This window comes from Lacerta agilis, chromosome 1 (assembly GCF_009819535.1).
Source record: "Lacerta agilis isolate rLacAgi1 chromosome 1, rLacAgi1.pri, whole genome shotgun sequence".
Classification (NCBI taxonomy): Eukaryota; Metazoa; Chordata; class Lepidosauria; order Squamata; family Lacertidae; genus Lacerta; species Lacerta agilis.
Genome location: NC_046312.1, coordinates 60490350 through 60562438, shown reverse-complemented (window position 1 = coordinate 60562438; position 72089 = coordinate 60490350). Strand labels below are relative to the sequence as shown.

General features: G+C 43.0%; 2 protein-coding genes across 3 annotated transcripts in view; both read right to left on the bottom strand.

Moving 5' to 3' along the window:
- Positions 1-20716: 20716 nt before the first annotated feature.
- Positions 20717-59892, bottom strand: BBOX1 (gamma-butyrobetaine hydroxylase 1). 2 transcript variants are annotated; one of them, XM_033151059.1, is made up of 8 exons: positions 59751-59892; positions 44823-45294; positions 44257-44371; positions 35031-35229; positions 26800-26905; positions 23164-23360; positions 22437-22603; positions 20717-21423 (listed from the first exon to the last, which is right to left on the bottom strand). In XM_033151059.1, exons 2-8 carry the CDS (start codon positions 45219-45221, stop codon positions 21263-21265), a joined length of 1344 nt encoding a protein of 447 aa, XP_033006950.1. In that variant the 5' UTR covers positions 45222-45294; positions 59751-59892; the 3' UTR covers positions 20717-21262. The 2 variants fall into 2 exon arrangements, with proteins under 2 accessions (XP_033006950.1, XP_033006945.1); XM_033151054.1 differs by lacking the exon at positions 59751-59892 and adding an exon at positions 55402-55594.
- Positions 59893-71193: 11301 nt separating this feature from the next.
- The window catches only part of FIBIN (fin bud initiation factor homolog), a 1524-nt gene continuing 628 nt past the window's right edge, over positions 71194-72089 (bottom strand). The window contains exon 1 of the mRNA XM_033151043.1: positions 71194-72089. This exon is cut by the window's right edge and continues 628 nt beyond it. Within this exon, the coding sequence (XP_033006934.1) occupies positions 71457-72089 (633 nt within the window). The 3' untranslated portion in view covers positions 71194-71456.

Genomic DNA, 72089 nt, shown 5'->3' with positions numbered 1-72089 from the left:
ATCCATTTGTACAGCAGAGCTTTCTCTTTTCTCCTCACTGAGAGCCAGTGTGGTGTAGTGGTTAAGAGCGGTAGACTCGTTATCTGGGGGAACCGGGTTCGCGTCTCCACTTCTCCACATGCAGCTGCTGGGTGACCTTGGGCTAGTCACACTTCTCTGAAGTCTCTCAGCCCCACTCACCTCACAGAGTGTTTGTTGTGGGGGAGGAAGAGAAAAGGAGACCGTTAGCCGCTTTGACACTCCTTCGGGTAGTGAAAAGCGGGATATCAAATCCAAACTCTTCTTCTTCTTCTTCCTCTACCCGGAAATGTGCCAAAGTGTTTTTTGGGTGGTTTTTTTTTTTTTTGCTGTTTTTTATTGTTATTTTGCAAAGCAGACACATTAAGTGTCATAGGGTAAGCAATTCTGTTTTTCTCTTTTTCTGCCTTGGGATCTGTCTGCTCTTAATAATAATAATAATAATAATAATAATAATAATAATGGATGATGACTGTATGTGACAAAGTCACATGCACAGAGATTCTAGACATGTATGTTGAATCAACACCAATAAGCTCTTCTAGCTTAAACACCTGTTTATAATGCTGTCCTGTGACATTTTCCATTGGGATGTTGCTTAACCGAATGCTTCAAAGTTCTCCCATTGGCTAGCCCTTGTTTCAACATGCCCTTTGGAAGCCAGGCACAACACAGTGAAGGTTCTGTTTGAGGTTGTGTTTGCTATGTGTGTGGAAGGCAGAAAGGGATGTTGATAACAAGACCTTGCCTTTAACCAAAACTGCACTTCAAGCATTTGTTGGAAATGGGATCTTCAGCTAGTGGAAAAGTAAGTCGAAAAGCTTTACAGCATCCCCTCCAACATTTCTCTGATTAAAATAGGGACACATTATTATTATTATTATTATTATTATTATTATTATTATTATTATTATTATTTTACTATTTATACCCTGCCCATCTGACTGGGTTGCCCCAGCCACTCTGGGCGGCTTCCAACGTATATGAAAACATAATAGATCATTGAACATTTAAAAACTTCCCCATACAGTGCTGCCTTCAGGTGTCTTCTAAAGGTTGTATAGTTACTTATCTTCTAGGCTTGGTGGGGTCTCATAATTCCATACCCTCCAACATTTCTCTGATGAAAATAGGGACATCCTAAGGGAACATTCTGGGATCAAATAAGAAACCAGGATGGCTTCTGTAAATCTGGGATAATCCCTGGAAAATAGGGATGCTTGGAGGGTCTGTTACAGGGGTATCTCGGGCTGCGTTGGTTTTAGAATTGGTGGAACCTAACTCCACACACACATCCCCTGAGTGGGTTGCCAGGCAACTGAGATGAGAAGGCTGGGCTTGGTGCATGCTTTGCATGGATCTCCAGTCTCCCTATCTGCCCTCTCTGCATTGGCAGCTGGACGGCTACTGTGAACTTCTTTATACACCATGCTTGCCTCAAGCAAATTTTTTAAATGCAGTCTCCTTGACACTCATTTGTGGAAACAAAATAAAAAATAAAAAAATCCTTCCAGTAGCACCTTAGAGACCAACTAAGTTTGTTCTTGGTATGAGCTTTCATGTGCATGCACACTTCTTCAGATTTGTGGTTCAGGGTGAAATCACTGTAGGTTGGCTGACAGTTGGACTGTGTGATGCTCTAGTTTCTCTCAACAAGGGGTTATTTGTTTTCCCCAACATCAGGGCAGCCCACAACAGTGTGAAACACATCTAAGGATAAACTTGAAAATATAATATGTAGAACATAAACATTACATTTGTACATTGAAATTTTACCCAGTAGCACTATCCCTATACCGTTACAAGAAGTTTTCCAAATAACTAGGCATGGAATACGGAAAGAAACTTTGTGGAGCCTGTGGGACCCTTCCTACAGAAAGCATACATGCTACAAAACAGAGAAATTAATCCAGAAACTCTTGGGATTCAGCTGTTCTAAAAATCCAGGATAATATAATGTGACTGGTTGACTTTAAACAGGCTAGTGTTGTGGTATTTCCTCCTGTAGGCACCAACTAGGCTGTGGAAAAAAGAAAAAATTAAGAAGGAAATTTTAATATAACATTATTACTTTTGCTTTTTAAATGAGATCTGGAGTAACCAGTATTGAAGCATTGTAATAAGTTTCAGTAGTTCATAATTGAACTTAATTAGGTTCCAGTGCATTTTCAGAAAATACAGTGTAATAATAAATGTAACAATATTGTATCTGGAATGATGACACACACCTCGACTTTATGCTTGAGTTTAGCTACCGGTATGCTAAGTTATGTCGAGCAGAAAATTTTCCATTGCCCTGTTAATGGGAAGAAATGTCCTGTTTCAAAAAATGACTGTATTTTTCTGTTTATAAGGTGAGGTTTTTTTGCTTACATTTTTTTTAGTAAAATAATATGGAACATGGGCATAAGGGGGAGAGATTTTTTCATATTCAAACAAATGTCTGTGATTTTGGCTTGGGGGGGGGAGCTGAGGTGGTCCCTCCTGCCACTGTCCCCTCATTCTCTTCCCCCAACCTGGCCCACTCCCTGCCTTCCCCGGCTCAGTTTACTTGATGGCATGGTCTGGCGCAGAGTGGGCGCTGCCTTCCCCATGCTTTGCCTCAGAGTCCTGCTTGGGAGCCTCCTGCCCATTGCTTACAAGCAGTGGCCACTGCCGCCGCTGAACAGAAGCAGCTTTGGCACCACCGTGCGCTAGAAACATTGAGGGTGATCTTGCCCCCAAATACCTCGACAACTTTCTGCCCCCACCACCGACTGTCCAGATTTTCACTTCTAATTTAGCGTTTTGTTTTTCTTAATTTTAGATTCAAGAAAATAGGGGTCATCTTATACATGGGGGAGAATTACGGTCATTAGCTACTTAATGAATGGATATAACCGTAGTCAAAATTGGACAGTTTCATATTTAAAATGTGCTGTAATGGCAATTGGCTAAACACTAGATGTCATGATAATTCGTCTTTACACAACACATAAACTCTGGAGTTTGCTCCCAGAAGGAAGTTTGGTTGGCCACTGTGAGAACAAGATTCTGGACCTGATGGGCCATCGGCCTGATCCAGCAGGCTCATCTCATGTTCTTATATCAGTCTTACTCTCCCACTCTCATATGCCACCCATTTTTTTGTATAAAGGCATTAACCAGAGGGTTGAATTAAAGCCCCAAATATGTATCATTGAAACATGCTAAATCAGATTCCAGTTTGGCCATCACCCTGATGATTTTATTCGATCCGCTGCTGCTGAAATACCCACATTGTTCTGTATACCTCATAACTGTGCTTTTGTGCATAAAATATGTACAAATGAGAACATATTTGTAATACTGCACGTACAAATTTTAAAATCACCAAGTGGAATTATTGGAGTACTGGGACAAACTCCTTCTGGCAAAATATGAAGGGCCACAGTGAGGCTACTCTCAGGCCTATTGCCTGCCCATTGCCATTTGCTTGAGGGCTTCAAATGGAAGTTATATGCCTGTAGTCTCTTAAATGTGTCCACATTATGCTCCATTGGAAAGGGAAAGAGTTCCTTTTTGAATCTAGCTATTTTCCTTTCTTAAAAGATTGAGCTTGAGTAATTTTATTGTGTTTGAGCTGCTTAAGCAAGACCAGTGAAGCAAGTTCATATTTTGTTGCTTGCCATGCTGAAAAAATCTTTTTAAAAGTGAGAGATTGAATTCTGTCAAGTAAGTGCTGTCATTTGATGACTGTGAGATTTTTGCATTGTGGTCCCAAAACTCCACATTATCTTGAGATGCAATATCTGACTCATACTTAACTCTTATTCAACGTTTCACCCAAATGTTGGTGTTTTACTTGAAAAACATTCCAGTTTCATATTACTCCTTGCCTGGGCCTCCCCCCCTCCCACCCTTGGACTAACGCTCTCGACAATGTGAGAGTTTAAAACTTTCCAAGGTGGTCTGAGGAATCAGAAGAATTTTCAGTTTAATGCCTCAAGAAATCCAAGTTATTGTGTAATTTGCCCTGTGTGTTTAATGCTATATAAGGGGAAGGGCTGTAGCCTAGTGTTTGAACCACTGTGAGATCTTATGATGAAGGCCGCTGTAGAAGTCTAATAAATAAAATAAAATAAAAGTGCACTTTCTTTGCATGTGACACGCAATCCCCTTCCTGTCTGAAACCCCAAAGAGCCGAACCACCTTCGATAATAGAATGGCAAAACAAGCTGCAAGAGTCTGCCGAAATGGCCCAGTTAACTAATAGTTTGAGAGGGGGGTCAAAACAAAAATTTCAACAAAATTGGGTTAGATATATAATATATGTTCAGAAATATAGTAGGGGTCGGATAGTTATGCCAGCTTTTCAGTAGCCTTGGAAGTAGAAAGAAGGATATGAATTGAAAACTGGGTACCGGTTGATATTGCAGTGTAATCATAGGTGTCAAGTATCACGTTTTGGGTGGGATTCTCCCGTTTTTAAACGTGTTTCCCGCTGCTGTCCCAGATGATTGAAAATCCCGTATAATACCGGGTTTATTAAGTTTCAAAGGACTGCTTTTTCTGCCCGGCTCACAAGTCACGGGCGATGAAGGGTTAAAGGCTGCAGCGAAGAAATCCCGCCTCTTGCCTTTAAGGATTGGATGCTGCAAGCCAGGGGAGCAGAACAAGAACAAAAAAGCCCACCTAGCTGAGCCTTCATTGGCCGCCTCGGCTGCCACTCGCTGGTCCCTCCCAGAGCTCCTTTGCGATGCCCCACTGGAGCTTTGAATCGGCTCCAGACTGTGGCGAAGGAAGCCTGCAAGTGCACCTTTTCCTAGTTGCAGATTTGCTGTTAATATTTTAGCCTGCTTGGTCCAAGGCTTTCTCAAGTTCCAACTTCCGACTCCCAGGGAAGTAAACGGAGCAGGATGAGCCGGTAGCCCGACGAAGCGGCGGCGGCGGGGGGGTCTCAGATGCGCGCAAGGGAGCGCTGGGCTGGCAGGAGGCAGCGGCGGGGCAAGGCAGCTGTCCTGGGCGCAGGAAGGGCTTGGAGTGGCTTATTTTAAAGCCCCCCCCCCTGCGCGCCTTAACAAACAATTGGCGAGGTGGGGAACAGATAAAACTTCAGACTTTGTCAGTTTTTGTTAAGAAGCAACTCCGCGGGGGCGTTCTAGGGAGAATTGCATTGTGAACAGTTTTGGAACAACAGGGGGAAACGGATGTGGTGGGTGGTTGTTTTTGGGGTCCTGAAATTGTGGGGAGGGGCGCGCGGCAAAGGGGGGCTTCAAATGATCTGGTTTTTGTGGCATTTATCTATGCATGCGGGGAGAGAAAGGGAGACAGAGCCGTTGGGCCGAGCAGCCCTGAAGCTGACGAGAGGTGGTGCTGCGGCAGCAGCACGTGGCATCCCGGCGCTTCCTCCGTCTCTAGCCGCCTTCAAAACAAACACCACAATGTGGGTCTTGGCTGCCGCCGCCGCAGAGGGAGGGAGTCCTCGGGCTGCGGCGACGGCTGCTTCGGAAGAGCCAAAGGGGTGAGGGGCAAAATCAAGAGCTGTGTTTGGGGTGGGCGGCGGCAGCAGCAGCAGCCCCAAAGCAGCTTGATCTAGGGAAGAGCGCGGATGCCGCGTTCTAGCTGCTCCGCCCACTTTTGCTTCTGGCTCCGCCCACCACTGCCATGTGACTGTCATAGGTGAGGCTGCTGATCCCTTATTTTCAAATCTGAAAGTTGACAGCTATGGTGTAATAAAGACATACAGATAAAGATACGTGGATATGTTGAAATACACTCATAAGTAAGAGCGAATCATACGGTTGGGCTTGATAGGAAGTCGGATGGGTTTGGGAAATTCGTTGGTATTGTTTTTTTTTTTATTTTGGGGTGTTCTTGGGGGGGGTTCTGTTTCTTTTCTTTTCTTTCTTCCTTTTCTTTTTTATGTTTTCTTTTCCGTTTAATGATATGTTATTTTTGGTTTATATTACTTAAACTATTATGGATTCATTTGTAGTATTCTATAAGGGTATAGAATTGGATACCGGTTAGGGGTAATAACAAAACCAAGCAAATATAGCAATTGTAATTGGTTTTTTTTATTTTTATTTGTATCTGGAACGTTTATTGTACACTTTTGCCAAACATTGTATATCTGATAAATAAACTTTCAGGTAGGTAACATTAAAAAAGAAGAAGAAACCCCAAAGAGCCTCTACAAGTCAGTAGAAAGAACACTGCGCTAGCTAGATGGGCCAATGAATGCTATATAAGGCTGCTTTCCCTGTCCCTATTACTAAGCAATGTAAATTCAGCCCCATTTCATTGTGCTATCTGGTTAGTATAAATGAATAAGGAGCCACATTTTGCGCCATTTGTGGTAAGTATATTAATAATTAGATTGGGGCTTTCATCTCATCCAGTCACTGGTGTGAATAATGTGTTTATCTCACACCCGGCACTTGACTCTGGTGAACTTCTACAGAGCTCTGTGAATGATTGCACAATTTGGGATAAGAAACTTTTGCCAAGTGACTGTTGCTGTGGTGATGGGAGAGCTGCACATGCCGGTTTCATTCTGCTGTTAAAAGTACAGGAGCTGAAAAATGAAAATGGCATCATAGGCGTCTCGTTTATTTTTAGATTAATGTTCAAATTTTATGGGTCTTGCAGAGCAGGCACATAAATATTACAGATTCCTATACACATAAGTTGCATTCTACTCAATGGGACTGTGCTGAAAAATATGGCAGTTCAGACCCTATTAGTTTATATGTTGTTATGAGAATTATAAGGTCTAAGATTTAAAATAAATGTTCATAAATGTACCAGGCAAACACATACATAAATATATAAACCACATGTCTGAAACAGTACAGGAAAATAGTCCTGAAACCATTATGACTCTCCCAAATTGACCTCAAATGTTTCTCTGCACTGAGGAAGGAAATGGGAAAGCCCCCCCCCCCTTGTCTCTTTGCTCACAAATCCTGTCTTAAGGGCGTATCTGTGTATGAATAGGGTGAGCCTGTGACCTGGGTTCAGGAACTAAAGTATTAACAATCACAAAATGGTAGCCAGACTGCCCAGGTAATGCAACCAGTGGCCATTATCAGGTACCCTGGCAAACAGGATTTCTGCTGTAGACCACCTCCTCTGCTGTTGACCGCCTCCTGTGTTTCAGGGGGGTGGTCTTGGGCTACAGGGTGGGCAATTTCAAAAGTCTATATAAGAGCTTGCACACATGTTGCAATAGTTTAATAAAGATCAGGCTTACTAGCTGCTTTGCTTCTCAATATTCGCTGGTTGGCATCTGTTATTTTCTCCTACCCATAGAGAACCTACATAAGGACTCTACACGGGCTCTTGGGTACCCCATAAGGGAAAGGGAGCAGTTTTTTTCTTAGTGAAATTTGTATTTTTTGCCCGAACATGCATCACCTTACACTGACTTATTTACATTAAATTGTATTTGCCATTTGACCTCCCATTCACAGCTTCAATAGGTCCTTTTGGAGCTTTTCTCAATCTCTTTTTGTTTTAACGAATGGTATCATCAGCAGACTTGGCCACCTCACTACTCACTCCTAACTTCCATTCTCATTGTGTGTACCACCAGGATCAGAGCAATGTGATGTGATTGTTCATGCATATCTTTTCACCTGGCTATCTGGGTATTGGGGAAAACTGATACACACACACACACACACACACTTCTGTTACACTTGCCTAATTTTAAGTTAATTATACATTTCCCATACAGCACAACTGCGTATGCATCCATAGATTTTATTCCAAATGTTATCCAAAACACAAATACAGTACGCATGTACACACGGGGAGTTGATATTCAGCTTTCATTCACATGCTTGCCAACACCTGTTTTGATGGAAGTGAGAAAGAGGGAGGAATTAATTGATAAACTCGCGTTGCAAAGTTTAGCACCTCGTTTTTCTACCTTTGCAATTGCAGCATTCTTATGTATTTATGTATGAAAGAGGGGAAACACATTCAGGCATTTAACAAAATATGACTCTGGATTGAGGCATTGATTATATAATGGTTATACACTGCATTTGCAGCAATATTTTGGGCAAAAAATAATTTTTCCTGGGGTCATAATGGAGCTTACCCTGACCTAAGCATAATTCACAATCTTAAGCAACAGCATTAAGTAAGTGCATGGATGCCCCCCAGTGGTGAAAAAGAATAGACAAATAATGACTTCTCTCCCCTCCTCCTCCTATTTGCTAGGGTTAGAAAGACCAGCTGTTTGATTTGTAGATGCTGAAAGAAGTCTTTCTAATTTTGACTGCTGTGATTGGCCACCATCCAAAGGCAGGGGTTTTGACTTGTGTTTTTTTGCAGCAGAAGTATTCGTAGACTGAGGGAAAGTTTCCTTGGCATAAGGAAAGTTTGTTAGAAGCAAAGGAAGAGATTCTTCTTTTTTAAGGGAGGGAAATTAATAACAACTGCATAGTACCCTAGTTCCCCCCCCCCAATTACTGGATAAATGCCCTGTTTAGGCAGCCCTGTTTAGGGAAGGTTTTTAATATCTGAAGGACTATTGTATTTTAATATTTTGTTGGAAACTGCCCAGAGTGGCTGGGGAAACCCAGCCTGATGGGCGGGGTATAAATAATATTTGTTGTTGTTGTTGTTGTTGTTGTTGTTGTTGTTTGTTGTTGTTATGGCTCTCATTTGGGCAGAATACTCACTGAGTGCCCAGGATGGTTGGTTAGGAAGCAGCTAAGAACTGAAAACAAGGCAATAGCCATTGAATATATAAGAACATGCTAAGCCATATTATACCCAGGTAGGTCCATTCAGCTCACTGACTAGGCATTTGTTCTTCCAGCTCAATATTAACACTTACTGGTAGCAGCTACCCAATGTTTCAGACCCCTTTTACAAGCCTACCTGGATATGCCAGGAGTTGAACTCAGTTGGGGAAGGTGACCTCCTCCTCCGTCCCCTATTAGCCTTGTGTGTAAGAAACTGCAGTTTGGAACAGAGGCGAAGAGAAGACTGTGAGCTGAAGACACCTTGTAGGGGCAGACAACCCACTGGGGATCTGATAGGAGGTTGTGAATCCATTGCCTTGTAGAAGACTCTGGTCAGGGATGATGGGAATTGTAGTCCCAAACATCTGGAGGGCCGGAGTTTGCCCATGCCTGCATTATGCTTTCTTTATTTGTTTATGTCTCACACATCCTGTACCTTGGCACAGTGTAGCCCCTGGACTGGGAAATACTAATACTAGAAGGCATGCAGATGTGCTTAGTTGTTGACCTGTGGTGAGGATTGTGCGGGGTTTTCTTTGTTTTTGTGCCTTGTGCATGTGCGTTTCAGTAGATAAAACTAGTTCTAGAGGGAAGTTTTGTTTTGAGGTGGCAACTTCATATGCATGGGGCTTTTCAGTTTAGAAGATGAGTAAAGGTATGGAAGGAAGGCCATGATAGAGGTCTATCTATAAAAATACAATTGATGTAGAAAATTCATAAGGAGGCATTTTTTCTTTCCTTTGCTAGAGCCCGGGATCATCCAATGAAGCTGAATCCTGGGAGATTCAGGACAGACAAAAGGAAGTAGTTCTTCACACAGTGCATAGTTAATCTATGGGATTTGCTACCACAAAAAGTAAAGGTAAAGGGTTAAGGGACCCCTGACCATTAGGTCCTGTTGCGGACGACTCTGGGGTTGCAGCGCTCATCTTGCTTTATTGGCCAAGGGATCCGGCGTACAGCTTCCGGTTCATGTGGCCAGCATGACTAAGCCGCTTCTGGCAAACCAGAGCAGCTCACGGAAACGCCGTTTACCTTTCCGCCAGAGCGGTACCTATTTATCTACTTGCACTTCGTTGTGCTTTCAAACTGCTAGGTGGGCAGAAGCAGGGATCGAGCAACAGGAGCTCACCCTGTCGCGGGGATTCAAACCGCTGACCTTCTGATCGGCAACCCCTAGGCTCTGTGGTTTAGACCACAGTGCCACCTGCGTCCTGTTACCACAAAAAGTAGTGAGGAGCAACAACCTGGACAGCTTTAAAAGGGAATGAGACAAATTCATATCCACAGAGCTGCTGCCTTTTATGTCTCCATTCAGAATTCAAGTAACATCATCAGTGGATTTAATAACTGTACTTACACAATCAACAGCTTTCTCACCTGCACATTTTCCAACCTAATACATGTGATTTCCTACCCAAATGTCATTCCACTGTCTTCGCAGGACAAACAGATCAGTCTGTATGCAGGACACTGACATATGACGTCAAAAGCGAAACATTTAGAAGCCAGTGGGGCAATGTTTCAGTCTTCCAAGATGCTCTGCTGCTTACCTCAAAGATACCATATTTAACCCCCCATCAAATTCAAACATTGTTTTGCTGAATCTATCAGCAAATGTAATACACATACTGTATAATCCATATATTATCTGGAGAGGGACTTTTCCACTGCAATCATTCAATTAGGATACCTCAAAAATAGTGATGCAGAAACACCCCCTTCACTCAAATCATATTTAGGTTACTAATTATGTGTTTCCTCTATGAATGATTACCTCCCACCCTCTCCGCCATGAATTCTAAATTGGATCAAAATGTTTTGTCACCTGTAGATTCTTGCAGTCTTGCCTGGGGACTGTAGTGAGGGGACAGATAGCAGTTTTCTAAGCATCTCGTTGCCACGAGTTTTGTAGCCTTGATCCCTGATTGGCTGGAAACACAAGAGGGCTCTCTTGTGCTCAAATCCTTTAGGGTTTCCCACAGGCATCTGGCTGGCCACTGTGAGAACAGGATGCTGAACTAAATGGGCTATTGGCATGATCCAACATTGTTTTCATACGCTCTTAGAATGTGGAGGTGGTGACACGATCAGTTTCAGTAACACTGACAGCAGCACTCTTACCTGCTAGATGGTTGTTCCAGGGACATCCTCTACATTATCCCCTGGTTCTTCCCATGATTCCCCTCTGTGTGCGTGTGTATCTCTTATCTAGTTAGCGAGAACACTTCTTGTAACTGACAAACTAAGCTCCTTGAAAAAAAAGGTTATGCTCCAATAAATACACAGGTTTCAACATATTCTATGTTGTTCTCGCAACACAACTAAGATGGCCCAGCTCTCCATTGGAACTTGTGGCTTTGTCTTGACTTCAGCGGAAGAGTCAGGCCATGTAAGTGCAGCTCCTGTTTCAAAATGTAGAGTCATGCCCCAAATGGGAACAGATTTCAGCCTGCTGTGTCACAAAAAGGCCCCTTTGCTTGCCTCCTATGCTGAGCCTTGTAGCCTGAACATCAGAGCGGAATTATAATTGCATGGACTCATTCATTTCTCAAAGCGCACATGGCACTGTAAGTGTATTCACAGGGTGATCAATGGGCCATGAATTAATTAGAATGGGGAGGGTGGACTCTGTGGATGTAAACACAGCTGCTCTTTTCTGTGTATGAATGCAATCAGTGACTGAACAAACTTGCAGGCAAATAGACTGCTCTCGTTGTTTTCATGCTGCCTTAATTTGACTTGACAGCAAATCATCTCATGTGTGAGCCAAGGTCAATATAGTCTCACTTCCTGAAAAGCAGCACCAAGGATGGCTCCTTCCCAATCTATTTTTGCTCCCAAGATGAGTCCTAAATTTAACACCTGAAAGTCACATTATGCTCATGAGCCCCCACAAACAAAGTGCAATGGCACATTTGTTGCTAGTCAGCTTCCTAAGAACTGTCACCTGTGTTTGATCATTTCTTCCCCCATTTAAATTACCTCTTGCTGCTTACCTGGCAATCCCTGCTAGCAAATGCCTAGCTTAAATGATGGCTTAATTAGGCCATCCTGTCACACTTGATCTCCCTGGCAGTGGAAAATCTGCTGGAACACTTAAAATATCTTCCCAGTTGGTGTACACCCTGAAACTAAACACATTTGCTTCAATCTGGCAGTGTGGAAGGAAACAGATTTCCGTGCATATATAATTTTTCTGGGTTGGATTTCTTACTTAGGCCACAAAGGTGGATGCTGGGCAAAACCTCACATCCAGCCTGGCCAGGAAAATATGCTGTTGAATGAAGGAGAGAGGAAATTCTCATGTATTTCAGTGAAGATGCAGCCAGATGCTGCAAAGGACCAACTGTGGATTTCGTGCAAGTAAATTCGTGCAAGTATATCCGTCAGTGTTAGCCCATGTCACACAACTCGCACCAGGGAGAATATCACAGTACAGTAGCCGTACTAGAGTTAAACTCATCACAAGTACGACCAGTCTCTGAATGCATGACCTGCTGCCAGTGCACCGGGGTTTCCTGCTGGAGGGCAAAGCTGCCTGTGAAGCCTCAAGGAAGAGGGCTGCTGAGTGGTATAAGCAGGGCTTTAGCAGACCCTGGACTCCTTCCCATGATGGTGACAGCCCTGGCTCACAAAAGAACAAATTGGTGGTGCTTTAACATGCCGTCTAGCCAGAGGTGTCAGAAACTTTTACTAAGTGACATATTTATATTGCTGGAAGTTCTCCTGTGCAAAATAATACTTTCCAGGCGCAAATTATTTTTCTGCAGAGCCAAATGGGCAAACAAGAAATGGGGAACCAGGAATTCAGGGACTCAAAAGTCTTTATTTAACCTAAGATGAAGAATGTGTATAGTGTAAAATTATATTCCAGCTCTCAATGAGTAGTGCTGCATAGGAAGAATAGGTTATATGTATAACACATACCATGTTTCCCTGAAATAAGACACTGCCTTATATTTATTTTGGGGGGTGTCTTATTTTTATTACATCAGTTGCTGCCCGTCTTCTTAACCGCTTCGCATCGGTATGCTGCATAGCCACGCCTATTGCTATGTCTTCTTTTCAGGGTATGGCTTTTTCGCACAAATGCTTAGAAATCCTGCTATGGCTTATTTTATGGGTATGTCTTATTTTCGGGAAAAGACAGTAGGACTATACAGGGCAGGGATTGATAGCCTTTCCTGACCACATTCATCCTTAGGGGACCAGATGGTGTTACCAAAAGTGGAGGGATGTGGGTGGCGCTGTGGTCTAAACCACTGAGCTTCTTGGGCTTGCCAATCAGAAGGTTGGCGGTTCAAATCCCCGCAACGGAGTGAGCTCCTGTTGCTCTGTCCCAGCTCCTGCCAACCTAGAAGTTTGAAAGCATGCCAGTGCAGGTAGATAAACAGGTACCGCTCCAGCGGGAAGCTAAATGGCGTTTCTGTGAACTCTGGTTTCCGTCACAGTGTCCAGTTGTACCAGAAGCACCAGAAGCAGCTGGCCATCTCAACCAGAAAGCTGTCTCTGCAAAAACACCGACTCCCTCGGCCTGAAAGTGAGATGAGCACCACAACACCACAGTCGCCTTTGACTGGACTTAACCGTCCAAGGGGTCTTTCCATCCCCTGATCTCACCCAGGTTCTCTGAGCCTCATCATTGTGTCATTTAGCTGGAATCCTGCTTGGCACTACTGTATATTAAGTGGTGTTATAGAAGGATAGCAGAACTACTGCAATTTTGTTAGAGAGAGTTTTGGACTCAAAAGGTAATAAAAGCCAATTCTTTCATGGGAGCTGGTGGCCCCACTGACCCAAAACATTGCCTTGGCTACGGCCAAGGCACATGATACCAATCTGACTTCTCTGTGACATTTCACATTTACAGGTTGCAGCACAGTGTTAAATATTGACTTTTTCAGGCTTCAGTTTAACATCTTGTTCTTCCCACAAAGCTCAAATATTGTCAGGTAAGGTAAAAGGCTAATTTCTGTTGACCTTTCAACTGAACACCCATGTTTTTAAAGTGCAGCGGTCAACACTTCTTTGTGTGTGCAAATATCTGAGTTTGTTGACATAGTGTTAGCTTGAACCTGAGAGAGGAGAATGGAGGCTGGTGTTGACATAGTTTCAGTCGCAGGAAAAGTTCCGACCTGCAGAGATAACATTTGACAAGAAAAATGACATTAAAATAGGGTTACTAAAAAAAAAAAAGTTGGACAACTAGAAATGTGTTTTAATAAAAGAACACTCCATAGGTTCCTGTAAATGCCATCTAAACAAATCCACAGTGACTGAGTAAAGTGATGGAAGACGAGGCAAAGTTCAATATTTAGGTCAGCTTTCTAAAATATAAAGCAGGTTTAAGGGTTCATGTTTCCAGTCCTCTTTGTGTTGGGGTAGCTCATTCATTTTTCTTCAGCCCTCTGCTTAGGAGCCAACCTGTTTCTAACAGCTGGGCTATCAGTGTTTGCTGAGGAAGCAGGAACAGCTAAGTAAATTTTGTTTCTAAGTGACAGGATGAACAGAGGCAGAATTGGGTTGTTTGGTCTCTTTAGTACAATCAGGGCCACCCCACTCATGAGGGAAGGTGAGGCGACTGACTCAGGCAGAAGCACCCATGGGGACAGCCGTTCAAAGAATGAATCACCTGCTGCCACTGCCACAGTGGCAGTGATGGCTGTGGCATGCTCCTTGGGGGCTGGCTCTGCCACCTCCTTGCCCCCCGCCCTGCCTCTACAGCAGCCTCTTGGCAAATAACAACAACAACAACAACTTATTATTTATACCCCGCTCATCTGGCTGGGTCTCCCCGGCCACTCTGGAGGTGCTGCTGTTCCCCCCTCCCCATTCCTCATGTTGCTATTCCTACCTTGTCCCTGACATAGATTTTCACTCACGCTTTCTTCTCTGGCAGTGGGGGGCATTTTGTGGTTTGCCTCAGGTCAGAGGTGCCAACTTGAGGAAAATATCGGTGTGAGGCCAGACAAGGATGGTGATAACAAACAGCATAGCAAAAAATGTTTTTGAACTTTTAAAATTCAAAGGTAAAGCTGCAGAAACAACAACAACAACGACAACAACAAGCCACCAGTGGTGGAACATGCTATAGAAATCTGTTTTCAAAGGCATCAAAGTGAGGTTAAATGTGTGATTGCATTTAACTTGTTTGTTTCAATGGTGACCTGGTGCTGTGACTTTCGAGCGTTTAAGAGGTTGAGAACCACCTTGAGAAGTAGTGAAAATGCACTGGATTGCCTTGGAAACTATGCACAAAGGTGCAGTCACCCTGTTGATTGATTTCTTGTTTCTCCAATGCTCTGTATATGCCGTAGGCTAGATCCTTAAAACTGCAAATGAGGAAATAATTATCATTGCTAAGAGTTGTGCAGTGATTTTTATGGAGTAATCTACTTTTATGGATCTGTAGATTAATGAGAAAATGCATTTCCTTTACTTTATTGCACAGGTTTCTATATTTTTTCTTTCTTTAATACCTTGACATTAATAGAAAACAAAGTGAAAATGGTTGTACTAAATAACCCATAGTCCTAAATAACGCTGTCTTTTGAAGGCCAGTGGAGATTTCCATACTAATTTCCATACTAATGGAAAACCTGGCTCATTTCAAATGTCTCAGTGAGACCATGACTAAATACCTAGGATGCTCCATTTCTTTCGCCTTTGTGTGAATTTTCATTTGGATTACATGGTGACATCCTCAAAGAAATCTGTAATGTTGTTGCCATGTCCTGAACAGCATGAGGTGTAATGAGCTGGTTCTTCTCTAGTTACTAATATTAGGGGTGTGTGAGAACATTTACTGATGCCATTTTAAGACTTGAGGGCTCTATGTAATACAAGAAAGATGGAAAAATTCAGCAGCACCGTACACACTGTGGAACTCACAACTGCTGTGGCTTGCCTTTATCAAGAGGCTTCCTTCATTCGTGCGGTATAAAGAAATCACCTATACAACTGCAAGTAGCCAGTAGGTTAAAAAACAGGCAACCGAAATGACTAAAGGGCCGGAACAAGTCTCATGTGAGAGAAAGGTTGCAGTATTCATGGCTTTTTAGTTCGGAAAGAAAAGCAAGTAAGGGTAGACATGCTAGAGCTGTATAAGGTTATGCATGATGTTTAGAAAATGGACAAGAAGTCTATCTCTACTTACCTCTCATAACACTAGATCCCAGGAACAATCAATGGAGCCGACTTGCAATGGGAGGCAAAGCACTTGTTCACACAGAGCATAGTCAGACTGCGGAATGTGCTCCCATAAGATGACTTTAAAAGAAGATTAGACACATTCATGGAAGATGTCATGCATTGGAAAACCAGTTACTGGGAGAAGTTGGGAGTGTGCTGTTGCAGTCAGATCCTGCATGCAAGATTCCCATAGGCATCTGCTATTGTGTGTTTGTGTGGATGGCAGCTTGGGCCTGATGCTGACTAGTGCAAGCAACTTGGGGATCAGTTGGCTCCTGGCCTGGCTCAGGTGTATCCTCAGTCCACCCTCAGAATGCCCTGTTTGGGGGCTTTCCTCCAGACTGGGAGGGATACCACCAGTAGACCATCGGTCAGCAGGTGGAGGTCTGCACTGCTGGAAAGCCAGCTGAGCTGGGAGGGGTGAGCAAAGCTTTGATTGCAGACGAACTTACTGGAACAAAAAGAGGATAAGTCAATGCACTTCTCTGCTCCTCCCTAGAAAAGAGGTGAGAAGGAGAAATAACTTTGCTCTTAAACGGCTTTGTTCCTCTGCAGAGACAGAGGAAGGAAGTAGTTATATAGCTCTCCACTTCCTTCGACACAGTAAAAGGAGAGTTAAGCTTTCTCTAGAGCCCCTCCACAGTTTCTTCACAGGTATCTTATAAATTGTGTACAATTACCTTATGAAGCCACTAGATGGAAACCCTTCCCTGCCATTTACTGTACAAGGCAAAAGGAAGGCAAAAGGCTAGCACTGTATGGTACAGACAAGATACCTGGGGTTAAGATCCAGGCATGTGTAGGATATTCAAAATGTTTTTCTCATCAGTATTTTGGAGGCGTGTTTATGCTGACAAGCATGAATTGCACTCCTCAGAATGCTCCATGGAAATTCAGACTAAACTTTAGGAAGAATTTGCAACTCAATGGCATGATAACAGAGCAATTGCCACCTTGAGTTCCCCTTTGTGCACACAGAATAGCATGGGAGCTGTTTGTCCATGGTGCAACCTCAACCCCGTGACCATGTTGGGTATGGGGTCATTATGTGTCCCCAGTTTAAGATAGCAAAATGCTTCAGTTGTCAGGCTTGTCTAGTCATCAGGGTGTAGCAAGCTAATTCGATGTATATTCCCATTCTGTTATTGTGATTTCACTTGAAAGGAGGGATGTATAGGGGCATAACCTGTGACTGGGTGTGGAGGTGATGAGGTGTGGGCTTTTGTGTGGAACAACTGTGAGCTCTACTCAGTTCTGATATCAAAACAAATTCCTGGGCTCATAATCCCCCCCCCCCCAAGTGTATCTATTCTGCACCTGGCTCTTGCTGGTGGATGTTAAGATTCTAGTTAAAAAACAAAGGAAATGCCTCAAGCCTGACGGCTGCCCTTCCCTGGGATATAAAATATCAAGACAGCTGCTTGTGGGAAGAACTGTGTGTCAAGAGAAACTGTCCTTCTGATCCAGACATTGCTATTTACTCTGCTCCTGAAACAACTACCAAATAAGAAGAGTCTGGGAATGGGGGGGGAGAGATTCACTTCAGTTCCCATTCAGAGGTGAATCTACCTAATTTGGAGTTTCTGAACCCAAAACCTTACCAGCCTACAAAATTCACACCATGTTGTTGCTGTCATTGTTGACTAACTGGAAATCACAAATCCATTTACCGGTACCTCAAATCACTTAGAATGACAAATGGGGGCAGGAGAGAATGTCCACAGGCAAATGCCATGGGGTAAATTTGCTTATCTATGCCATGAAGTATTTGGAAAAAACAGTCCTACTGCACTAACATTAGTAAGACCCACTCTGAAGGAACACCATTCTTGCAACAGGGGATATCCTGCCAAAAGCAATCCTCTTATAGATTTGGCTGAGCCACAATTTCCCTTCATGTAGCCAAGCAGCTTTCTGTTTAGAACAAATCAAAATCTTATCGCATCCATGCATATCTACAAGTTTAGCAAAAAGGCTTTCCATGATTACCTCTAAAGTAGTCTTCCTCCAGAATTATCTTTATTTTAGCATCTGTGCAAGGCACGATTATAGCTGGGAATGGGTTTTTGCAAGTAGGCAAGAATCCAATCGGATAACGTGTTCCAAAACTAGATTTTATTAATGCATAAACACACGACCAAGTGGTTTTCAGGAAGCGTTGGGGTTGAAAGGCTGAATCAAACTTAAGAGTTTTTGGTTTTGTTGTAGGAAAGCACCATCTTAACACAGGAAACACAGGAAAGTTGACTTGCAGTTAAATGAGCAAGACCACTGGAAAATTGTTTTAATACACACAGATTAGAAAACATAAAACTGTCTGGGTGGAAAACAAGAGAGGAATTAAGGGGATCGAGTAGCAATTAGAAGGCAATGTTTATGTTATGTCACACCAACTTGTGCTGTATTATATCAAACTTTAAAGCGATGCCAAAATTCAAAGCAGGAAGGAAAAGCCACTCTTTTGTATTGCTTGGGGCTCAGCTTGCATTCTTAAATCCAGATTCCAATGTAAATCTTAACTGTGACTTTAGCTCATTCTACTACGAAAAGGAGTGGGGAAATAATAATGTTTATTAAACCCAGTCCTGAAGTTCTCACATTTAGGAGAAGTCTTTTTGGGCTGGAGAGATGCCTTATGCTGCTGTTGGTTGTAATCAGCCACAGCTGTACTGCCAGGTGAATTCAGGAGTGTTTGCTCAGTGTGTCAAGGAGAGAAGGGTGGCAGTGGTGCCTTTTTGGGTGGAGGCACTGCAATTATCAGGCTTGGGGTGATGGTGGTAAGGAAGATAAGGAGGCAGTGAGGTCAGGGGAGATTTGGGTTGGCATTCTCATTTTCCTGCACATTCACATATACTTTTAGGATGCCACTATGCCACCAACACAGAGGTCCTCCAATTTTGCTGTTGTCTCGTTCCATCCCTGTCCTGGTGAATGCAGTATCTCCTCTGCTGAGAAGGCAATGCTACTTCTGCTGCTGCTCTGTCTCCATCCTTCCATCCCCTATCATGCACTGCTGCTATTCCATCAGGCTGAAAAAGACTAGGAGATGGAGAGCAATGCCATTCCACTGGCTCTGCTGAGACACCAGCTCCTTTTGGCTACTCCTCTCCCTCTAACTTTAAGAATTGGTGCCGTTGTTTGCTTGTTTTCCTCATCCTATGTCATCCCAAAGCTATTTTGACTTTGGTGCCATGCCTTTTAGATTGATTTTATGGCTAAAGAGCAGGGCAAAAATGCTTTAAAACAATAAATGAAATAAATAGAGGAAGTGCAGCAGCAGTACTCAGTGGATCACAATGGGTTTTCATCTTTCTTTTGAGTGAAGCTGAGCCAAAATGCATCCCCTGTTTTAATTTCAGTGGTTTTTCAGGGAGCAAAACTGAGGCCTTCCCAGAAGTGGCAGTGTTTCTCTTGGTGGATGACAGAGTGTCAACGAGAGGTTGTGTGTGTGGCCAATTTACAAAAGGCAGAACCTAGAGGGAGGGCTGGATAGGGCTCTTTTTATGACAGAATCTCTGGCTTTGGGATGCCTCCATTATGCTGCATGAAGAAGTGCAGAGCCACTGAGGTGGCTGAGATGGAGGTGGTTGCCTGCAGCTGTGAATGCCTTTTAAGAAGTAATGGAGAAGGAGCACCAGTTGGCAGTCCAACCAGGAATCTCCAAGCACATTACCATAGTAATGTCATAGACCCACCTCCTGCCAGGAGTATCAGTTGTTATTTGCTAGTCTGTCAATAAAAGGCTAGCTCTTCAATTCTGTTACAGGTTGGGGGGGGGGGGCCTAACGCAAATCAGGTCAGGCCTTAAAACCAAACCAGGAGGACCACTCAGAAAACACTGGCATGTAGTGGACTAGCAATGACATCATCTGGATGGCTCTGTTTTTTTAAAAAAACCCAGAGTGAACAATGGATTGCAATTCTGGACCAATATTGGTCAACAGGGCTAGAATGAAAACAACCAGAGTCAGTACAACAAAAACAATTCACCCTAATTCTTCTAAGTCCACTTCAGTAAGAAGGGCAAGGCACAAGCTCTCGGTTTCATCCAGCAAAGAAGCACTATTATGGACTGGGCTTAAAAGAATGCCAGTATCACTGATGCAATAGTGAACTAGTTGAAGTGGGAAACATGGAAGAAAACAGTTGCCAGTTCTGTACGACACAGGAATGCCATTATGGTAGCATGGCCATACACGGCAAGACATACATTTTCCACTGTCATACTTTTTGTATGGTCTGCAGTCACCCTGTGCTTGTTTATTACAGTGGTACCTCAGGTTACAGACCCAATCCGTTCCGGGGTGCTGTTTGCACCCCGAAAAGTCCGTAACCTGAGTGGCGCTTTTGCGCATGTGCAAAAGCGCGATATCACTCTTCTGCGCATGCGCAAACTGCGCAGAACGCTTCTGCGCATGCTCGCCAGGGGAAACCCGGAAGTAAACACTTCCGGGTTTCCAGTGTTTGCAACCTGGAAAAAACGCAACAGGAAGCGAACGTAACATGAGGTATGACTGTATTACTATTTTAAAAGAAAAGTAGTCTCAGTTTGCCTTTCAGATAATCTTTTGGGACTTGATTAGAAGATAAAATGTGTTGCTCTCCATGTAGCAGGCAAATGGGAGACCCACATATTACTATTGTAAAAACCTGATAACTGGTGTTGGTGGTTGATATACTGTTGTCCTCAACACCATTTTTAGCCTGTCTTTCTGTCTGTAAGAAGTTTAGAATAATAATAAACAGTAAACTCATGATAGCTAACACAAGGAAAATCAACGTTTATTTATTTAAAAAACCCATCCAAATCAACAAAACATTTTAAAAAGTATAAAAGACACAGCCAGATGAAAACAGTGAACACTACCCTTCAACAGCCTGCTGAACAAAACAGCTTTGCTTGCAGACCAGCAGTGATATAACCATATGGACTTAAGTGGGGAGGGTATTCCACAAAGTAGACACCATTACCAGAAAGCTCCCTGCCCATTCTGGTTTCTTTGGCAACATCATTGGCAAAGCATAAGCTTTCAGATGGGCTCCAATACTTTTAGCAAATTCTTCACCACTTCTGTCCTGTCATCCTAGTTGCTTCCTTGTCCGTAAATCTCTGGAAAAAAACCAGGAAGTTTGGCCAGGCTGTTCTCAGCAGGAAAGGCCATTTACATGCTGTTATGTTAACCACTCATGTCAACCATGTTTTAACAGGGGAGCAAGAGCTAAGACAGCCAGGAATTCCCTGAGAACACTGGAAACCTAGTGGATCCGTTGAAGGCTACCCCACACCTGCTCAGGCTGCAAGTCCCCAGTAGTCAAACTTTCAAGGGTTACTTTCTGCTCAGAACGTTCTTTCGCAAAATTCGGAGCCTTGACATCACCACATCCCAGTCTGCATAAGCCCCTTCAAGGTGACGGGATATCTCTGTTCCTGCTTCGTAACTCTGCCGACCGTGAAGTAAACGCCAGTTGTCAAACACTACTATTTCACCTATAAATATAACAAAGGGTGCATTTTAGAATACAATTATTAGTAAACATGTATAGAGTTTTCGAAAATGTGATAGACCAGGAGAAGGCCGGCCCAAGACATTTTGGCACCTGAGGTGAACCACAAAATGGTGCCTCCCATTTTGAACCACAAAATGGTGAGGCAAGATCTACATCAGGAACTGAGGGGGGGGGGGGAGAGAGAGAGAGAGAGAGAGAGAGAGAGAGAGAGAGAGAGAGAGAGAGAGAATAAATATCTACATTGGGATCTGGTGCCCCTGTGGATTCTGCCACCTGAAGCAGTTACCTTACCTTGCCTCATGTGTGGGCCAATCCTGCTCATAGCTGACAATGTTTTCTGTTAGTGAAGCCCCATCAAGGCATTTTAAAAAAATAATGATGTGGCAATGCATATATAAATAATACAATTTTTTTATCACACTAGCGAAAGGCCATGGCAACATCCAAAGAAGGAAAAGAAAAGGGGGAAACATACACACACAGCAGTCACTACATAGCTAGAGAGGAATGACAATAAAGTTTTAAGCAGACCCAAGAGTAGGAATGTTGGAGAAATTCTGTGCAGTTCACATTTTTAAGGTGAATTTTCCCATTTCCTGAAATAAATGCAATTTTTTTTTTTTTAAAAAAACCCTCTCTTTCAAAATTCACACCTAACCTATTTTGGGGATTCAATTCTCTCATCAAGAGAATGTGTGCAAAATTGTATAGAATGGTGAAAATGACATAAAAATGCACTGTATTCGGAGAAATTCCTTGCAAATGTATGTAAGTCAAAATTGCATGCAAATGTGTATATTAGGAGAAATATGCACTAAAATGCTGGTGAATTCTGGAGAGGACTTTGAGGAAATGCAATGAACTGTATTTAAGACTTTAAAAAAAGGGAAACTGAGAGAAACCACAATTGGCAGATTCTTCAGTCCTGCATAAGAAAATTGCTATTCTTGCTACTGAAAGCATTTTGGCATATTATGCAGGTACTTTACTTACCTGGTTTCATTTTGTAGATGCATTTATTATCCTTGCTGTTTAATAAATCAACATAGTCCTTGAGAGCAGCATAAAATGGCTTTACTTTCTCAGCAGGTATATCAAATATTGTGTCTCTGGTTGCATTGTTGAAGTTGATACGAATCACTTCACCTCTCTCATCCACACTGTTGAGATATATACATAGGGAGAAAAATTTGCTGTCCTGAAACTATTTCAACAGGTTTGGTGTAAGAAAACATAATTCATAATTATTTGAAATTGCTTCATCTTATAAGGCTCCCCTTCACTGGATAGGTGTGCCTGGCGTGAAGGATAGGCGTGCCTGGCGTGCTCTGGTCCATGGGGTCACGAAGAGTCGGACACGACTGAACGACTGAACAACAACAACATAAGGCTCCCCTAACAGCAGTTATTCACTACCATGCAGTGTTTTGCTAACAAAAAGCAGAATTAAAGATATAAGGATAAATTTCTCCTTCCCTGTCACCCCGCAACTCTCCCCACCAAAATATATTACTGTACAACTTAATACATCTAATAGTACAGACTTTTTAAAAAAGCTGTTGTTTTTTTTCTTGTCCACAAGATGGCAAGCTCACTTTTTGTTACTGAAATGGTGCAAAATGATAGCTGTTGCCTGTAATTCAAGATTAAACAGCTAGGCAGTGCCCTCAGTACAGGATGATATTGGTACGGTATAATCAAATGCTTCTTTGTTACTTACTCTATAATTTTTTGTTTGGACTGCATGGAGAAATCACAGTAATCGACCCCAATATCTGTGAAGTCCACATAGGTGGAGGTTAGGATTCGGAAGGCTTGAGGGTTTTGTTCCTTAAGCTTGTTTGCTACATGAAATCCATCCACAGCTTCACTCTCTCCCCCGGTAGAAGTCTGTTTTATACAATGGAGTAACTGAATCTGTAACAAATTAATGCCACGTTATAACAGGCACCGATCTAGAAATGCCCCCTTTCATAGCCATCAGTTTATTCTTGTAGATTACATTTTTATTTTTATTTTTTAAAAAACTTTTTCAACTCTGAATTAGCTTTTAAAAAAAATCTCTTTGCTTTTACCTGTTGCAAACACACCCCAGGCCAGGGGTCAGCAAACTTACCTGGCCTCGGGCCGGTTCCTCTGGCGCCGAACGCGCAGAGGGCTGGAGGGTGGGGGCGGGCGCACACCCATCCGCACGTGCTTTTCCCAGTGTGGCGCAGCACCGGAAATAGCTTGTGTGCGTGTGCATGGGCCTCCGCAGACCTGGAAGTGCACCGGAAATGATGCTTGTGCATGCACACAAGCTCTTTGCGGTGCTGCGGTAACCCAGAGATGGGCAGCCATGCCGCGCCAGTGGGTGCCGACTCCCAACTGGCTTTACTCAACATGCAAGGAGTTCCTGGTGCTGGCATTGGCTCAGCCAAAAAGCCAAAGTACAGCAGGGCAGGACAAGCAAGTGAGGAGGCACGGGGCAGGATGTGGCACTGAGGCCCACCTTGCAGCAGCCCAAGGTTCACTGGTGAGTCTCAGCCCACCATCCGAGAAAGACTGTTGTGAAGGTGGGGCGGGAGAAACAATATTTTTGGAGTCACTTTTTGCTACCCTTTGCAAAACATTTTGGCAACATTTCAGGAAGCATCGTAAAATTAGGCAGACTGAGAGAGCGTGTAGATGGCAGATTGCTTCCAAAAATGAAAAAAGGCAAAACAAAACACCATTTCTATTTCCTAAAAGTATTTCTGAATTGGAAAAAAGATTGTGGCTAACATCATATGGCAGTGTGTGATTCTTGGCACATGAGACAGTGAGCTAAGCTTCTCACATGAGGGATACCCCTCTGTTTCCATGCCATACCCGCTTGTACAGCATTGAAATGAATTTTCAAGGTAGCACAGTGAAAGATCTGGCACCTCTTTAGAAGCACATGATGCTGGCCTGCTCCATTCATTAATAACATGATTGCTACAAATCGTCTGAGGGCCTTGAGCAAAAGTTTCCGACAGCATCTGTGGTCTGCACATTAATCTCCCGCCTGTGCTAATGCAGACAGAAAGGCAAAGCTTTTGTCACCATGTCATAAGTTCAGTAGGTTATTCAAGAGCTGGACAGACATGTTTTTTCCATGTTCTCCACTGAAACGCCTTTGCTCCTCAACAAATGGATGCTTTCTTGTGGGCAAGGAAATTTGAAGGCTGTCCTGCCCCCACGGCACGTTCCTCAAAGCGACATGTGAATGCTGAGTTGCCTTTGATTTAGGAGAGTTGCTTTGAAGTGTCTACATCAGCCTTCCACAACCTGGTGCCATCCAGATGTTTTGGAGTATAACTCTCATCAGATCCCCTGGGGGACACCAGGTTGTGAAAGATTGGTCTACACCAGTGTTTCCCAAACTTGGGTCTCCAGCTGTTTTTGGACTACAACTCCCATCATCCCTAGTTAGCAGGACCAGTGGTCAGGGATCACTTATTTATTTATTTTAAAGTATTTTATTAAAGATCTCTTGATTTACAAAAGTATGTGCAATGTCTCGTATTTTTTTCATGTATCATTTTTACAAATCAGTTTCATTTGTTGAGACATTGGGAAGAAAAAGGGGAAAGAGGTGGACGGGGGTGGGGAAGATGGGTGGGGTGGGCTGGGGTGATGATGTTTCTATTTTACTTAATATATGTAGGGTTTGATGTCAGCATTGCTTGTGCAGGTTCTCTTTTCTTCACTTGTATTCCTTTGGTGGTGAGAGAGGTTGGGGTTGGCCTAGGGTGTGGTTGTTCATTTGTGATTGGCTGTGGTGGTCTTTGTTTTCATGTGCGAGTGGGGTGGGTGGGTGTTTTGGATCAAGTTAGCCATATTGATTTGTATGCTGTTGATAGATTTTTGTCATTGTCTTGTTGGGCTGTGTGTGTGATAAAGGGGAGCCATACCAGGGTGAAGGCGTCTTCTTCTATTTGTCCCCGTGTCATTTTCAGTTTATTGGTTGATTTTTCTAGTAAGGCTGTTTCCCATACTACTTGGTACAATTGGTCCATGCTTACTCCTGACAGGTCTCTCCAGTGTCTGGTTATGATGTTTCTGGTTGCTGAAAGTAGGTGGGTTATGAGTTCTTTGTGGTGTAAGTGGGCATTATTGTCTTGGAATATGTTTAGTAAGGCCAATTCTGGGGTGATTTCTAATACTTGCTTGGTTATTTTACATATTTCTCGTATGGTTGTTGTCCAGAATAGTTGGATTTGGGGGCACTCCCACCACATGTGGAGATATGTGCCTGTGGAGGTGGACCCTCTCCAGCATTTTGGTGAGACCAGTGGTCAGGGATGATGGGAATTGTAGTTCCAAAACAGCTGGGGACCCAAGTTTGGGGAACACTGGTCTCTACACAGAGAACTTATTGGAATCAGTATAAGCTCCACCAGAAGGTGTATTCACACTTTTCAATTTGCACTTCTGCAGACTTATTGGTAATCAACAGGGGATTATAAGACTCCGTTGGATGTTGACTGTATGCAGTTGGCATGTGGCTGTGGGACCTGGTTAAGGTCATGTGAGACCACTCTAAAGACCTCTCTCTTTTTCCTAGTGGGAAAGCGGTGTTCAGTGATGTAGGTGCTTCATCCTCCAAAAACTTATCTGCAAACTGCCACAGAGCTCCATCTTCTCCTCACTCCTGTTCCAACATAGATACAGGACTGCTGACTTAGACCACATGAAGATCCAGCTGTTGAAAAGATCTTGTAGCTGTCACTACTGTGCAATTAATACTGTACTCATTTTATTTACAGATGTCTCCCCATCTCTTGGAGTTTGTAAGATCTACCACCCACTATGCATCAGAACACCAATAATACAAAGCCGAATCATTTTTTTTTAACTCTAAACTTTTGTTTTCTGAGGTTCTCATGGGTAGCCAACATAGTGACCTCCTGATGGTGGTGGACTACAGTTTCCATCAGCCCAGCAAACATGGTGAATGCTCAGGGATGATAAGAGTTGTAGTCCCTCAACATCTGGGGGCCTCATGCTGTCTACCCCTCTTGTAGATTGTTGAGACCCAACTGAAGCTGAATCCAGAAAGAATAACATAATGGGTGACAAGGTTGTGTGATGAACTGGTGGGATGGAATAGCATCTGGAAATAAACTTTGGGTCACTGAGAATAAGGCAGCAGCAGCTTGATCAATAGCTAAATGATCTTTTGAACAAATAAATTCTGCCTAAGCTTACAGGATAATGATAGGTAGAAAGTAAATAAAAAAAAAACATGGAAGAACACAGGCTTCAGATAAGATGGTTTTGGATAATTCCCAGTTCTCTCCTTGCCTTACTAGACAGCAACACTGCATGTTGGAACATTGCTTCCTCTTACCCCAGGTGGAAACTGAAGAACAGGATAATCAGTATGAAAACTCAGCTTCTCAGTTGTGTAAGCCACATTGTTTGCATCCGCTTTGTCTTGTACTTGCCATGTGGGCCTTTATAATGAGCAAGAAAGAAAAAAAACAGAGTGGTTGGAGAAAAATGTAATAATCTACCTGTAAATCTGGCTACTTAAAAAATTGGTGGGTCATAAAATGTGAGTAACCATTTTTATGAGATGACTATTTTAGAACCACTGGGACAAGAGGGGGAAAGGGTTAAAGCTCTTTTCCCTGCTAGCTATAATCTTGATAATTACCAGTTCCTGAGCAGCTCCCATTTGCATTTACGCATTTAATGTCATGGTTAGAAGAGACATTCCTCAGTCTCTCTTGCATAGAAGGGAATACCTTTTAACATCACACTTGTCAATATGCTTGTTCTGGAAGTACTTATAAGTTCATTTTCATTAAGCGGTTAAAACTGTTTGATCAATCTAATCAATTGATTGTCTAAACACCAAAGCTGTATGCATTATAAGCGCTCACTTGGAGTGTCTAGATACCCTGCATTTTTTAGTAGAATTTAATTTTGATATTGCTTGGGACATCAAAGGGTTTCTTTACAAAACTTGTCTTTCAGGATAAAACAAAGGTGCCAATCAAAAATATTGAGCTATATACACATCTCATTTGTTCCCCTTCCAAGTTAAGAGCAGGCTGCACAATTTATGCTCCCTATTTCCTTCTGCATTTCCCAAGATTAATGAACTAACATGTACAAGAAAGAGCGCCTTTGCTGCCAACAGGGACAGATTATACAGGGTGAAATGGTTGAAATACATGGGAACATAGAAGACAACAACACATTGCAATGCAGCCAAAATATGAAGCAGAGGCCAAGATTGAAAACCACATTCTCTGGTTCAAATAAGCTTTGGGTGATGGAATCCCGTCAATATCAAAAGCATAACACATAGATCAGACATTGTTTAGGAAGTGCCTGTCAATATATGTAACCCATGTCACAGCTCATGAAAATAACTTAAAAGGAATTATTTAACATATATTTGGTGTAGAACCAATATTCAAAACATTGCCCACTGAAAACAGAGAGAATGTTTATTTTATATCAGACCTCAACTAAATATTTATCTGTTATTATTTATCTGTTGTTATGTGTTCAAGGATTTGAGTCAGGCCTAAGATCTGCAAGCAGAAATTCTAGAAAGATGTGAATGGTAGTCACAAGACTATTTAAATGTCATGGGGAATGCCATATGATTGTATGGTACATTATGTACTCATGAGTGTGTGAGCTCAATTCTGAAATATGACAACCTCAACCACATTTCCACCCTGCTCAATTTGTATTATGTCATCTGGGCTTGATGGTACGTTTGGCCTCTTTAATTAAAAAGGCTCCAAAACAATTTACTGCTTCCCAAGAAATTTAACCCTTGTGACTTGGTTGCTTCTGAGGAAAGCTATAAAAAGAGGGTGATAGCTTTCTTTTGTTTAGTTTAATCTGCTTGCATCCCATGCGATTAATGCACTGGAACATTACAACCATGCTGGGGGGATACAAAACCAAATGCAACCCAGTACAAACTTGAAGAGGAAAGCAGAGGAAGCTGTAACTAAGAGGCAAGGGACCCAAAGTAAAGATGCTTGAAGAAAAGAGGGATGAAGTAATGGAGGACCCAAGGAGAAAGGAAAACTCCATATTAGAGGGCTGAATAATGCTGGTTCATGGTAGGTGAAACACCAAGATGGAATTATGGGGGATATCTTCTTCCAAGGCAGTTACTTTTTCCTGTCTCCAACAAGAAGGTACCTGAATGCATCACTTATTGTACTTTCACCCTCTTTTGCATAGAATGAACTGGCTCTCAAGATGACCAATGATAAAGTGCAATATATAATGTGTCCGTATGTAAAAAACAAAAAATACAAACAGCAGAAAGACCACAAATATGTTTTGTTTATTGCCCTATTTGTACCATTGTTTACTACCTTTTATATATGCTTCTGGAGTACATCATAGTTTATTTTTGTATCTGTGAGTCTCTTTTTTTCTTGTCTAAAGATGACCAGCCAGATCTTCCTTGCAAGTATGATTTATTGTATAGCGACTTGTTTTGATTTTTGAAATTTAGGAACCCAAATCTTGGGTTTTGCTTAAGCATGCTATCAAACACAGGTCTTCAACTGGTGTTGGCCTGAAAAAAAGGTGAGTTGCAACAGGAGCACTCCCACCATGCAAAAGTTGTCCACAGGTCTGCTAGGCTATAAAGGCAACATTTCACAGCTTGGCTTCTATCTCTGTCCCTTTTCTTTGGCGCAGAGGGGCAAAGTCATCTCCAAGAACCAGCTTTTATTATCCACACAGGCCCCTGATTTCATCATGTATCTGGGACTCAAGTTCTCTGGCCTAACAATTACTTGTATCTAAAGTGCTTGTAAAATTTAACTACAATTCCACAGATCGGGATGGTATGTTTTAAAATAATTCTTTAATTCCCCCCCTTTGACTTTTTAATTTTTTAAAAAGACAGTTCATTTGATCCACGTTGAAATTTGGCTGTGCTAAAGTTTCCCTTTCTACAGATTTGCCAGCCTAATTAATAATGCAGTTTATAGATTAGCAACTGCACAGTGGATGTGCCATAGAGGAGTGCACATCCATTGTCAATGTTTGTTTAGTGGGCCACCGGGACTAATTATCTGTTCTTTTTTCATACATTCTGGAAATGGCAACATCCCGGATTTTATTTGTTGTTGGTCAATGACCAGATAATTTCAACCTAGCAAGACAAAGGTTTTGTTGTTTTCCTTCAGTCATTCTCTTAGTACTTGGCTGAAATATTTACTTCCTCTCTCTTCATTAGCAAGCTACCGACTAATGAGAGAGAAGGATCTCCTCCACTATTCCCAGCATCAGAGTTGGATGGCCCTATTTCCTCCATCCACACCATACTATGCTTAGCCAACTCTACATACACCAATACAATATCCATGTGGCCTTGTAGAAAAACATTATCAGGGGGAAGTAAATCATTGCTGCTTCTGGAAGGAATGTGACTCTTCTAGCCAAGCCTTAGGAGTATTTTTCTTTCTTCTGTTTATTTTAAATAGCTTCATCCATAGAAGGGAGAGACATTTGTTGTTTATCACATTGTTAACTCTCAAAAGGAGATGCTAAAAATAAAATAGATGTTTAGCTGAAATTGTTATTATCTGAGAGGCAGAAAACATTAAAGGTATTCTTTGGCTCCCCCTCCCCGATGTTCTGGTTTTTGTGGCTAAAATACCGGTAGTAAAATCTTTAACTTTACAGATGGTAACATTCAAATGTGGCGTGCCTTTTCTCCTCTGTTTCCCCCCACCCCATTTACAAGTCATCGGAGAGAATCAGTCATCAGAACTGTAGATATTAATGATGGTTGTACAAATGTTTGTGTTGCAGCAGGAGAGGGTGGCTTTAGAATTTGTGCAACTTTAAATGCAAGCATAACTCTGTGATCATCATCTGAGGTCCTTCTTCGTGTGCCTACTCCACAAATGGGCTGGAGGGTGGCAACATGAGAATGGGGATTTGCGGCAGTGGCTCCCCGTTTGTAGAATGCTTTCCTCAGGAAGGCTGGTCTGATGCCTTTCTTACAGGGCCTGTTGATTGGCAAAAAGTAGACCATGGCAACTGAGTAGGCTAGGGCAGCTGTGGAGAACCTATGGCCTTCCAGATATTACTGAACTACAACCCCCATTCTCCTGGGCCATGGTAACTACAGCTGATAGGAATTGCAGTTCAGCAACATTTGGAGGGCCAAATGTTCCCTGTTCCTGGCCAAATAGTTGAGACTGTTAGGGATCCACTAGTCTGAATTATGAATGTCTAAATGATAACATTTTCATGCCAATCATTTTCTAGCGTGGGAGAGAGCTTGCAGCTTAGGACAGTGTTTCTCAAACTTTTCTCTTTGGGCCATTTTCAGAATAAAAATTCGCTCGGGACCACCAAATTTATTGAAAAGAAATACGTTGGAAAACAAAAATAAATAACTTGTAGCAGTGCTTGATTTATATCATAGAACACAGCTATGTTAGAATATGATCCTGGGACATCCCTAAAGTATAAATTCAGCTACATGAATTATCTGCAAAATATAATTATACGTGTGTCTCCTACATGTGTACCTTATGTATGTATACAAAATCAATGAGAGGTGTGAGCTTGCTTTTGCCAAGTAATCCCATTTATATTAGGTCTACTTTGAGACAAACTCTCATCTCCTCACCAACAAAAAGAAGTCTTTCTCTTTTATGATCTTTCATATTTGTCAAAATTGAAATTCCCTATCCATAACAATACAACATGGAGAACTAAAATAGAAAATTCTTTCCAGTAGCACCTTAGAGACCAACTGAGTTTGTTCTTGGTATGAGCTTTCGTGTGCATGCACACTTCTTCAGATTCGTGTGCATGCACACGAAAGCTCATACCAAGAACAAATTCAGTTGGTCTCTAAGGTGCTACTGGAAAGAATTTTCTATTTTGTTTCGACTATGGCAGACCAACACGGCTACCCACCTGTAACTGAAACATGGAGAACTGTAGAAGAATAGCCAATGCTATTGAAGAGAGGCATGGATACTTTCTGGTTGTGTGTGTGTGTGTGTGTGTATATATATATATATATATATATATATATATATATATATATATAATTATTACTATACTATACTATACCACACTGAAATGTTTAAATGTTTCTTTGATTATCCATGAATCTTCCTGCCAACTAATTGCACTAGTTGCTGGTTCAGTTCAGGACCAGGCCCCATTTAAAGCACTGCGATGAACTTTAAAGCCCTAAACAGTTTGGGACCGTGATACCTGAAGGACACATTTACCGGCACTCAAATGTTCAACCTTCAAGGCCCTACTTGTATGTCCCCACTTGGGTAAGTGCAATCAGGTTGGTAGGCAAAAGGGGCCTTTTCAGTGGTGTCCCCAGGACTGTGAGACTGTATTTCAGCTGAAATTTGCAATGCCTTATCTTTGAAGGCCTTTAAATAGGCCCCTAAACCAGGGGTCTGCAACCTTTAAGACAAAAAGAGCCACTTGGACCCGTTTCCGAAGGGGGGGGAAAAAACTGGGAGCCGCAAACCCATTGCGACATGGAAGGAATGTTTTTATTTTATTTTGACTATGGCAGACCAACACGGCTACCTACCTGTAACTGCAATAGCCTAAAAAAGATATTTAGTCAGATGCATGACCCCCCCCCCCCAGCTGTCGTGTCTGACTACCCAAACTTGGCAAATTTGGCAAGCTAGCTTCTCCACTAGTCCCCAGTACAATTCTACCTCCTGGCAGGAATACAGCTAGCTACCTGCCACACTGGTGCCTTCTAAATGTTTTGTGCTACAAATCCCATCATCTCTGACCATTGGTCATGCTGCCAAGGGCCAATGGGAGTTGTAGTCCAAAACGTATGGAGGGCACCAAGTTTGAGAAAGGCTTCTTTCTAACCTGCTATACTACAAGTGAAAAAAGCCATTGCCATAAAGGTGGCTTCTGATACCCTCATTTCCTTCAAGTAACAAGAGAGAGAGAGAGAGAGAGAGAGAGAGAGAGAGAGAGAGAGAGAGAGAGAGAGGCAAAATAATGGGCAGAGTCGTCACCCCCCACAACCACCATGGCAACCCGAAGAAGAACAAGAACAAGAAAAGTCCAGGTTTGGAGTCTCCTCCGGGCCCTTCTCGGTCCTGATGCTACTGCAGTGGTGGAGGCGGCGCAGCCGGGATCTCCTCCAACGCACATGGCCAGCAGGTCGAAGCCAGCGAGAGGAACGAGGCGATCCCGTCACGAGCAGCAGGCACCCCCACTCGGGCTGCCCATCTTCCCAGAGCCCTGGCACAGCAGCATAGAATCATAGAATCTTAGAGTTGGAAGAGACTGTCATCCAGTCCAACCCCCTGCCAAGCAGGAAACACCACCAAAGCATTCCTGGCAGATGGCTGTCATTTGGACCCACCCCCTTTTTCAGGGATCCATCTCTCCGTAGACATGGAGCACAGTCAGATTCCTAGGCAGGAGGGAGAAGCCGAGGTATACCCCTCCAGACAAGGGTGCCAACTTGAATAAAATATTTTGGGGGGAGATCTGCATAATTGAACACATGACACAGCGTGCATACACCATTTGAATGGCAATGCCGATCAACTCGGGGAGGGAGCAGCCTCCTCAAATATTCTATATGGAGGGGCGAAGGGACCTCGGCTCTCCGGCAGTGCAGAAGATGGAGACGTCCCTCCGAAAGGCCACATTTCCCGTTCTGTCTTCACCACGGCAACACCCCCGCCAATGCTCGACTGGGCTTATCTTGTTCTTGCCCCAAGGATGCTTCCAACCCCCCACCCCACCCCAAGCATCCTCTGCCCTCCTCTCTGAAGCTCTCCTTCGCCCAGAAACCTCCCTTGGCACAGCTCACCCCTTGCCCTGCGCGCTAAGTCTCTCCCGAGCGCGCCCACATCTCCATTCGCAGGAGCCTCGCAGGGAGGGGGGAGAGCGGGGGGGGAAATCTCTACCCAGGCGTCCTCCGCGTCCCTTAACCCTGACGTGGACTCCCCCTCTCCGTTTCTGCAGCCGAAAGGAACACCCCTCCCCCATGCGCACCACGGACGCGCCTCGCAGCACACGCAGAGCCCGGAGCGCCCCGAGAGATTCCTGCCGGAGGGGACACCGGCCGACGCGTCGCGAGGGGTCTGGAACCCGCAGAGGGGCGTCAGGGTTGGGGTCCCGGTTCGACTTCCCTTTAGGGTGGTCGCAAGTAACTGCTCTCTCCCAACCCCTCCAGCAAAACAGGAACAAGGGGAATGTAGAAGGGTCACCTTCTTCCACCCCGTTTTTTCAGGGGTCTCTTTCATCACCGCTTGCCGTTGGGATTCCTCCCCCCTCCAAAAGAAAAGAGGAGCTCTCGGTCCCTCGCATCCTTCCCCGGACCCACCACCACCCCTTCACCCCGATCTCTCTGAGCCTTCCCCTCCCGCCCTTGGAAGTTTGCCATCCCCTCGACCCCCGGGCGACCTGGCTGCACCCCTCCCTCCCCACCCGCCAGCCTGGCCGTGGCCTCGGAGATGCTCCCTCGCGCGCCCCACCGCCGGCGGACTCGGCTCACCTTCCCCCTCGCCCTCGCCTGCCGCCCCTGGCCCAGCCCGCAGCTGCCTTCTTACCTCTTCGAGTCGTCGCCTCGCCGTCGACTCTTCGAATCCTCCTGCTCCACGCAGCAGCCAGCAGCAGGAGGGAAACTGCTGCGGTCTGCTGCTGCGCCTGCGCTAGCACGAAACGAGGCACGGCGTCACGCATGAGCAGCAGCAGCCGCCCGGCCAGGTGGAGAAGTGGGCGTGCGCAGGCGGGCCAGCAGCGCAGCGCGGCGTAACGCGTTACGGCGCGGAGGGCGCAGGCGGGCTAGCAGTGCGGCACGGCGCTGCGCCCCCTTCATTTCGCCGCCCTAGTCTAAGTAGACACACCGGCCCTGCCGGGAGCCGCAGCAACGGTCTGAAAGGGCCGCATGCGGCTCTGGAGCCGCGGGTTGCCGATCCCCGCCCTAAACTAAGTTTACCAGACGTCCCTGTAATCCGGGGACAGTCCCCGGATTTACAAATCAGTCCCTTGACAAAATCCTATCATTCCTACTGAAGTTGAAAAGTGTCCCTGGATTCGTTGGGGGGAAAAAATCTGGTAACCTTACCCTAAACTGCCTTCTCTTAAATAAGGATTTCATTGGTTTGCTACATAAATTTCCCTGAATTTCTGGAACTGCTATACATTTGTATAATTTTATCATTCTAACTGGGTTGAATGTTTGTGATTAGATGATATAATAGGGGAAAACAGTACACAATGGAAACTAAGATGCAAAACCTTGCATTTCCGTCATCTCTGTAAAGTATCTTGCTAGAATCATGTACCACTGACTCTATCACTATGGAGAAAAATTAATGCAAACTTATTCTGTGCCAGTGTATTGTATACTTGAAAAAAAACTGGCTGGAAAGCTTTTGCACCACATAATTTTTCTCTGGCTACATAACTATCACTAATGCAAAGAAAATGCTGAATTGATAGTAAAGAAATAAATTAATATGTCTCTACTCCCACCCCTGGAGTGATGTCAAGCAACAATATGGGTCATAAATTTGACAAGAGCAAGCATATGTAAAAGCTTTAACTTACCCATAAAATGTGAGGCGAAGGAATCCAATACGTTGCCCCAGTTTAAGCAGCTCTCCCTGTCTGCTGGCAGCTCCCGTTAAGAGCACGATCCCTGTCCTTTTAAGGGTGACCAGCCACTTGTATGCACTTTCATCACTGTGCAAGACCTCTTCAAAGGCCATAGTTGGCAGCTGAAGATCAGAACCCCAGTACTGACGTTCTGTAAAAGCCACATTAAGAAAAGGGAACACATAAAGAAGTATTAATGATTATTAGATTGTTAATGAGAAGTACTAATAATAAGTTCTTATTAATGAGAAGTATTAATAAGATCTACTTTAGCCCTTAGGCCAGTAAGATTCATGCTAAACTTTTATCTATTGGAATCTCGCCCATAGAAGTCTTGAACTATGATCTTACCTTAGCAAGGAAAATTATTAATCAAAGATTGGACAACATAGAGTGGCAGCGTAATCTTATGCCTGGTGGGGGGGGCTATGTTCCCCGCATCAGTTGGGCATCATGCCACCAACTCATGTGCCATCTTACCTATCATCTCTCTCTATTGCCAGTCATCGTTTTGCTTTTATCAAAGCACATTTCAATGCTTTCCCTTCGAACACCCTTTTTCATAGATTTTCTAGGGGTCAAGTCTCGGTTTTATGTTCCTGTGATAATAGATTGATCAAAATACCTCAACACATAGTGCTTATATGTCCTTTATATTGTGCTGTTCGGAAGAACTTATTGTTACCATTAATCCATAAATGGCCTGGGCATCCAGCAGACTTTTATCTTGCTTTCTTATTGCAAGATACAGATCAGTATGTAACTCTTCAAATGGCAAAAATTTTAACTTCTGTTCTGACATATAAGCGACGTAATGGACTACTGTTTGGAAAGTGAAATTTCCTTTTAATTCCCATATTTAATTTTGTATCTTTATTAAGGCTTTTGTTGTCATTAATTTTTAAATTTAATGTGTGTATTTGTCTTGGTATTGTTTTATATGAGCTTAAAGCTGAAATAAAGTGATTGATTGAAGATCTACTTATTTCAGTGTTACAAACTGGAGTCTATCATCAGGACACACAAAGCTGAACAACCCCATTTAAAAGAGGACTCTTTCAACCCCTCATAGTGCCGTTGTAGCATTTTGTTAGCCTTGCATGAAAACAATGCAGCCAATCTTTTTTTGTACTGCTTCCGAAGGGCATCTGTATCTGCCAAAGGGGAAAACGTTCCTCATTGTTAATGTATAGGGGATACTAAGTTCCAAAAGTAACCCCTGGGACATTTCCCAGGAAAGAAGTTTGCTCTTTTACAGTGTGTACAGAATGCTGCCTATTGTATAGACACAAGCTGTAAAAGCAATTCTAACAAGACATTTGCCTCTTGCGTTATGAACCCACCCAACTAAAACCTATCCAGTCAAGCAGAAGGTATTTTTCTTTGTGTGCACGGCACTCCAAATCTGTCTTGTCTCAGATGTTCGCAAGTTGAAGGTTTTCAAGCACTAAGTTAAGAGGCAAGATGCTCCAGGTTCAACCACTGTTACTGGAGCACGGGGAATGCAGGGGCTCAAAGAGCGGGTGAGGGGGGTACTGCTGTCTTCATGCTCTGCCTATATGCACCCCAAAGCATCTGGATTGTCATTGTTGCAGACAGGATGCTGGATTAAAAATGGACCCTTCACCTGATCAGGCAATGCTCTTTCTATGCTCCCATGGAGCAAAACCCATGCACTTTCCTGGGTTATCATTATTGTCTACCTTACTTTCAGCGATGCATGTGATGATTAAGATTTCCCCTGGAATTCTTGGTTTACCATCAAATGGTCTAAAATTGCTACCGGATCATGAATGGAAGAAAAGAGGCTTTACTGCAACTATCTATACAGCAGTAGAATAATGCAAGCAGAAATATACAGACCCAACAGAAGCAAACTAGTTAATTATGAACACACTGTGTGTGGGTGTGCCAGCACATAAGTACATACAGACCCCCAAAATGACTTGACTTCACTGGAAATTTTTCTCTTTTCCATTTGAGTAATTGATCTATAATAAATCCAGGCAGCCAAGGAAATTTGCTAAGCATCCTTTGCCAATTACTTGATTGCTAAACAGTTGGGTTATGACAGGGGGAACATATTTCCTACTGGTCTTCAGGAGAAACGAAGGACAAATTAAGACATGACAGGGCAGTTATAGTTGCCTTGCTCATGCATTGAGTGAAGGGTATGTTTTACAGTGAAATCAAAGCACGTGGTTGATAAGGGGTGGACTCTCCCTTACTTCCGTTGTGCTGTCTCCTCATGGTTTGTCAAGCCCAAACACCTTTTCTTTCAACCTGACTCTGATACCAGAACTGATCTTGATTGGGAGGAAAATACCTGGCATGGCAGACTGGAAGGGAGGTATGGGGTGAGCAATTCACTCTCCTGACTTGCACTCCCACCCCCTTCTTTATACATGAATGGAGAAGGCAACAAATAATAATAATAATAATTTATTATTTATACTCCACCCATCTGGCTGGGTTTCTCCAGACACTCTAGGCGGCTTCTAACAAAAGATTAAAAACACATTAAAACATGTCATTAAAAACTTCACTAAACAGGACTGCCTTCAGATGTCTTCTAAACAATGGGAGGGCGTTCCACAGGGTGGGTACCACTACCAAGAAGGCCCTTTACCTGGTTCCCTGAACTTCACGTCTCACAGTGAGAGAACAGCCAAAAGGCCCTCAGCGCTGGAGATGCTCATCCGGGTTGGACGATGGGGGTGGAGACGCTCCTTCAGGTATACTGGGCCAAGGCCGTTTAGGGCTTTAAAGGTCACATACTGGGAGCCAATGTAGGTCTTTCAAGGCCATTTAATTTAACTACTATGGCTGTCCCCAGAGGAAATGCTCATTGGCCCAGGATTCCCCACTCACATGGAAAAGCTCTATGTACATACATCAGAATGCATATAGACCTCTCTTTGCAATTACTGAATATGTATCAGGTGGGGAGTGTGGCACATAACCAGGCTTATGAACACTTGCCCTGTCAAGTCATGCAAAATAATAAGTATGAAAAGGCTGTCTTCTGCTTCTTGTAAAAGTCAAAAAATTTCATTGAGTTAAACTAGCTGAAGCAGATGAAAGACTAAGGAAAAGGAAATTAATTAAAACAATCCCACTATTCATGGAAATGTCCCAAAGGATCATCTCTGAGATGGTCACTGAAAAGATGATCCACAATGAAAAAAATGTGTTTCAAGGATGTAGGAAACTACCCTGGATTATTAAAAAAGAAAAGAAAAAACCCTTAAATAACAATGGCTGTCACTTTTGAAATAGCTATTCCAAGATGCCATGTGGAACAGCTAAAGGAAAGCTCTAAGAACCATCTGCTTAAAATTGTTTTAAATTAGAACCTTTCTAATCACAAAATTAATAATTATCCCCTGGTAAAAAGCAGAGTTTGCGCTGCACATACAAACACTTTGTGGAATATTATCTGCTTGTTATCATTACTATCCTCTTGCCAAGCCAAATAAGTCTAAATAATTAAGGATATTCTGTGAGTTCATTCAACTAAACAACAAGGAAAGACATCATTTAACATTCCAACTGCTACTGAGAAGTTATAGTTTGTGAGGACTCAGAGCTGGTGGTTTGTAACCTACTGTGAATGGCTCCTCCCACTCCCTACTCCAGCTCCTTGCTCTGGGGCAAGGGCACCAACTTGAATAAAATATGGGCAGGGGCAGGTAAGGCCTGCCCTGCATTATCAGTCACAAGATGTGGTGCACATATACCATTTGAATGGTAATACCTATCAACTTGGGTAGGAGGACTCAAATATTTTATTGGGGGGGGCAAAGGGACATTGGCCCCTAGGCGTTGGCTCCTAAGCTCTGGGGGCAAGGGACCTTATCTCAGCCCTTTGCCTGCCCTGGGATCTTCCCCAAACTCAGACCCAACAGCCTTCAATGCACTCAAACTACCTCCTTGGAACCTCAATCCAGTTCTCTGCCCTGCTTGCATGTTCAGAAGACAACCTACAGACAAATGGAAAATCCACAGCTGAACTACGTGGCTGGAGCTTTTCTGCAGAACATTCCTAAATCTACAAATGCTGTGGCAGAAGAAAATGGTCTCCAGTTCAATTATTAAACGTAGCTATTAAATTCAAGTTCCATTTGGGAAAACAGACCAGCAGCAATAACTCTGCAGGCGTTGTTAGAGCCCACCATAAACTTAAAAGTGGTAGGTACTCAAGATTTTAAAGTTTGTTATTTATTTCACATGCTGTTTCTTGTGGCAGGTACGCATCTCAGTGTAGTCAGCAAAAGCTGCCCCGAGCCGACGACTGTGAGTAGTAAGAACAATTTTCTCCATTTGCTAGGTTTGCACTTTCCAACCACAGCTAGCATGTCTGATTCCTCTGGCTTAAGCCTGTTAGAGGGAGAGTCCAAGAAACACAAGGCACACATCCTAATGTAAACCATCCACACAAACCATCTTTTTATCTGACTTTGTGTTTCTAAGGAACTGCGGCATGACTGACAAGTTGCTGATTTCCCGCCAAAATATTCCTAAAATGAAGAAAACACAGTGTGGTCCTTGAGGAGAAATGTAATCACACCTTATTAAATTCCTTAGCAAATCTGCCCCAACACACATTTTGCTTAGTGCTGGACTCAATAAACCGTGGTTGTTTCATGATAAACAAAGAATGACTCTTCATGAGGGGAATGGAAAGTTGCTTCACAGATTAAGCCACTATGACAGTAATAATTAAATTACAAAGCAAATCCAATAAAAGATAAATGTGTTTGCCTGGTGCATAAGTCCTGTGAAAATTGATGGGTTCCACTGTATGCTTTATTTTCTAGTTTTTCTTGTCTTCCCTTATTTATTTGATTTGGCTCCTGAGGTCCCAGGAGCAGAACCCCATTCAATGGGATGCTTCTGCTGGTGGGAAGGGAAATTATTTTCAGAGTTTCTATCTTCTCCCTGCAGTTGCTTGAAGACCTACTTCAGAGCACTTGAGGACCCTCCAGAAGAGCGTGTGTGGCTACAGGGAAAAGAGGAACGAGTGAAAATCGCCTCCTTTCTCCTTCCATGAGATGGAGCCTTAGCTGGATCAAAGTCTCTTCCACAAAGCCATTGTAACAAGGAGAGTTGGTTAGGCTTAGATCTGTACTCCTCTCCACTACTGAAAAGGGGTCAGCCCAAGACATTTTGTGGCCTGAGGTGAAGGACAAGATAGCATCTTCTTCTAATCCATGTACAGAAGCTGACAACTGGTAGCTGAATCTTACTTTAACAACAATGACAAGTTAGCTTCCATTCTCTGCACCCGAGGGTAGCAGGCTAGTTTAGAGATGGCAGGCCTGGCTATATGGCACAAACAGCTCTGTCCTTCAACACCTCACCTTACTACTATTACCACCACCACTCTTGCGTAAAGTTGTATTCATTTCCTTGGCCATTCTTTGTTTGCAAGCGCTCTACAAAATGAAAAATTACTACCTGGAAATGAGGGAAGAAATGGTTACATCATTATGTCCATACTGTGACATTTCTAACACTCATGTATTATTGCTTAGAATGTTTCTATTAAAAGGGGCATAGTTTTCTTGACTGGTGACCGAAAGGCTTCCACACTGAGCACTGACTGTGATATACCATGCTTTGTTCACTCATTTTTAACAGGGAATCCGCATGTGTTTCTTCTCCATTTTTCCAGACTTCAGAAAATCCAACTTTATTTTTTAACTCTATGATCCCAAGTGTTGATGAACTTTTGCACTGTCATTTTGGCCTGTACTGATTCCTCTAGCCATTTTCTTCTCGGTTAACTGTTTTGCCTCTTGAGGAACCTTTAATCATTCCTTTCCCAAATAGCATTATTTTTGTATCTGCTTCATTTTTTCTGCCCCACCCCCAATGGCAGTGCAGGCATAACCATCACAGAAAGTGCATTGGAAGAAGACTATACAACAAAATTATATCATCCCCTCCAAAAAAGCAACAACAGTTGGGGCTGGAGAAAGGGGACTGTCCATTTGGCTGCAAAGTGTTAGAAGTCAGGAAACAGACTTACTCTTCCACTTCCAGATTAAAGCAGAACAGTGATGACTGGAGGCTGCTAAATGGGTGCACAAACATCAACAACAATAAAAATCTAACAAATGAATCTGCAGGTATTTTCCAACAGCAGAGAAGAATAAAAAATGCAGCTCACAGAAACATCCATTACAGCTAGCCTAAACAAAATGTCTCAACAGCGCTTCAAAATTTGGCAAATGACAAATGTTAACCAATTCCATGGACACAGGCTGAATGCAACAGAAAGTCATGAAAGCACCTGAGTGACTGACAGGGTTCATAGGAAAATAAGAATTCTGCAAATATTCTTCTAGAGAATGGAAAGTCACCATCCAGCATGGACGGAGATAAAGATGATTTATCTTTCAGATTTACAAACACTTTTATGGAAAATAACACAGCAAATACCAGGTCAAAGCAGTATGTACAACATGCCTTTGCCTAAAATGTTGAAATAATTGGCTGTCCAAAAGAATAGCTTTGTCCCACAGAACACTATATGAGATGTAACAATAAAATGTTTTCTAAAATGCTTTGACACTGGAAAAGCAGCATTTGGGCCTAGCTATGCACCATTCTGCCATAGGGCTTTTCTAAATGACAGACTAGATTTGACTTTACCCTTGAAACTGTTGCCAAATAATTAATGTTAAAAAAGTTTCTTATCTGCAATTCAGATAATTATATACAGAAATGAAAGAATTTACAAAAGAGGAAGTCCTTATGTATGTATATGCATAGTTAATAAATACATTTAAAGGTAATAAATAAATACATAACTTTACACTAAATGTAAGCTAACAGATAAACATATCATTATATGCACATTACGATTTATCCTCAAGAATGTGTATGGCTTTAATGAATGTTGTGTTATACTGTTTCAATATTGAATAAGCTTCATTTTTCAATAAACTTCTTGTCTTTTTGTCTTCCTTCTCTTATCCAGTTTCACCATATAAGGCATATCTCATACTTTAATCAGCCACAAGTCAATAGATTGTGAAGCAGAGTATTTAAACAGATGCCAAATTAAAAGGGCATTTCATCATCTGTCACCAAGAAAGATTCCTGGGATATGGTTTGCATTCGCAAAGAAACACACAATTATGTTAGCTTTGTTCTGCTGATTTGCATAACAAGTGGAAAATAGTGTCACATAAATATGCAGTCACCACTTGTCCCGCTAATTTCTGTTGCTGTTAACTTATGAAGCATCTAATGACTGGCATTGAATACCACCCAAGGGCTGTTTCCACTCAGCTTACACTTTGCTTTTTATTTTTTATTTTTCAGAAGATTGCTATTCTAATCCTGATTATTACCCTCTGCCATACTCAAACAGACCTGTCTATCCATCAGCCTGTGTAATTTGATTCCAACAATTTTCCTTCCTTCAATGAAGAGAGCAGATTACTCCATTAAAAAAAAAAATCTAGAGTAGCTGCAGCTTGAAAATCTATTAAGCAGCGGCTCTAAACAGGGATTGTGTTCCACGCCAGCATTCCCTGCTGGTAAACCACCCCATTCACATTATTCATTATTCTACCATTTCATCACGATACATAATATTGTTTCCACTACTTAACCACAATCAGTAGAATTTCCACTTTGCTACTGCAGCACAGGGTTGAAGGTTACAAATTGTGGCAACAGAGTTGCTCAGAAATGCTAAAAAGACAGGCCATGAATGCTCCGACAAGCTTACTTCTCACTTCCAAGGCAGCCCTCAAATTGTTGCAGTGGGGGGAAAAAAACCTGTTTATTTTTCATACAATTTGCAGGAAAATATAATAGCTTAGATTTCAGAAGGAAGTCCAACAGTGCTAATTCATGTCTTCAAAATTATTTTTTTTACCATTGCTGATGAAAAACAGATCTATGTGCTATGAAGAAAAGGAACGCACACTTTCCAGGAGACTGCACGGACCATAGACTTATCAATGAGCTATAACCGCTTTTCACATTTCTCAAGAATGTGCCATTCATTAGATGGACTGATAATATCAAGGTTTTCCCCTCTGGACACTATCAGCTTGATATTGATTGAAGAAGACATGCAAAGACTAGCATATTAGGCAGAAAGACTCTTTTCCCCAGTAGCCTAACTATAAAAAAGAGAGACTGTATTGGGAGTTTCTTAATATAAAGAGTGCATTCAGGCATTTGATTCTCCCACTCTATTATCTTTTTACGTGCCTTTACATTGTCTGAGGATCAAATGTATGCAGTGCAGATGGTATGGACACAAGATACTGTAACTTTCTTTCTATGTTTATGTAAGTGGACAAAATTAAGTGTAGCAAGGCTGGAGAGGAAGGGCCCCACAGCTCCCAAGAGACAAGAAGTGTTTGGTTCTCTCCATGTAAAATAATAATAATAATAATAATAAATCTCCCTTGAACTACATAATTCAAGCTTCCATCTGTGTATAAAATCAGAGCAAAATTCCAGAAAGCTGATCCCTTTCAGCAAAGATTTCATTTCCTGGTACTCATTTCAAGAACATTATGCTAATGCACAGGTTAACAGAGGCAGTTTATATTATTCAATTAAAACATTTATGAACAGTTCTCTTCATCTCTCTCAGGAGAAATCCAGATTTCTGAATTGTGAACAGTTCTGCCTGGGGAACAAAATAGCTCCTGTGTTGTATATTTTCTCTGAGTCCTCCCCACCCCCATCTTTTGAGGATTGAGCAAAACAAGAATGCAGAACTGCCTCCAAATAACAGCATGGGATCTGTTTACTAATGGGAGCATAATTCTGCTTGAAGTTCGTGCACGCTGCCCAGAGCAGGAGCCCTGCACTTTTCTGAGAAATTTGCTTATTTCCCGTACTAACACTATTTTATGTAATCTGAGTAGAGGTTTTTGTTGATTAAGTGATATATGAATCCTGTTACATTCATATAATGATGATATCCTAGCCAACTCTCAGTGTATAATAAGGTGCACAATGAAGCCCCTTGATTAAATACTAGGTCAAAAAGATAGGAAGAATGATCAAGTTAGATAAAATATGTGAAGCCCTTTATCACTGATATAGAAAATCCTGTTGTTATTAAAAATGGATTCCAGATTGATTGAGAATGGGGTTCCCTTAATGCATTTACTACAGAAATGATACGAGTCTCTACCTGATAGAAATAATTCTTCCTGCATTTTTGCTCTTGCTTGTTCAGAAAAACATCTCTTCTTCAACCATTCAGCCTCAAATTCACTGGTGTGGTCATCTGGCCATACAATGCATACCTTAGTCCACAAAACAGAAAGAGACATACATTGAAAGCAGACCGGAATAATCCAACAAGCATTTTATTTGCTTTGCTGTTTTTTCTTCTTTGTTTTGTTGGATTTGGCTTTTTCCACATAATGAAAGCAACTGGCATGTGGTCTTGTTATGTGTGTGCAATCCTACACGTTTAATTGGAAGGCGGTTCCATTAATTTAGTAGGCCTTTCTCCCTAGTAAGTGTGCTTAGGATTGTGGCCTAATAACCTCTTTCACTCTGAAGGGTTTGTATAGTGCAATGCTATGCATGCTTACTCAAAACTACCTAGGTCCCACCGTGTTCCCAGGTAAAGCAGCATTAAATCACTGCAACAAAATGGTTCTACACATGGAGATAAATATATTTGTTACAGAAAAATCTAATTATATGAAAACAACAGCTTTTTAAAACACACACACACACACACGTTACCTTTTTCTCCCTCTGTGCCAAAGTGACATCCTTGGCCCCAACATTGACATCCAGATTTTCAAGAAGCAGTTTGCGTGCTTTAGCAGAGTGCAGGAAACACTCTGGGCACTGGCAATTGTCTCGCAGCCACACAGAAGGGTAAAGGCTCTTGCTCCCATCTTCCCAGTGGACACAGATAAACTGATTTGCCTCCAGAGCTTCCACTTTATGGATGGCTGCACTTGTGTTGAAGGCCTGAGCCGTCTGCATTGTCCCCAGCATTGAATGCTGCCAAGACCTCCTACTCAGGGAGAAATGTTTTTGATGGCTGCGCTTGCCGTTTTGTGCTTGCAGCAGAGTTCGAGAACAGTCTTGGTGGACTTTGGTTCTTAACAAGTATTTAGCGATTGAAGTCCACATCTTTCCTTTTCCTTGTTTGATCTTCAGTACAGAAAGGCCTTTTCACCCTGTGAAATCTCTCTCCGGGTCAGTGCTGTAAGAATAAAGCATATTGATGAAAGGCAAGAAAAAGAAGAAGAAAAAGGGATTCTGTTCAAAAGAATGTTACTTCTGGTCCCTGTCATCCTTTCATTCTGGCACATAAAGTCTTCATTTCCCTCAACCCCCTTGATGTTCTGATCAAAGAAAAAGAAAAAAGTTTTAGCTTTGAATTGGGTGCCTCAAAATTTGGACCTCAATACAAGAAGTCTGACAGAACCATGGTTTAGGAGAGCAGCAGATGTTGCGATACCAAACAATTTTAAAGGAAATATTATTGGCTGTTCCAAAAGAAATAACTTGCATCCATTGGCTCCTCTCCATGCACATAATATTGGATCAGCTGACACATCTGGCAAGTGTGGATCCCTCAACGATCTTTTCAACCACTTACCTCTCACAGATCTACAGATATTGCATTTGAACCTTAGAAAATGAGTGTGATGGCCTGGGAGTCAGACTCTGATGCTGAACCTGAGGGATCCCAGCCTGCACAGGATTCCCCGCCTCCAGAACCAGCTGAGCCGGGGCCAGGGCTTGAGCCTGAAGGATCCCCACCTGTGCTGGATCCCCAGGTGCAGGCATCAGCAGAGTCTGCTCTGGCTCCTGATGGGAGGGAGGACCCATTGCCTGCAGGTGCTCCACTCCCAGCCTCTTCAGAGGAAGCTGAGGCAGCCCCTGGGTCCAGTAACCCACCAGCCTCTCCTGAGCTACAGAGGCTCAGGGCAGAGAGGCGAAGGGAGTTAAGTGCCTACAGGAGGAGTGCTCGCCTCCAGGCCCGGAGGAGAGGCGAGTCTCCGGAGGATCAGGGCCGCCCTAAGCATAGGGCCAGATAAAAGCCAGCCAGACCCAGCCCAAGTTGCGTGAGCAACTTAGTTGCAAGTGTGTGCTCAACCTGCAACCTCGTGCCTGAACTTGCCTTGGACCTCGACCTGCTCCCTGCCTCGCTCCCTGCCGGACTGACCTCCTTTGGACCCCTAGACCCAGGACTGGACTTGGACCTCGCTTCACGGACAAACCCTTGGGGCCAGCATAATGAAGCTATGATTACAGTTGTTGAGGTTCAACTAATGAGTACTGTCAGCCAAAGCCCTATTCAAGGACTTCTGCTTGCACAATGGGCTTTCTTTCCTCTCTTCCTCCTGTGCCCCTTAAATTGTCTTAGGGAGTCAGGTGGAGAGAACCCATGGGGAGTAAAACACAGGGGTAAAAGAAGGGAGATAATCTGAAATGGTTGCTCTGATGGAACGATATAGGCTTAGTACAACAATGAATTCCTCCTATTGCTGCTCAGAGGAATTCTTAACTAGCAACACATTTGTCTATAGGTGATCTCACTCCTAACACCATTAGGCAAGTTAAATTCACCCACTTGCAAAGCCACAATTAACAATGCTTCTGTGAGCTTGAAGATACACAGACAGATTCATTTTTGAGATGCGAAAGCGATCCAATCTCATGAAGCATCATCCAAGTGCTTGTGCCAGGGTCACAGTGAACATGCCATTTCAGCCATCCCTCATGACAGCCTCTGCTGACCTGCTGACCTCCATCTGCAGAAGGCTACAACTCCTAGCCACTCCAGCCAGCACAGCTGGTGTCTACAACAGCTGGAGGGGAACCAGGTTGGCACAGACTGCTTTATGAAATGGTTTAAAAGCACGGATTCGCTCAAGAAGTGGTCATTACTTTATATATTCATTTATTTCATTTCATTTATGAATCACTTCCCATGAAACGTCCCAAAGTGATTAGCAACAAAAACGTCAACAATAAAACACACACAAAAAAACAATTCCAGTTCCAATTCATATGCAGACTGGGATAAGAAGGTCTGCTTATATTTTTCCTTGCAACACCACAACATAACCACATACTATACTATTATAGTCAATACATTAAGCATCCAGAAAACATTCCCCTTGTACACATGTCCTTCCATATGGACAAACAGGTAGTCAAAACATGCACACATAGACACTCTTTCCTTCCCTTTCATATGCACATAGACTAGGACCAGGCAGATGCACACATGCGTAAAGGATGCTCTCATCCTCAATGTGCTGCAGCTGCTGCCTACTTCAGGCACCTGTGGCTGGCAGCCAGTAGGTTGCAGCAAGGGAAGGAGGTGACCACCTGGGTGCCTCCTTGCTCTTTTCAATAGGGTCGCCTAGGCTAGGAGACAACAGACATGGCATGCAGTAGCACGGAGCTACACACATCACTGCTGCTTCCGAGACTCCCCTGACAAAAACAATAGCAATACCTATATTGAGGGGGGAAATGAATGGAAAACAGGGCAAGGAAACCAATTTTCACTTCTCTCACAGGATGGCAGTGGCAGCAGCAAAAGCCTCAAAACCAGTCAGGCCCATAGTTTTCCAGATGGCTGGCAACTCTCTCCTGCTGCTGGTTTCTCAATTAATAACAGATGGGGGAACACACATTTATAATGCTAGTCTGTCTAAGGTTCAAAGGAAGAACCATTTTTTCCTGGAAAAATCACAAGGTTGAACTTTCCAGTATCCCCTTACCCCAGTTAGCTGGGGTGACCAGGAGCTGCCAAAACTAAAGGATGGGGCGGGGGGAAAGAGAAAAGCTTAAGAATGATGAGATCTGAAAACATAATAAATGTAAATTCCTACTGGCCTCATGGTTATGCAGCCTGTCGGAGCCAATAACTTTAATTTTTCATGCTTATCACTGCAAGCCACAAAAGAGAACTGCTGACTGCATGTAAGTGGCATGTTGTTTACCCGCATTGTTCCATAACAGGGAAAGTATGCGCTAATATCTGTGCTCACCCTGGGATGAAGCATTGCACCTGGTTGATTCTTTTTGCTGTTGTTCCCATCTGAAACCCTAAGCCAGCTCAGTCCAGTTGTCTTCGACTTTTTGTGGCCTGAGCAAGATAGAACATAGCAGCTTCCTATGTTCCTAATGGAGAAAATACCTTTTCACAATACCAAAACAACAACCATCTTGTGGTATGTAGGGGCCATTTTCTGTGTGCACAAGAGGTTCACTGGATCAGGGACATTGTCTAAGATCCTTGGCCACCTTTTTACAGCAGCATAGTGACTTGCATGTCCTTAGGTCCTGGGCAATACCCCAAAACCCACCTTTTCACTCAGCCTTGCCAAACCAATTCCCTGTTCCATCTGTGCCTCTTTCCTCCAGGCCTTTGCCATCTCTGCTCCCCTTGTGTTTCCCAATATACTGCTTCCTTTCCTTGCAATGTCTACTCAACATAACTGCCTATTTCCCATTCCTTCTTTTAGTGCCTTGGGATCCCTGTATACTGCTTCTACCACCTCCCATGCCTTCTCTACTTTCATGTTTCCCATCTCTGTGCTTCAGTTTGTAGTGACCGAAGAATCCCAACTTCTACTGCTGGGGTGAGGAATATTTTTCAGCTCAAATGTCACATTCCCTTCTGGGTGGACACGTGCCCAAGCTGGGTGGGGCCAGAGGCTAAAGGAGGTTGAGGAATGAATGTAAATTTTATCTTTGTTCAGTAGGCTAGTTTCCATACACCTACATGCCACTTTCTATCCTCCATCCAGGGAAGCAAGAGGCATTATCAGAATTCTAGGACACACACCAGCCAAAAACAAAACACTCAAGAAGAGTGCAAAGCAAGGACAATGAAGGGTGTGGCATGGGAAGAGGGGGTGTGACTGAAGAGATGAAGCCGGGGGAAGAGTCCCAAGGGCCTGATAGTGAGGCTTGAAGGGCCGCGTTTCCAAGCAAAAGTTTTTAAAATGCTTTGTTTCCAGACCTTTGTAGTAGACTTGGACCTAGGATATACCACGTTTCAGTTTTTTTATTTGTGGCAGAAATGCCAAGGCAGGAGCATCCTTGTACATGTAACTAGTCCAAAAAATATTGACATTTTTGCAGCTGTGAAAAGGAATAAAATCCAGCTCCCTGGACTACATTTCTATTGTGTCTTCCACTGAAACTGGGCGGAGTGAACATCAAAGGAAAACCATTGATTTATTCCAGCTGAATAATGGCTCATCACACAGCAAGAAGATAATTTGTGACCAAATTTTATATTACATGTTTACTAGGCTATAAATTCTTAAAATATTCATTGATGCTTAGATAGTTACATTTGAAGCAGACCGCAAGTACATATTTTTATACTTTACCACAACCCTGCTTCAAATCGTTGCACAAAATTTTTAATCCTTTTAAGTAGGGCAAACAATTAATGCTCCACCCACCTTCCTTGTCTATTTGACGCAAAGCAAATGCTCAGAACAGAATTAATCTACACCAGACACAAGAACTAGCTTTAACTAATGGCAGTTGAAACAGTAAACAAACACATTTAATTCTCCTTATTTTCAATCCTGGTGCTGTAGCTTGCTTCCAAGGAATAAGGACAGCTGCTTGAAGGTAAGCAAAGGAAGATCTTTGCAGATGAGGGATGGATGAAGTACTAACACAAAGTTTCATTAGCAGCTCTTATTCAGATAACTTCGGGGGCATGCCAATATTGGAGGGGTTGTTGTTGTTTTAATCCCCTGTTATCTACGGTCCAAATCCAGATCAGCTACTCACTAAAAAATAACAGTGCATTTAGCCTCAGGGTCCAAAAAGAGAGAAGGAACAGTGATGTGGAGCTGTGAAATTTTCCTGCAGAAAATTTTCCATTTCTTAAATTCATTAGTAGTAATAAATGGGTGTCAACTGCAAATGAATGGGGTTGTCAATATCTTAGTCAAGCTTGGCAGTTGTAAACTGTTTGTTTCAATTACAGTGGTACCTTGGGTTACATACGCTTCAGGTTACATACGCTTCAGGTTACAGACTCCGCTAACCCAGAAATAACGCTTCAGGTTAAGAACTTTGCTTCAGGATAAGAACAGAAATCATGCTCTGGCGGCGCAGTGGCAGCGGGAGGTCCCATTAGCTAAAGTGGTGCTTCAGGTTAAGAACAGTTTCAGGTGAAGAACGGACCTCCGGAACGAATTAAGTACTTAACCAGAGGGAACACTGTACTAAAATTACAGTAGTGCCTTGGAACCCAAAAGCCTTGGTACTCTGATGTTTTGGCTCCCAAACGCCACAAACCCGGAAGTGAGTGTTCTGGTTTGTGAACGTTCTTTGGAACCCGAATGTCCAATGGGGCTTCTGTGACTTCTGATTGGCTGCAGGAGCTTCCTGCAGCCAATCTTAAGCTGTGCTTTGGTTTCTGAACCTTTTGGAAGTCGAACAGACTTCCAGAACGGATTCCGTTCGACTTCCAAGGTACAACTGTACTGTTATGTGTTTGCAAGGTGCAAGGATGCCCTCAAATTCCTGGGTACCAGGTTCTCCCCATAATTTCTGGAATTAGTAAATGTGGGGTTTAGCAAGGCCTTAAAAAGTAAGTCAAACCCACTTCCTCAGGAGCTGGGTTTAGAGAGGTGCCACCCAAGAACAAAGACAGGTAATAATAGGGTCATTACCAGGACAAAAGGTGAGAGATTCAGCATCAGGCTGCCTGGATTACAGGGGGTGAGATGTCACCACAGGAAAAAGTGCCTTTTGAAGGAGACTTCTGAAACAGAGGTTGCCAGGGTGACGGAGAGAGCATGCTTGAAGCTGAAGGGAAGGAGCTGTTTTCTGCAAAGGCTGTTGTGAAGAAGGAGGAAGCAGACAGAACTCCATGCATGCTGGCTGGGAGAGGCTGCACCTAGAGAGCAGGGGCTATGACTGGCTGATGCTTTGGAACAAAGCTTACTGAAGCTATGAGAGGAGCAATGAGAGATGCTCCTGGGGTGTGATATTCTGCATCCCCCATACCAACATTCAGGTATAAATATGTGTAAAACCATATTTCTTAAAGACTCTACTCTCCACTGTGCCTTGATTTCCCAATGGACACACAACTCTGGTCAGGGCCGTCTTAAGCATATCCAGCGCTGTGGTGCAAAGATCCCTCCGGCATGTCCCCCCTTTCCGAGTTGTCAACCTTTTCCCAAGCCCCTGTGGGGATCGCTCTCCTCCCACGGAGGCTTGGGAAGCAAGCTGCATGCCCGCCAGCCATATGGTTGATGGGGTGCAGCTGGCGGGTGTGCAGGGAAAGGGGAGGCGACCGGCTGGAGGAATTGGAAAGGGGAGAACAGGAATATCTAATCTGAAGCCTGTGCCAAACATATGGCCCTGATTGTTTTCAGTCTCCCCCCCAAATTTTTCGTTTAAAAAAAGGATTGTTCCTATATGTGCCCCACTGTGACAATGTGATGTCAAAAGTTTAGGAAGAAACCAAGCTGCAACTGCTACCACACAATCAACTTCCTTGAAAAGTAGTCCTACAACTCTGCCTTTTAATACATATTTTAGCAATACCCATGAGATTGGATTGCACATATAAACACCCAAATCACCACACCATTCAACTTCCAACAGTATTATTTTGATCCCTTATGAATGATCACACAAGATATTTTTAATACCTCTTTAGAATTATTAAAGGCTGAAAATATAAACTTTGCAAGCTTAAAGAAAATAATGGTAATGGCCTTAGCAATAATAATAATAATAATAATAATAATAATAATAATAATAATAATAATATATTTATACCCTGCCCATCTGGCTGGGTTTCCCCAGCCACTCTGGGCGGCTTCCAACAAAATATTAAAATGCAATAGTTCTTCAGATATTAAAAGCTTCCCTAAATAGGCCTGCCTTCAGATGTCTCCTAAAAGTTTGGTAGTTGTTTATTTCTTTAACATCTGATGGGAAGGCATTACACAGGGCGGGCGCCACTACCGAGAAGGCCCTCTGCCTGGTTCCCTGTAACTTTGCATCTCACAGCGAGGGAACTGTCAGAAGGCCCTCGGCGCTGGACCTCCGTGTCCGGGCAGAACGATGGGGGTGGAGACGCTCCTTCAGGTATGCATCCAAGCAGTGAGGATGTCTTGCCTTTTTGTTCACTGAAACACACTGTAAGCACTCGGTTGATGGTATCGAAAGACAGCAGAACTAACAGGGTCACATTCCTGACTCTAGTTCCACCCATCAAAGCAACCAAGGCTACAGTATTCCAGTCCTAAAACCAGGCATAGCAAAATGTGCCTTAAACACAAACTAGTCCTACTAGTGGAAGCCAACAGAAGGACATGCACTGGTGCAACAGGGTTTTATTCCCCTTTCCTTCCCCTGCACCTCCCACAATTGGCATGGGGTGGGGGTGGAGGTGGGAGAACCCCCAGCACAGCATGTGGGGGTTCTGCCTGGCAAGCTGATGGAACGACTGCCATAGCACTCCTTTAAATCCATCCCAAATTAAAATTAGAAGAAAGAAGATGCCGGGGGGGGGGGGCAGGGGGAGAAAGCAAGGATGCCAAGATCTGACCATTAAAGGAAGTGGGAGTTCAAAATATATGAGGTGAGATTTAAAATGTCTAGCTGAAATATGCTTTAACTATTCCTTCTTTACAAGGCAATATTTGGCACACTCGTGCTATTACAGTATTTCATACTTTTACTAGATTAAAACCATACTGACCTGGAAGACCACCTATGCCTGGGATATGTAGAAGCAACCCTGTCAAATATTCTTTTATATAAGAGATCAGAGAAGGGTCAGTTTTGTTAAAAGGATGAGTAATTTTATTACCAGTAACTCTGTAGTTAAATATAAATAAACCGAATTATTGCATTCTAGGGGATTAGCCAATTGCTGATGAGGTCAGGAAAAAGAAAAAAATCTCCATATTACAAACCAGTTACAATTCTCTTTCATTAAAAGTTTTTGGAACAGAAACTTAGGCTATGTACATATTACCATTTAATTCGGATTGAGTGTGCTACCACCCCTGGTGTTTGAAGCTGAGTAAATGTAACATTATAGCCACAATCCATATGTATCCTGTAGTGTCTTGTTGCAAGGATATGGAAACAAATTAGGCAATGTACATTGGGTGAAAATGTGCTAAATACCCCGTGATCCTAGTAATATCCTGTATGGATATAATGCAAGCTCCAGCCCACTTATTCTGGAACACTAGCATAGACATTAGCAGAATTCCTGTTGAGTAAAAGGGTTGTGCATTACAACCTCACTTTGTAAAGAACTCACCTTAAGCAACCTCTCGTCCTAAGACGACACCAAACCCAGAGTCTATGAGAAATCCCTTCACATTAAAACATAACCAGCAGTAAACACATTCCATGAATTTTATTCTGATAACCATGTTTACCAAGGAATAGATGAATTCATGGTGGCTGGAAAGTTTTAAAGACCTGACACAGACAGCTTGTTCCCAGTCCTGCCCTGTCCTGCCACGTTTCTGCCCAATTCAGTGCTAAGGAACAGCTCTGTAAGATGCTAATGCTGTTTTCAGACACAGGAGGAAATTCTGAACTGCCACAAACATCCAGTGTTGAGATGTTGTGGTGGGCAAGCGGTAGTGATGTCCCATCAACCGTCCTCAAAGAAGCATTTAAGAATCCTAAATTTAATTTAGGCCTATAATTTGAGAGGCGCAGAGGGCTTGCTCAAATTTGATTAGAAGTCACACCTTCTGACCCGGAAGCCTTGATCTCTGATTCTCAGTAACTCAAATGATGAGATTACGGAGAGGTGAAGAAAGGCTACTTGAAGATGTTCATTTATAGTGCAATCTTAAGTACAGGAAGCTGGCGGGACAGATACCAGTTCAAGTTAAGTCAGCATCCCTATTATAACCTGCTGTGAAATAATTTTGATCTACACATTTCTGAAAAACGTTTCACAGATCAGTTACATGACCTGGCAAACCAGGTGAAATGTGCACTGGCAGAAAGGTTTTTGCAAGTCTCTCCTTGTCCTGACCACAACTCTGAAACACTCATATTGGGGAACTTACCCTGGCATGTGCTCCGGTGGCTTAAGCTCCGCTGGCTGAGACCCAGCTCAACCAGACTGAGGGAGATACACAGATTTATCCCTGGCTGAGTTGGGATGGTTGAGTTATGCCGGCGTAGATGAGCCAGGACAGCTGAAGATCCACCTTTTCCAAACTTGTTCATCCTGACAGGTCTTGGGTTTGGATTGCACTGTTATTTATAATTGCATTGCATGTTCCAGGGTGGATCCATGACAATGATTCAAAACAAACACACATGAAAACAAGGCCCTGCCATTCCCCACAGCTATCATAATGAATGAGCCCATATGGCTCTCTTGCACAAGGGTCATTTGGCTACCTGCACCATTGTGCAAAATGGAGAGGCGTTTACCATACACCACATACGTGCGGCATAAGCCTGAATATGGGACTCATTGTTTCAGTCTGAAAATGACTCACTTGCTTCCTATCATCTTGCTTACTGAATGCAAATATGTTCACATAGTGTGGTTCCTTATGCACCTGCACACAAGTAGCATCAAGTCTGGGACAGCCCAAAAGTTTGCAGAAGTAAGGAACACCCAAAAGCAGAACAGAGAGCACTGAAAAAGTTTTGTATGGGCTGGCTGACTAGGACAGGGGGAATGGAAAAGGGGGGACGCAATGGTGTGTCATCATAGGATAAGGCAAGGTTGGTAGGCTGGCCAAGCCCCTGAGAATGCACACTCCATTTGCATCATTTCGTGGCACCCCATGCCTCTTGGAGTGGATTTGTACCAGGGAAATGACCACGGCTGCCTCAGCCCAGGCTCACCCATGGGAGGTTGAAAAGCTTTCCCTACAAGGTCTGTTGTACAAGGTTTTCCTCTGCAGAGTCTACATGCAGGTCCTTATGCCCCCGAAAGAACCCAATAGTAGGGGTAGTGGGGGTTTCCACTGGTTCCCCCACCCCTTTCGCAGGAGTTAAGACTGCAAGCCCAGCTGCACTTTATTTGGCAATAGGTCCCCGTTGATTTCTGCAGGACTTGCTGCCGAGTTAACTTTCGGAGAGGACTGGGCTGGTAAGCAGTAGAAGAAATAGGATCCTCCCCCCTCTCACCCTCCCCCCCCCACCATCGACGAGGCCAAAAAGGAGGAGCCACCCATGAACTCTGCCCGAAAGCGCCTGCCAGCGGCGACGCAGCCACCTTCGGCCTCCCGAGCCACAGGCTGAGCTTTCCAAGCGGCGCGCGCGCGCGCGGGCTGCGGCGGGTGGGAGGGCTCCTTACCTGCCTGGCGCTACAGCTGGGCAAAGCCGACCAACTGGGTCCTCCCACCGCCGCCGCCTTCGGCTGAGGCAGGTTAGGAAGAAACGGCGCAGGCGGGCAAACAAGCAAGCCGTGGCTGAGGAGGCGAAGGTCAGTTCGCCGGCTCGCCCTCAAAGAGCAGTTGCAAAGGCGGTAGGCGGTGATTCAGTTGCGCGCGCGCGCGCGCACCCACCCCTTCTCCTTTGGGAAGGTATGCGCGCCGGGGAGAGAAGCTCAAAGCGCAGGGCATGCCGGGATATTTCTTTTAGCGCTGCCTCCAAACCTGCTTCTTTGAAAGAAGGAGGTTCCGTCAGCAACGATAGAGTTAAAGATAGACACCCTTCGGGGTCGCAGTTTCAGAGAAGCCCGCGGGCGACCGGCTGGAGGAATTGGAATCTCTCCGTTCCTTGAACAGGAAGGGAGAGGGCTTTTGAGCCGCGGGGCCGCATTGCCTTCTAAGCAGCCTTCCTCGGGCCATATACCAGTGGTGGGTGGCGCCAGAGGCAAAAAAGAGAGGGGCAGGGTGGTGAGTGGTTAGAGCATCGGACTAGGATCTGGGATCCCCACTAGGCCCTGGGGTGACCTTGGGCCAGTCTCTGACTCTGCTTAAGCTGCCTCGCAGGGTTTGTTTGCGAGGATAAAATGGGGAAGGGGAAAACCATGAGCACCACCTTGGGCTCATTGGAGAAAGAGGTAGGATGTAAATGTAATAAATAAAAGAGGCATTTTTATCTCTGTACAATAGACTGGTTTTACACCCACACCCCTCTATTTCTCGACAAGCAAGAATGGTTCCTGTTCAAGCACACAGGGAGAGGGGTGTGTGGTGTGTGGAGAGCCAGATAGAGAGGCTTGGGGGCCACATTTGGTCTTGGCAAGGTCCCCCCCCCTTTGTACAGCAACAGCACCTCACCTCACTTTGGGTGGCACAGAACAGGCCTGTGAATGTGGGGAGCATAAAATGATTGCAGGGAACAGCTGCCCTCTCCACTGGGAAGGAAGAATTGGGTCTGCTCAGAGGGAAAGTGCACCTCACAAGTAAGCAAGAGGAGGCTGTCGTGGGGACCCCCAGAAGTAGGCTGCAAGTGTGGAAGGGGGCAAAATTAGTTGCTTGGGGAAGGTGTAGCTGCCTAACCTTGTTGCTGGTGTTCATGTTGCGGCACCAGCTACCCTGCTTCCTGCTCTCCTGGAGCTTACCTGTCCTCTCACTTTCAGCAGCCCAACATAGAAAGCTGATATCCCCCCCAATGTCATACTTCCCAGTAGTAGAGGCATCCTCTACAACTTTCTCTTGTTATGTCTTTATTCAGATTGCACCATGTGTTTAACTAGATAGAAATTACATTGGAAATTTAGATCCTATGTAGAATTGCAGAGCCTTCTAGGCTACTCACTCTAGCCCCCTGCTAGAAGAAGGTAATCCAGAACTAGAACAACCCCCACAGATGACCATCTATTCAGCTTGAAGATATGTAATGATGATAACCCATAAGATCCCTAGGTTCTATTGTTCAGTAGTTTTCCAGAAAGAGGTTTCTCCTAGCATTCAGCCATTATCTAGATTCTATCCTAAATTAATATAGTAGAGCTATAGATTTGCAGAGCAAATCTCCAGTAGATGTCACAAAATTGGAAAGTGCGAAAACGGTCTTCTCTTTTTAACACAATACAGCCAAGATAAAGAAACTGGTAATTGCACGACTTTGCAATTCAGTGTGCAGCTCTTGCAAATTCATAATTCATTGCTCCTCAGACGTACACTAGGTGATTTCACAGCCAATAAGACAAACTATTATGGCTTTGCATAAGTGCAGAATTAAGGAACAGCACACTGTGGAGTTGCAAGTAGTGAAATCAAGCTTCAAGTATCAACACCACCAAGTGTAAAGCCTATTCATCAGTGTTACACCAGAAATAACGTATGGAATATCTCCAATGTTTTAATACTGTCAAGCCAACGTCTTTATCAAAGACTGCAACATTTTACTTGGATTTAAGAATGGGTAGTGTGATTGATGGAAACAGGTGCAGATGTAGTAGAGAACTTAAAAGACTGTTTTGTGAATTAGATTTTAACAGCCATTTTGGCAACAAGACTGGAAAATTAATTCATACAGTACTCAGTTTTGTTACGTATAGGAAATTAAATATTTGGGTTGGTAGCTCTATTCTATAAGACTCAGTGCTGTAATCTGTTCATAATATGACTCAGTGCTGTAATCTGTTCATAATATGTCTTAATTCTGTTCTGTAAGTCATATATAAAAAAGGTAACTTTATAAAAAAAGTTGACTTTACCTAAGTCATATATAGGTATAAAAGGTAAAAGACCCCTGGATGGTTAAGTCCAGTCAAAGGTGACTATGGGGTGCAGCGCTCATCTCGCTTCAGGCCGACGGAGCCGGCGTTTGTCCACAGACAACTTTCTGCGTCATGTGGCTAGCATGACTAAACTGCTTCTGGTGCAACAGAACACGGCAGAAGCCAAAGCACATGGAAATGTCGTTTACCTTCCCGCCACAGCAGTACATATTTTTCTATTTGCATTGGTATGCTTTCAAACTGCTAGGTTGTTAGAAGCTGGGACAGAGCAATGGGAGCTCACCCCATCGGGTTGGATTTGAACTGCTGACCTTCTGATTGGCAAGCCCAAGAGGCTTAGTGGTTTAGACAACAGCACCACCCACATCCCTCTTAAGTCATGTATGGGGAAATGCATTGGAAAATGTGGTATAATGCTTGCTTTGATGCAACATCATCTAACCTCCCCACAACCAAATCTGAATAAATGCTCATTAAATAGCCAGTGTCATCTAATCTAGCAAATAAACCGGAATGAATGCTCAGTAATCAAGTCTGGACCATCAAGAAGGCTGATCACCAAAGAATTGATGCTTTTGAATTATGGTGCTGGAGGAGATTCTTGAGAGTTCGATGGACGGCAAGAAGATCAGACCTATCCATTCTGAAGGAAATCAGCCCTGAGTGCTCACTGGAAGGACAGATGCTGAAGCTGAGGCTCCAATACTTTGGCCACCTCATGAGAAGAGAAGACTCCCTAGAAAAGACCCTGATGTTGGGAAAGATGGAGGGCACAAGGAGAAGGGGATGACAGAGGATGAGATGGTTGGACAGTGTTCTCGAAACTACTAACATGAGTCTGACCAAACTGCGGGAGGCAGTGGAAGACAGGAGTGCCTGGCGTGCTCTGGTCCATGGGGTCACGAAGAGTTGGACACGACTAAACGACTAAACAACAACAACAATCAGGTCATATGGAAGTGTGCTGCCTTTCTATATACCATGCTTCCTATAGCACACAGACTACACAAATTGTCTACTTATAGGGGTGGAGACAGTGATAATGAAACAGCAAGGAGGGAATTCAACCCATTCCAGTCTAATGAAGTATTGCCAGCATTTCATTTTAAATTCTCGTGAAATACACTCTCAAACTGTAGTAATTAATTCGGGGGGGGGGGATGAAAGAAAATATTTCAAACCGAATGGAGTGAGGATAGAAATCTAGGAGTTAAACATTTTTGCAGCTGCAGATGTAATTCTGAAACAAATTTAAGTCAGCAGTGTTTGCTTGATTGATGCATCCTATGGAATGTATAATGGGTGTTGCATGATATCCAAGTGGAAAAGAACCTTATCCAAATGAAATAAAGCACACTCCTTTCTAGATTACATAATAACTCAGCAAAACTATGACTCATTACCATTATCCTTCTATTTTCTGAATGCTTGTAAAATGGAACTTTAAAATAGAAATATCCAAAGTAATGTGTAATGAAAATCTGGAACTCGTTTCCTTTACAGTGCACTACGTGTTTTTGTTACTGTCACAATATCATTTTACAGAAAGGTTAATTTACTTATTCCATCCAGCCCCACGTTGGCCATCATAACAACCCAATTAAGCGGGAGTGCTTCACCGTAAGGTTTATTCCCCATGTGCCTGTTACAGTTGCATGCGGAAATTATTTATTATATTTTTATACTGCTGTTTCTTCAGGGGTCTCAGGGCAGTGCATATGGCTTCTCCCCAGCACCACCCCGTTGCATGCCATGTAGTAGATTAAGCAGGAACATGGCCTTGTCATGACTGAGCAGGGATCTGAAAACAGTTCCCCCTAGTTCAGCATTCCCCAACCTTGTGTCCTCCAGATGTTTTGGACTGCAACTACCATTAGCCTCAGCCAGCATATGTTGAATGGGACTGATGGGAGATGTAGTGCAAGGCATCTGGAGGGCACTAGGTTGGCGAGTACTGCTCTGGTCCATATCTGACGCTTTACATCACACTGGCTCTCATGACAACTTACCTGGCATTACTTGCCTCAGTTTCCCACTCACACATTTTCAAGCTGTGGAAATTATGAAAATTGCCACCTAGAAGCTGCAGCTGTATCTGGGGTTATGGGTCACAGAGGAGCCTTAGACCATGTGACCTGCCCCATGGGAGAAATAAGTAGGCAATTAATGTTATCATCTGCTACACAGGGCATTTAAGAATGTGCTCCTGCATGGTCACAACTGGATGGAATTTACTGTGCTGGAAAGTTCTGCTTCTAAAGGGACAAAGTGCCACCATTCTGGGACACATTTAGAAGGAAAATGAAGACTTGCATGGAAAAACCATCTTATGATAACTTGGCTTTGTAATCACAGCTGAGTATTGTCCACTAGTGATGCAACAGCTTTGGTAAAGCAGTCAGTTGCCATGGAGGAGCAAAGGATTCATTTTGGAGAATGAGTATTCTTACAGTTGATCTTTTTAGAACTATTCTGTGTATGATGGATCTTGAAACTTTGCAAATAGGACAGGTTTTTGAAAACAAACAAAAATTGGTTAAGTATTAGGAAAGTACCATAAGATTGTGTGATCCTTGAATTATGCAGTGATTTGGCTAATAGAGATAAAGAACTTGCTGAATTATGAGATATATGTAGGTGCTGTTTCTGTATAGCTCTATTCCATACTTTCCCTGGCTTATGTAGGACTCGTGGGAGGAATCATGCCAAAGGCATTCCGCTCAGCAATGATAGGATGCTGCAGTGGTTCCTGCTTTGTGATCTTCCCTTTTCCAAGCAGTTTCTACATTCACATAGAATAATAGGAGATTAGTTATTCAGGCACTTCCGTGGCATCAGAATCAGATGAATAAGACAAGATTTGCAACAAAATAGAAAATTCTTTCCAGTAGCACCTTAGAGACCACCTGAGTTTGTTCTTGGTATGAGCTTTCGTGTGCATGCACACTTCTTCAGATACGAAGAAGTGTGCATGCACACAAAAGCTCATACCAAGAACAAACTCAGCTGGTCTCTAAGGTGCTACTGGAAAGAATTTTCTATTTTGTTTCGACTATGGCAGACCAGCACGGCTACCCACCTGTAACAAGATTTGCAGTGAAGGTTTGCAGTATCCACTATCTAGCAAAGTTAAGCACATATCAATCAGCTCCAATGATTTCACTCTACCTGAAATCAATGGAACAATGGTGCTTAACCTGCCCAGAATTAATGGTTTCCTTATATGAAGCAGTCTTGAAAACTGTCTGGTCCACAGTTTTTGGAAACGAGGTATCTCCATGTTTCAAGAAATAAATTCAGCCCCAGTTTTCTTCTTTGGTTGAATAAAGATCAAAGTAGGGAAAGAGGCTGAAGAAATAGTTTTCTTTAACTGTCTTCAGGCCCAGGCACATTTTTCCCATTTGAAAAACACCAGACATTTCTGTCAAACTTTAAGAACAGCACTCTTGCTTCATTGTTCATGATCATAGCTTCTATTTGTACAGACTAATAATCCTTCAGAGCCACATGAAAATGTATGTATGTATGTTTGTATGTATTTAGTATGTTTGTTTTAAAAGAAAGTTCAAAATTAGATGTCATGGGAAGAGTTATTAAAAAAAAACCCACCAGGAGTGACATTTAGGGGATGTTAAAATAAAGATAAGGTTCTCACATAAAACCCAGCATGAACATACTTTACAGAGTTAATAAGATTCAGAATTTTGGTCCTCTTTTTACTGCATAGTAAAGGATATATAATCTGTAGCACATGGTTTAGAACAAGCATCTACAACTTTTTCAGGCCCATGACCCACTTTTAAGCCAGACATGCATTTTATGTTCCATTTCTTAATCTTGTATCATATACTTGCATAGTAGTAGTGCTCCAGTTGTGACCCAACTTGGATCGGGCCACAGCCCACTGACCCACCAGTTGAAGACCAGTGGTTTACAACATACAGGTATTTTACTATAACTATGTGAGGGGAGGGGAGGGTAGATAGATAGATACACAGACACATATACATATATACGTATATGTATAGATACACACACATATATTTGCAGTTTAGCTTTCTAAGTAGCCACCTAGTACTTTCCAGACCACCTTTCCAGGAGTAGGAGTCCTTTTCAGACATACAAGCATTTTTTAAAATGACAACAACAAGATTTCGTTGCATCATAAATAACTAATTTGACGCTAGTAACAATTTTGATGGGTCATCAATTTATTAGGACATTGCCTGGATGGTTGAGTCGGCCTTTAGTATGATTTCTTGCAGCACCTGATAAAACATTTCCTGCTTGCTTTTGAGCATTCTGTTCATAAGCTTTTCTTTTAATATAAAAGTGGCTAAGCCAAGAAAAAGCTGAAGTCGAACTATTTACTGGAGAAGAGTCTTTTCAGATCCCAGAATGACTTCAGTGACAATCCACTGCATGTTTTGCTTTTAAATATGCAGATAGAGTAATATGGAAATGCACCCTTATGTGGAGGAAAACTTGAGGAACCCAATGTGTTTTGTGTGATATATGGATTTATGTGACAGTAATGGGGAGCACTGAATCATTTGCAGCTTCCATGAGGTCACCACCTCTGTCCTGACTTAAAAGTGAAATCCTGTGCCTTGATAGATATGATTGCTAAGCTTCTGAGGACACTCTGCCCCCGCCCCCCAACCTACCACCTGTAGAGTTGTGGCTGATTTGGTCATCCCATTACACAGGGCAATCAGCAGGGAGAAAAATGAAGCTCCTAGATTTCCCAACAAACAAAGGATTCATCATGTCCCCACTGATGGCAAGGGGAAATCCCCAAGCCTTCCTTGGCTGCCACCTTGAGCATAGCAAAATATAAAGAGTGGTAGATGGATCGGGGCTCACATTTAAATCAAGCAGACAGATAACGACTCAACTATAGTATGAAATGATGAAAACTAGCTTCACTATATCACAGTCTTTAAACAGGACGTGACACTTATTGTCAAAAGATGTTAAAGATGATGTTTCTCCACCCCCCTTTTCTTGACTAGCATTTGAACCCATCAGCTTTTAAATGTTTTTTTTTTTTTTTAAAAAAAAATCACCAATATTAAAGGTGCTGCCATCCTTGATGTCCAAATGTTAAAAGGCAACTTTGTCGTGTTTGCCAATGGACATTTTCATATGTGAAATTTAAAAACGTCCAACCAATTTGTCCTTTAAAGACATATGTGCCATACGAGTCTGCTTGATAGCATGAAGTCAGGCGCTGTAAAGATCCCTAGCTCTTTGTTTAGAATGTTCAAAGTGCTTTGTTCCTTTGAAAGGCTGGAAAGTGCCTGCTCACTCCTGAACAGTGGAAATAAACACAGCTGCAGTGCTCACGGCATTTGTTCCAGAGTATGTTCCACTGGAAAGAATGAGATTACCCCAGAGCAAGTGCCTAGGTCTTATGTTGGCACTGACATGGTTTTAAATGGACATCAGTTGTTTTAAAAACTTCTAAAATATGAACTTGGGTTTTTTGCCCACTTCCTTGTTGTGTATGTAACATAAGACAGGAGAGGCATTAGAGAGAAATGTTCTTGAGGAAAGGCATTGGGAATTAAAGGTTGGCAACTGTCAACCATCCACTGTAGCTTGATCTGCAGACATTGGCAGCTGAGAAGGTCTCTCTGCTTTACTTTCTGTAGATCAAGTTGCTAGGGCCTTTTTTTCTAGTGAGTTCACAACCTTTGTTGAGAAACAAATCCACTTTGAGTTTTATTAAATGTTGATGTTTGTGACTTTTTCACACTTTTTATTTAAGAGGGCAAAGAGCTAATTTATTTTTCATTTCATGCACCTGTTCTTTTACAGTATGACCTTTCTGTTGAACATTTGTTCTGATTTTGTTGAACATTCATTCTGATTTGTTTGCACAAATCTTGCATGGAGGATAAATGATGTCTGTTTACTGAGCATGCATTCTGATTTGTTTGTGCAGAGGTTATGCAACTTCCTGGTGACTATCTTAAGCTTTCTAGTGCATGTTCCCATCAATTTCCTTACTGCAAAAATTTCCATATTTTTAAAGTGTGTTCCTTGCACAAGAGTACCTGAGCACTTTAATCCACTTTCATTGAGGAAGCCTAAATTTGTCCATATTTGATTTGACACCCCCCACACACAAAAGTTTGGAAGTGGTCTGAATGATAAGGACAGGAAAATTACCATTATTACATTTTCTTTTGCATGTTACTTCACAATCTGCCATCATAGTTATATCGAGCTCTTTCCTAACTACATGTCACAGTCAGATATATTTACTGCTTCCCATTGAAGTCATTGGCATTTCCAAGAATGCATTTGAGAGTGTGAAATTCTCTCATCTATAATGCACTTTACTGTGTTATTTTAATGGTAGCAACTGCCAAGTATGGTATCTGTACACCTCCCTTTTCTATTCTGTGTAAACTTGAAAAGTTAATAGACCGTGGTCCTGATATCAATATGACCTAACAATGGAATGGCACTATCATCAGGTTTGCTTGGAAGCATCTCAGAGTTCCATTTTATATAGAAGATGCTGAATGTGTGCCTTTGGCATAGGAGGAAAGGGTTAAGTAGGCTGCAGAATATTGGGTTTAACTTCCATCAAGCAGCAATTTGCTAGAGAAGATCCACATAGAGGACCATCTTCTTGCTGTATCAAAGCTAGCCCAGCTTCCAGCATAGTTAAACCAAAAATGGTGGTCACTATTGGAATGGAAGGATTAAACATGCACTTAAAATTTCTCCAAAACATACATTGGTTTTAAGTGTGCTTGACTTTGGCTAAATCATATCAGGGGTTTCTGTAGGATTTGAGTAAACTTTGTTGTGTTTTTTTTGTTGTTGAAACTATTGGATAGATTCAAGACAAGAGTTCAACATTATTTTCTTTAAATAGAATTTACAAGTTACGTTTTGGCCAGAGTCCTGACACTTAAGTAAACTGACACTCATGTTTTACCAATGTTTTTCAGGAAGCTGAAAGAAAAAAGTTCATGCTCTGAGTTTTAAAAAAAGAAGTCTAGTACTTTTATAACCAAAGGAATGGCAAAATTGATTATCATTGTAACAGAACTGTAAATGTTTGTAATCAATCCTGGTATATATTATTCTTATACCATTTTATTACAGTATACTATTATTGCAGAAGGATTAGCCAAAGGAGGCAAAGTGTAAATGGAATGCTGTACTCTAATTATAAGTGTCAGCAGAAAACTTTCAAGTGCACTTTGTCTGCTAGATCCTTGGTAACTCATCTTCCAAAACAAAATGTTGACTTTTGAGACAAGGTGCTCATCAGTGGACACAAATGTAGGTGAAACAGTGCTGTTTGGCAATACCACCATGTCCCACTGAAACAAAGAAAAGGTAGTCATGACAAATCTAAGTTTGAGAGGTTATATCATGGCAAAAAAAGGTAAAAGACCTCTGGATGATTAAGTTCAGTCAAAGGTGACTATGGAATGTGGCGCTCATCTCACTTCAGGCCGAGGGAGCTGGCGTTCATCCGCAGACAACTTTCCAAGTCGTGACCAGCATGACTAAACCACTTCTGGTGCAAACTGGACACGGTGATGAGTGCCGGAGCGCACAGAAATGACGTTTACCTTCCTACATTGGTGGTACCTATTTATCTACTTGTGTTGGTATGCTTTCGAACTGCTAGGTTGGCAGAAGCTGGGTTAGAGCAACGGGAGCTAGTGTTACTCCATACTTTCCAATTCATTTTACCATCATTTTCATTACCACAAATGATGGGTTGGGAATTGCACTAGAGCACCAAATCTACTTTCATTTTGCAATCTGAATTTGCTGGTATGTAGTTGAATCCCAGCTGCAAAATACTAAGTCTGGAAGTGGCCTGTATTTTTAAAGCACTACTTCATAAAAAAAACAAAAAAACTTTATTGGCTTGGAAACTTTTACATTGAAATTGAATTAAATCTTATGTTAAATGAAAGAAACCCTTTGATAGGTTGCTGCTCAGATTTTTGCAGTGCTGTCAAAGGGGCAAAGGAAACTTCTAGAATGACATGATTAAAATGCCCTCCAAAACAGGACTTCAACATGTTTCTTTAAATATTTATTAGAACAATACAAAGACAGTATTCCTTCTTAAATGTAGCTCATATTAACTTCGATTCTGAATTAAATAGAACAGTTGAAATTAAAATCAAATCAAAACCAATTCCCCACCATGCTCTTTTGCTATTGTCTAGGGGCGCAAATGATTCTTTTGAAACAAAAGCTAGCAAAAGTATGGCAACATGAAAGTTACTGGTGTATTAGAACAAACAAACAAAAAACTTAACCAGGTTTAGGCTGCAATACTAAGCATGCTTACATGACAGTCTCACAAGGAAATACGTTTAGAAGGAGGAGGAGAAATATATTTAGGAGCTGATGTTGTTGTTATAAAAGAAGAAATAAGATTATGGAATAAAAAGAAATGTGTCCTTACACTGTGAACAGAACAATGAAGAAATAATCCTTATTCAGGTGGTCACACTCATAGATAATTGCCGGCTCCAGCTTCTGCATGCGTTTCACACGGCCTTTGTGGGTACTGATGGTTTACAGCAGGGTGGGGAATCTTTTTCCAGCCAGGGGGACACACTGCCTTCTGGGCAACCTTCCAAGGGCCATGTGTCAGTGTTGGGTGGTGACAAAGATGAAAGTGGGTGGTGCCTACACATGCCCTTCTCCACTCAGACAAGCAAGAGGCATTATTGGAGCTCAAGGGCAACCCCCCCCCCCAGCCAAGTGAAAACACTGGGGGTCAGAAAGGGGTGGGGTCTGGGGAGAGTTCCATAGATAGAAAGTCCTTGAGGGCCACATTTGGCCCCCATGGGTGTTTCCCCATCACTGGTTTGCAGGTGACCATACAAAATGTCCTGGTTTTTTTTTATTACAAAAGAAAGAAAAATCACAGCTTTTAGTTTGGGCTACAAACTGGTTGTTCTGGAATAATCTCAGCAAAATGCTGTTTGTGTTCCAAGCATGCAACTAAAGTTGCAAATTTGCACGGTTAAGCTGATTAAGTCCAGCAGACCAACTGTATGGAAGAACGCAGTCCAATTTAACTGCAGCCTACTTCACGATATGACAAGATGTATGAATTATAAGCACACATACCATGGATCTTATGTCTTGCATAAGTGTGCACAGGACTGCAACCCATGCCAATTTCACATGCTGGTTGAAGTGAGCTGTGGGCCATGCCCATATCTGAGTGGATGAGAAAACAAAAGGTAAACCAGGTCAAAATGTGTGACCACATAACACACACCTCAGTGTGGATTTAAGACTCCTTGTTTTATCCACAAATGGCTGTTGAATTTGTATTTAGGGGTGTTTGGGGTTTTTTTTAGGGGGACAGTTTCTGGTTAAAAACAGAAATAGAAAGTCCAAATAAGAATACATTATTAAAGATACACAATGGAATACAAAATAGTTGTTAAATATTAGAATGTTTAACTTAATATGTCAAGATTTCATGTACAAGATTTCATGTATATTTGTTGCATACCATTTACAATGTATACTTTCAAGAAATAGTAAATTTAATAAATACCACCTTGAAAAGCAAACTCTTATTAGAGGGTGTCTCATACCCCCTTACGGTATCTGTGGAAATGAAGCTAAAGTAGGCCTGCTTCTGGATAACCCAGTATTATAGTATTTTTCTCACTATGTGATTTCTTAATGCTTTGTCACATTGTTGAGGACACATAGCCAGTTTCTCACTAATGCAAGCATAGGTAAGAATAGTCAAATGCCTGGGGTTGGCCCTTACAGATTGTCGTTCAGTCAAGCGTTAGCACCATGTGACCAGTGGTGCTAGTTTACATATAATGAACATGGTATGGGGCAAGCCTTTGCTGGACCACTCATGCCTGCAAATTCACAAGCAATCCTTTGAGAGTCACTAGTGAAATCACAACATGTTTCAGAACTAGATGACTGAGCACTGCACAGGTTAATTAGCTGACTGGACAATGACAGAAGGAAAGCCAGCTAGCTTCTGATATAAGGGTTATCTTACAGTGCAATCCTATATTTTTCTGTTCAGAAGACAGCCCCATTGACTTCAATGGGACTTAACTTCCAGGTTAAGTGGGTGGCAGTGCAATCCTAAACTCAACTTTCCTAGGGAAAACCCTCTTTACTTCTAAGCTGACATGTATGTATATATATATATATATGTATAGGCTAACTTCAAAAGGTACCGGTACTTCCAATACTTGATATTTAATGTAGCAATCTTAAAAGAGCAAAATCAGAAAGGGCTAGTATTATGCAAGGTACTAGGAAAAGGAATAGGTGAAGGAATGAACTATGCGCTGAGAGCACTGAGATGTGTTTGGTAAAGAATCCTGTGGTCTTTACAGCACCAAGCCTTTGCATATTTATTCAGAAGCAAGTCCCACTGAGTCCAATGGGGCTTACTTCCAAGTAAGTATGCACAGAACCCACAGCCTTAGTTTTCATTTAGAGAGATGTTGGTAATGAAATGGCTGGAAGAGTGGGATATTTTTTGAAGGGTAAGAGTGTCTGCAAATTCAGCAATAATTTCCATCAAGCACACGTTATATTCAGTACTACGAAAGTACAGAAGATGGAGAGTAGTATTTTAGTATCTGAACAGATATCTTAGGAATGCCTTTTATTCCAGACTAAACAGCCCCTTTGTACACAATACATGCAGTTATTTCCAAATACCTCAGCTCTGCAGAACTGTGTCACAGGCACTGCAATTGCAGAGCACCTCTTATTGTTTAAGATGGCAAGTGAAATCCCTCCAGTGCAAGCAATTAGGAAACAGAACAGCTAGAGGAAAGAAGTGTGGTGATAGTGATGATGTAGCAGTAAGGGGAAAGGATTTGCAGCAATGGAAAAGACTATTGCTACTTGGAGTCAAATTACTGCTTGGAATTCATATATCCCAGGTGAATACACACTGAAATAGAAAGAAAGTTTTCTTCTGCCCTGCGGGCTCCAGGAGCCTTACTCTGATCCACTGACAGCCTGAGGAATTAGATTCTTATTGTTTACCTGCACAGTACCTGAAATTCCTACTGCAAAAGAAGAGTCAACAGGATTTGTCACCCTCTTTTAGAGTGGAAATCTGACTACCTCCGCTCCGTTTTATTCTTAAAGGTTACTTGGAAGCATTCTTCTGTCTTTTTCCAAAGGGTACAAAATTACCTGTTCTGAGCTTGGAGTAATATTGCCAAAAAACCCTATTTTGGTTTTAAGGACCGCCCCCTAGTATGGAGCACTGCCATTCCACATAAGAGAACAATTTTATTTTATTTTTGAAATTTTACAGCTCCACTAGAACACCGCTCTGCAGAGACCATAGCAATTACTTTTTATATTTAGATCTGGCAAGTTCGAACTCTAGAGTGAAGGATGGCTCAGATTCCAATCTCTCACTGTTGCTGGCATTCCAGCTGGGCTGTCTCCCAGTGGGCAGGAAATTTACATCCTGGAGGGAGCCAAGCTAGACTCAACAGTAGCTTCCAACTACGCTAAATCCTTTTACAGAATTTAAAACAATTCTTGCACAAAAGGAAAGAGGAGGAAAAGGATGGGAGCCACTGCTTCGAGTTTGGCAGTGTTTTTCAGGCAGGCCCTAGGGTTTCGCATCTTAAAGACTGTCACTTGTTTTTAAAAGTGCCTAAGAATCAAATCCACATTTGATAGAACGAAACCCTTGATATCAGAATGTTCACAGCTCCAGCTCACCTTATTTTGCAAGTTTAGAGGTATGTAATCAGAAGTACACTAAGCAAACAGTTGTGTATTCTGCACTGAGTAAAGGTAGAATAGGAGAAATGATGATGCCATGGGAGAGATGAGATGGTGAAGCTGTTACTGTAGGTATTCCCCATACTCTATAACTGGGATAAGTGTTAAATATGATAAAGAGGTGGGAATTTTCCCCTCATCTGGTGAAGATAACCTCATAATTTTTTTTTTAAAAGAGAGAGAGAAGGCTTTATTATTGAAGTCTTGTGTGATATGGATGAACACCACACCCTTGTACTTTGCCAAATAAATAGTTTCCACATTCTGGCTCTATACAACCTCTAATGAGTATTTGAATTCCTGTTTCCCCCAACACACATTGAAAGGATGGGAAACTTATTCTCTTCTCTTGAGGCTTCATACAAAAGTTTGCAGCTACCTCTCTGGAAATGTTTACAAAAGATCACACCCTTCGGCTCCTGATTATGTAACCTAAAACAACAACTTGATTTTATTCTCAGAATCACCAATCAAGATTTAAAAAAACTCCATGTCAGCTATCAGCTGTGAAAGATTGAAATGAAACTTCTCTTTAGCTATCCTTAATTAAGTCTGACAGGCTTACAAAAGGGGATAAGGAGCAACAAAATCCCCAGTCTGCCAGAGAATATGAGGGTTGCAACATTATTTAACAACCAATTAAGACTTATGACCTGGGGTGACCCCTGCAATAGTCTTGGACAAGTCACTCAGCTTCATCTCTTCCAATATAAAAGGGGCAAACAGTGGTCTACCTCACAGGTTTGTTGTGAAAACACAACCCATGAACAACTGGCTGCAGTTAGGAGGAAGCTGGGAGCAAGGTCCAAAAGCTGTTAGCATTATCTTTTGGCCTCAGCGACTTATTTCCTGGGTTACTGACCACAATTTCCAGAGTGCCTAACTCTGCTGAATTGGGACTGATTGCAAAGTTTTTCCATATGACTAGGACTATCTAATAATATAAATATTAGTAAGACGCTTGGGACAGCTGTACTGCCCAGTTATCCACAACTGAGCTACTCTTGGTTGTGCAGTAGTGCAGGTTTCAAAAGCTGCTGACAAGTCACACTCCAGCCTCCATATCCACATCTGGAAAATGCATGCATAAGTAATCCACCAATAGGTTTTTTTTAGTCAGCAAGGCTGCAGTCCGATAAAAGCCTTCACGGGAGCATGGCTGGCTGAACTCAACAGATCTTATTTTGAAGCAGGCAGGAAAAACTGCCCTGTTAATTACTTGCACCTCCCTTTTAATAATAATAATAATAATAATAATAATAATAATAATAATAATAATATTTATTATTTGTACCCCGCCCATCTGGCTGGATTTCCCCAGCCACATAACCCTCAAAGCAGGGGATGAACACAACACAACCAGCTTGTAAGCCACATCTCCCCCACCCGCAGGATCTATGTGCATTCAACAGCTACGTGACAGGCAGAAACCCAACAGGTGTAGTTCTTTTAACACAGAGATGTAACAGTCACCTGTTGAGTTTCTGCAAGTCAGAAAGTTGGGAAAGGAGCCTGTAAGCATCATCATCATCATCATCATCATCATAACAAAAGCAAAACAAAACAAGTGTCCCAGGCCATTTGGGTGCCTAAGGCGGAAATGGCACCCTCCGTGGTGGCAAATAAAATAAGACAGCCCAATTAATTGCCAGCTTGCTGTCCTTTAATATAGCCCCACAACAACCTGTCCCCTGAGGAGAACCACAGCCTCCCGGGTTCCTTTGCACTTTCAAAGTGCTACGCGGGAAGGATTATATGACTGACAAATCACAGCCGCTGTTTCGAATAGCAGAAGGGAAGGCGCGCAAATTACGCGCGCGGAGGGTTTCCGCGCCTTGGCGAGCTGTTTGTTGTGGGGCGGCGAAAGGTCCCGAGTGGAGGCGTCGCCGGCGACCTCGTCCTCCTCAGCCTTTGAGGTACTCGGTCTTGAGGCGGCTGAGGCGCGTGCCGTGGCTGCGCACGGTGAGCGCGAGCAGCTCGTACTTGTCCCGGAGGCCCGCCGAGACGGCCAGCGTGTCCTTGAGGAGGGCGCGCGCGTGCACGAGCATGCCGGCGAAGTCCTCGCTGAGGCGGCTCCCCTCGCGGCTCTCGTGCTCCTGGCCCTGCCGGAACTTGTTTTCCAGCTCGCCCAGGGACTTGTCCGAGTTGGCGTAGGCGTCGCCGATCTGCGTGGCCTCGCGGCGCAGGTACTTGCCGTAGCTCTCCTCGCCGTCCAGGTCGTACGAGATGCTCTTGCGGATGCCCTCGAGCACCCGCGCCGCGTCCTCCACCTGCCGGCCCAGGACGGTGAACTCCTCGCGCAGGGTCAGGCCGGGGGCCGCCGCCGCCGCCGCCGCCCGCTGCTCCTCCTCGGTCGCCCAGCAGCGCCGCCGCTCGCTCACCCTGAAGAGCAGCTGGCACTTCTCCGGGTCGTCGTTCTCCTCGTAGTCGCCGTCGGGCACGAAGTAGTGGTGCAGCGTCCCGTTGGACATCTCCGGGTACAGCGGCCCGTCGAAGTAGCCGCGGCACACGCTGCCCAAGCAGCCCAGCAGCCCCAC

Bases quoted from the DNA above. Each gene is read 5' to 3' on its own strand.
- BBOX1 (XM_033151059.1), bottom strand. From the start codon at position 45,221: ATGTGGACTTCAATCGCTAAATACTTGTTAAGAACCAAAGTCCACCAA. The intron at 23,361-26,799 runs GTAAGAGGAAGC...AATTTGTTACAG, and splicing joins TTCTTCAGTTTCCACCTGGG to ATTCAGTTACTCCATTGTAT. The intron at 22,604-23,163 runs GTAAGTAACAAA...ATATCTCAACAG, and splicing joins TCCAAACAAAAAATTATAGA to TGTGGATGAGAGAGGTGAAG.